Raw genomic sequence first — 72089 nt, forward strand, 5'->3', positions numbered from 1 at the left:
GTAGATTTTTTGGTACATAGCTTTCCCACAAGATAAGGAAACTCCCTTTTATTCATACTTTATTAAACAAAATTGTCATGAGTCATTGTTGAACTGTATCAGAGAATAAGTCTTTATCATCTGAGATTACTATATGGTTTTCTCCTGTAACTTCTTAACCCAGTGAAATATAATAATGGATTTATTTAATGTGTTTCTTGGGATGAACCTAAATTAACTATGAAATAGATAGATAAAAGATAGATATAGATATTCCATAGTTTAAATCAGTATAATTTACATAAAATAAAATTCATTCATTTTAACTATACAGTTTAATAAGTGTGAACACATGAGTGTGGTCATGTGACCACCAAAACAATAAAATATTTCATAACCCCCCAAACTTCCCTCAAGTTCCTTTGCAATCACTACTCATCTACAAACCAAACCCCAGGGGGCCATTGATCTTTTTGTTACTGTTGCTTTGCCTTTTCTGGAATTTCATACATATGGTATAATACAGAAAGTACTCTTTTCTCTTTGTGTGTTTGCCTTCTTTTACCTGGCACAACATTTTTTAGTTTCATCCATGTTGTTGATGGTACTAGTATTTTGTTCCTTTTCTATTGTTTAGTGTTAGTCCTTTGTATGAATATGCCTCACTTTGTATGTATATCCACCAGTTGATTTTCCCATTTTATTTATTTATTTTTGGCTCTGTGATTAAACTATTCACAGTCAAACATAGGTTTTCACCTCTCTTGGGTAGATATTTAGGAGTAGAACCACTGGGTCATATTTTAGGTATGTGTTTCATAGGAAACTACCAGATTCTTTTCCAAAGTGATCATGCCATAGTGCAGTCCTACTTGCAAAATATGAGAGTTGCAGTTATTCCATATCCTCGTCAGCACTTGGTAGTGTCTGGCTTTATGATTTTAGCCAATCTAGTATACATGTAGTGGTATTTAATTGTAGTTTTAATTTGCATTTTCCTCTGGAAACATGTGTGGTTATTGGTAATTTGTATATATTTTCATATACCTTTCTACAATCTTCTGCTCACTTTTTAATTGGGCTTTTTGTCTTCTTCTTGTGTTGTACGTATTCTTTACACATTCTAGTTGTCTGATTTATATTTTGCAAATGCCTTCTCCTTGTCCATGGCTGCTCTTCTCATTTTATTAGTGGTTGATATTTATTTATTATTTTTTTTTGCATGGGCAGGTGTTAGGAATTGAACCCGGGTCTCCGGCATGGCAGGCGAGAACTCTGCCTGCTGAGCCACCATGGCCAGCCCCAGTGATTGATTTTGAGAAGTAAAAGTCTTAAATTTTGATTAAGTTCAGTTTACCCATATTTCTATATCCTAACAAATTTTTGCCTGGCTCAAAGTCACAAAGATGTTTCTCTTCCTTTCCATCTACAAAGTTTTGTTTTTAACTCTTTCATGTAGATTCATTTTGAATTAATCTTAAGTGGTCTGAGATTCATAATTTTCCATATGATATCCAGTTTTTTCAACACTGATTGCTGAGAAGACAATACTGTCCTATTCATTCATCTTGGTATTTTTGTCCAAAATAAATTACACATGTAAGTGTGGGACACTTCTGGACTATTAATTTTATTCCATCTATTCATTTATCTATATTTGTTCTAATATCATACTGCCTTTGTTATTTTTAGTTATATACTATGTCGACATGTCAGGCAGTATAAATCTTTTAATTTTGTTCATTTTGAAAATCATTTTAGCTCTGCTAAGTAGCTTCCATATACATTTTTCAATTAACTTGTCGATTTTTGCCCCAAAAAATGCCTACTACATTTTTTAATTGCAATTTTATCAAATTTTCCGATCTATTTAGGAAGAACTGACATCTTAAAAATAGTGCTTTTCAATCCACGAATGTGGCAGATCTCTCAATTTACTTGGGTCTTTTTCAGTTTCTCTCAGCAATGCTTTGTAATTTAAAGTCTGTAGGTCTGCAAGATTTTTGTTAAATTTATTTCTAAGTGTTTTATGCTGTTTTAAATGGGATATTTTTCAACTGCATTTTCCAATTGTTTGCTGGTTAACATGGAGAGCTACAGTAGATATCTGTACATTTATCTTGTATCCTGTGTCTTTGATAAAATCATTGTATTGGTTTTCTATTGCTGTGTAACAAATTAACACAGACTCAGTGGCTTAAATCAACATACATCTATTATTTCAGAGTTTCTTTGGGTCAGTACTGCAGGGACTGCTTAACTGAACTCTTTGTTCAAAGTCTCACAAGATTGCAACAGAGGGTTGGCCAAGCTGTGTCTGCATCTGAAGGAGTCACTAGGGCCAAATCTGTTTTTAATCTTTTTCCGGTTGGGGGCAGAATTCACTTCCTTACAGTCATATGATTGGAGGCCCTGGCTTCTTACTGGTTGGCTGGAGGCTACTTTCAGATACTAGAGGCCACCCCTAGATCTCTGCTATGTGGCCCTCTCACAGAATACCTTACTTTTTCAAGAGTTTCAGGAGACTCTCACCCATATTTGATGATATGGATTCTTACATAATATAAAACATCACATCACGTAACCAAGAAAGTGACATTCCATCACCTTTGCTGCATTCTATTTGTTGCTTTTTTTTAAAACCACAAGTTCCTCCCACACTCAAGGGAAACAAACTATACAAGGACTTGTCTCATTGAGGGTCACTCTAGGGTTTGTTTGCCACATTCACCTATTAGTTGCAGTAAAAAATTTTTTTAGATTTCTTGGGCTTCTCTATGTATATGATCATGTCATCTGTAAAACTACAGTTTCCGACTTCCGGAGAAGATGGCGGCTTAGTAAGACACGCGGGTCTTAGTTCCTCCTCCAGGAAAGCAACTAAAGAAACAGAAACAATACGAAACAGCTCCCGGAGTCACGACAGAGACCAAAAAGACAGCGTACCCCATTCTGGAACGGCTGAACGGGCAGGGAGAATCCGCTGCAGTGAGACACCCGAGGGGTGCGCGTTTTCCCAGCCGGGGCGGCTGGCGACTGGGGTCCCCTCCCCGCACGTGGCTCCCTGGTCTGACTGGGAACGTTGGATAGCGGGGCCCTCCCGCCACGCTTGGCGTCTCAGGCCAGCTGGGCAATTTGGACCGGCACTCCCCCAAGCCACGGCGGCCGGCGACCCCCGCCTCCACGCACGGTTTCCCAGGCCGACTGCGAGATTCGGATTGGCGAGTTAAAGGAGCCACAGCACCTTTTACTGGTGGGCCCTGCAGACAGACAAGCGCCACGAGCGCCACCTACTGGGCAAGAAAAGAAAAACAGAGCCCAGAGATTTCACAGAAAAACCTTCCAACCAGCCGGGTCCCACATCCAGGGAAATCTGATCAAATGCCCAGACACCAGCAGAAAATAATGGATGACGCTCGGAAAATTGAAGATATGGCCCAGTCAAAGGAACAAACCAATAGTTCAAATGAGATACAGGAGCTGAGAAAACTAATGCTGAATATATGAACAGAAATGGAAAAACTCTTCAAAAACCAAATCAATAAATTGAGGGAGGGCATGAAGAAGACATGGGCTGAACAAAAAGAAGAAATAGAAAATCTGAAAAAACAAATCACAGAACTTATGGGAGTGAAGGACAAAGAAGAAAAAATGGAAAAAACAATGGATACCTACAATGGTAGATCTAAAGAGACAGAAGCTACAATTAGTGACCTGGAGGATGGAACATCTGAATTCCAAAAAGAAACAGAAACTATAGGGAAAAGAATGGAAAAACTTGAGCAGGGGATCAGGGAACTGAATGACAATATGAAGCTCACAAATATACGTGTTGTGGGTGTCCCAGAGGGAGAAAAGAAGGGAAAAGGAGGAGAAAAACTAATGGAAGAAATTATCACTGAAAATTTCCCAACTCTTATGAAAGACCTAAATTTACAGATCCAAGAAGTGCAGCGCACCCCAAAGAGAATAGACCCAAATAGGCGTTCTCCAAGACATTTACTAGTTAGAATGTCAGAGGTCAAAGAGAAAGAGAAGATCTTGAAAGCAGCAAGAGAAAAACAATCTGTCACATGCAAGGGAAACCCAATAAGACTATGTGTAGATTTCTCAGCAGAAACCATGGAAGCTAGAAGACAGTGGGATGATATATTTAAAATACTAAAAGAGAAAAACTGCCAACCAAGACTCCTATATCCAGCAAAATTGTCCTTCGAAAATGAAGGAGAAATTAAAACATTTATAGACAAAAAGTCACTGAGAGAATTTGTGACCAAGAGACCAGCTCTGCAAGAAATACTAAAGGGAGCACTAGAGTCAGATACGAAAAGACAGAAGAGAGAGGTATGGAGTAAAGTGTAGAAAGAAGGAAAATCAGATATGATATATATAATACAAAAGCCAAAATGGTAGAGGAAAATATTATCCAAACAGTAATAACACTAAAAGTTAATGGACTGAATTTCCCAATCAAAAGACATAGAATGGCAGAATGGATTACGACCCAGCAATACCACTGCTAGGTATCTACTCAAAGGACTTAAGGGCAAAGACACAGACGGACATTTGCACACCAGTGTTTATAGCAGCATTATCTACAATTGCAAAGAGATGGAAACAACCAAAATGTCCATCAACAGACGAGTGGCTAAACAAACTGTGGCGTATACCTACGATGGAATATTATGCAGCTTTAAGACAGACTAAACTTATGAAGCATGTAATAACATGGATGGACCTAGAGAACATTATGCTGAGTGAGTCTAGCCCAAAACTAAAGGACAAATACTGTATGGTCCCACTGATGTGAACCGACATTCAAGAATCAGCTTGGAATATATCATTGGTAACAGAGACCAGCAGGAGTTAGAAACAGGGTAAGATAATGGGTAATTGGAGCTGAAGGGATACAGACTGTGCAACAGGACTAGATACAAAAACTCAAAAATGGACAGCACAATAATACCTAAGTGTAATGTAACTATGTTGGAACACTGAATGAAGCTGCACCTGAAATATAGTTTTTTGTTTGTTTGTTTGTTTGTTTTTATTTTTTGTTTTTGTTTTTTTCTTTTTCCTTTTTATATATATATATATATATATTTTATTAGTATTATTATTTTAATTCTCTTCTCTATATTAACATTCTATATCTTTTTCTGCTGTTTTGCTAGTTCTTTTCCTAAATCGATGCAAATGTACTAAGAAATGATGATCATACATCTATGTGATGATGCTAAGAATTACTGAGTGCATGTGTAGAATGGAATGATTTCTAAATGTTGTGTTAATTTCTTTTCTTTTTCTGATTAATAAAAAAAATTTAAAAAAAAAGGAAAAAAAAAACAAAAAAAACTACAGTTTCCTTTCCAATCTTCATGGCCTTCATTTCTTTTTCTTGCCTTTTGCACTAGCTAGGAACTCCAGTACAATGCTGAATAGAAATAGTGAGAACGAACATATGTGTCGGCTTCCTGATCTTAGGTAGAAAGCATTAAGTCTTTGACCATTAAGTAAAATTTCAGCTTTAGGCTTTTCTTAGATGTCCCAATTTGGGTTGAGGAAATGTAATTTTAGGTTTTTTTAAGTGTTTATATTTAAATAGCTGTTTAATTTTGTGAAGTTTTGTGTGTGTGTGTTGAGATGATCATATGGTTTTTCACATGTATTCTCTCAACATGGTGTATTAGATAGATGGATTTTCAGATGTTATAACTATCCTTGAGTTCCTGGAATAAACTCTAGCTACTCATGATGCATCATTCTTTTTACAGAATGCTGGATTTGCTAAAATTTTATCAGAAGATTTTCATCTATTTCATAAAGGATATTTATTATTTATTTTCTTGTGCTATCTTCATCTAACTTTGGTTTCAAGCTTATTATAGGCTCATAAAATAAGAATGGTTGCTTTCCTCCTTTAATTTTTAGGAAAAATTGTAGGATGGGTTTTATTTATTTTTTAATGATTAATAGAATTTAATAGTGAGTACATATGATCCTTGGTTTCTTTATAAGATTTTTGTTTGTTTTTTTTTTTTTTCACAAATTCAGTGTATTTGCTTGATATGGAGTTATTCCAGATTTCTATTTATTCTTGTGTCAGTTTGGGTAATTTATGTCTTTCAAGGAATTTGTCAATTTTATATGCTGTCAAAGTTTTTGCATAAGTTTGTAATGTTTCCTATTTTCCTTTAATGTCTATGGGTTCTGTAGTGAGGCTGGTCTTTATTTACTGATATTGACAATTTGTGGTGTTTTTTTCTCTTTTTCTTGATCAAGATGGCTAAATAATAATTTTCTCTGTCTTTCAAAGACCAAGCTTTTTGTTTCATTAACTTTCTCTAATTTTTGTCTATTATTATACTTACTTTATTTCCACTCTTACCCTTATTATTTTTCTTCTATTTAAATGACATGTAATTTCTCTTTTTTTTAACTTCTTACAATTACTGACTTAGACCTTTTTTTTCCTTAAACAGTTTAAAGCATTTAAAAGTGTCAATTTACATGTAAGTATCAATTTGGCTGCAACCAACCATTTTGTTGTGGTGCTTTCATTTTCGTTCAATACAAGATATTTTCCATTTTTCTTAATGACTTCTCATTTAATCTCTGGGATATTTAAAAGTGTGCTGTTTAATTTATAAATATTTGTGCATTTCCCAGATTTCTTATGGTTATTAATTTTTCATTTAATACCACTGTGTTTGGAAAACATACTCTCTATGACTTTGATAATTTTATGTTTATTGGAACTTGTTTATAGCCCCAAATATGGTCTGTCATGGTGAAGGTTCCATATGTACTTGAAAAATATGTGCATCTTTTTCTTATTGAATGGAGTGTTCTGTAAATGTCAGTTAGGTTCAGGTGGTTGATAATGTTTTCAAGCGTGCTAAATACTTACCAATTTTCTGTCTATGCTTCTGTCAGTTACTAAAAAGGATTATTGGCTTACCCCATTATAAATGCTGATATGTCTCTCCATTCAAATCTGTCAGTTTTTGCTTTGTATATTTTAGAATTCAGTTTTTGCTGCATGCATATGAGTGAATGTGTGTGCCTATACGTTGACTGACTTGTTTATGATGGATTATTTTCTTATATGTTTTATAATTGGGCATTATGAGCATATCTACACTGAGGCTTTGCTAATGGAAATTCTATGTCATGTGGGTTGAGGAAATGTCTTTCTAGAGAATTTAATGTTTGTTGTATCCCTGTACAAAATTTCATACTGATTTCATGGCTTGAGTTCTATACAGTATTAACAGCATAATTGTAAACCTCAAACCCTAATGAAGTTCAAAGTTGGGGTTTTAAATTCTCATGCATATATTTTTCTCTTATTTTTATTATGATTGTTATTATTATTTCACTTAAAGCCCAAATGTGTTGAATTTACTTCTCTTTTTTTGTCTCTTTATAATAGTTTTTTTTTTCAAGTTTGCACTTTCAGTGATGATGCAGTCTGAGTTTTATGCAGACACCTTAGTTCCAGCTCTCATCTTGTGTTGTCTTAAGGGCTCATCTTCTTTCCTACATAGTTACTCAAATCCGAGCTTTTAGATGATTAGAATGTACAACCCATCCCGGGATAGACAAATCATCAGCTCAAATGCTTACTGCTTTATTTTCATTCTCATATGAATTTCCAGCACTTGGAAATTTGCATTTATTTATTGAAAGCTCAGTCATCCGTGTAAATAAATATTGTTGCAGTCTATGCAGCACATATAAATTTGTTAGGTAGAGTTTTCAAGTCACTTTAGTGTGTCGTCTTACTAGAACTAGAATTCCTATTTACTCTTCAACTCACTCCAAAGTTGTTTTCATCCATATCATGCCAATGAAACTATTCTTGCTGAGGTCACAAATAGCATGTATGTTACCAAATCCAGTGGACAGCTTTCTGTCCTCATACTCAGTTTTTCAAGATTACTTTAAAAACTTAACTACTTCTTTATTTTAAAACACTTCCTTGTCTTGGCTCCGGTGACAAAAAAACCTGGTTTTCTATTTTTATTTAGTTGTTATTCTCTGCCTCCTTTCCACCCTCTTCTACTCTGCCTGGTTCAGTCCAGGGTATTCTTTTCTCATAGTTCTACATTTTCTTCCTAGGTGATCCCACAGCTTTAAACAGCACACATATGCCAATGATGCATAAATGTAAAGCTCTAACCCAAATCTCTTTATGTCTAAAGCCTAGTTTAAGGAGTAAATTTAGATGTCTCACAAGCATTGCAAACACGCCCAAATTGAAATCTTGATCCTCACCCTGGCTCAATTAATTCCTCCTGCTCTCTTCCATTTTAGTAAATGGTCCTTCCCTCCACACCTTATCACCAAAGAGCCAAAGAGATCATCCTTAATTCCTACCATTTATCCACATCAAATTCATCATCAACTCTGGTCAACTCTCAATTTCATAGGTTTTTCTCTTTCTCCAGTATTACCACCCTAATTCAAATAACCATCTCTTCTTTAAAATACTGCAATAATCTTCTTTCTTTACTCTGTTTCCACTCTTTCCCTTTCCAATTTATTTCCTATAAAATAACTAGAGTACTCATTAAAAATTGTAAATAAATTGTGATGCTTCTTCAGTGATGTTCTAGTTTGCTAGCTGCTGGAATGCAATATACCAGAAACGGAATGGCTTTTAACAAGGGGAATTTAATAAGTTGCAAGTTTACAGTTCTAAGGCCTAGAAAATGTCCCGATTAAACAAGTCTAAAGAAATGTCCAATCAAAGGCATCTAGGGAAAGATACCTTGGTTCAAGAAGGCCGATGAAGTTCAGGGTCTCTCTCTCAAGTGAGACGGCACAGGGTGAACACAGTCAGGGCTTCTCTCTCGGCTGGAAGGGCGCATGGCAAATACAGCATCATCTGCTGGCTTTCTCTCCTGGCTTCCTATTTCGTGAAGCTCCCCGGGAGGCGTTTTCCTTCTTCATCTCCAAAGGTCACTGGCTGGTGGACTCTCTGCTTCATGGTGCTGCAGCATTCTCTGCTCTCTCTGAGTCTCTCATTCTCCAAAATGTTTCCTCTTTTATAGGATTTCAGAAACTAATTAAGACCCACTCAAATGGGTGGAGACATGTCATCCCCTAATCCAGTTTAACAACCGTTCTTAACTAAATCTCATCAACCAGGGAGATGATCCCATCACAGTCCCAAATACACAGCGTTGAATAGAGACTATTCTACCTTTAAGAAATGGGATTTATATTAAAACATGACTTTTCTTAGGGGGCATACTTCCTTTCAAACCAGCACAAGTGACTTCCCACTGCTTTTCAGATAACATGTAAATAACTTCCCTGGACCTTACCCTATGTAATCTGGCCCCTGATGACCTTCTCAGATTTTCTCATATGTCATTCTTTGCCTTGCTTACTCATTATGCTGCAGCATACCAGTTTAAATTCTTTGAATCACCAGACTCTTTTCCAAATTTCAACATGGGGTTCTTAGGCCTAAAACTTGTTTACTCCTATTCTCACAGCCATTTCCTTTTCAAACTTCAGGTCTCAGCTAAAATATCACCTCTTCCACAGTTTAAATGTGACCTCCAACAGTCGGGCTTCTCTGTCATCCTCTCTAAATGAGGTCTTTCTATGTTATTATCTATTATAGCATCATGTTCTTTTTTTTCTCTTTATAGTAATTTCCACATTTCACAATTATATATTTCTTTGTTTCCTCATTCATTTTACACTTTCCCACTGAACTCTTACTTCCATGAAATTAGGGACCATATTATTTTGTTTATCCAATATCTATCATAGTGATTGATACATGGTAGTCTTCAATAAATCCTAATTAAATGAAGACATTTAGTGAAAACAAAACTGAAAGAAAGAAAAACATTTGTAGTATATTTGTGTTCAAAGTCAGAGAACGTAGAAACTACCTCAAATCCTTAGCTCTGAACGTTTGTTTGCAAAGGTACTTGATGAATGAAGGAAAACAGCATTTTTTGAGTGCTCATAACATTCCAGGTCCTTTCACATATGTTATTTAATTTAATCAACACACATTTATTTGAGGTGGATATTATTATACCTAACTTAGTATCTTGTACAAAAACTAGGAAAGATATGAACATGAAACTAGTTCTCCTAATTCCAAATCCATAACTTTTTCCACCAAAATAAGTAAATAAATAAATAACTGCTGAATTGGAAAAGGTGTATGCTTCAGAATATCTAAAAATTGGAAATACATGACTGTCACTTCAGGGCCACCCACAGCTTCCAGTGAAGTTCATCAGCCCGATATATTAGCTGTGCTTAGACATGAAGTACAGCATTAACACACACTTTTGAGAGAAATGTTGCCTAACAGCTCAGTATTTCTTGGCTAGCTAAACCACCCATTCATTTTTAGCTTACATGGATTTTTCCAAGATTTTAATGTTATTCATTTTACAGATGCCTAGATTGTAGAAATAACTAAGTATTTATAAGACTTTTCGTGAAGGAGTACACAGTATTTTAATATCATGTGAAACAAAACTTTTTGGGGTAGGACCTAGAGTGGAAAAGGAAGAAGGCATATTGTGTTAGTCTGGGTTCAATAGAGAAACAGAATCGATAGGAGATTGATGATGATAATAAATTGGCTCGTGCAATTGTGGGGATTAGCTAATCTGAATTCCTTAATGCAGGTTGGAAGCTGGAAATCTGAGGAGGAATGATGCTGTGGTCTTCAGTCTGAGTCTGTAGGGAAGATTAGGAAGGACTGAAGGGTACAGTTTCTGATTCTTGAAACTCTGAGTACTTGCTTGTAAGACCGCCGACTCGTTGGCTAAGGCCCACCCACATTGCTGAAGGTATTGCTAATCCCATCTACAAAATGCTTCCACAGCAACACCTAGGCCAGTGTTTGACCAAACAACTGGACACTATAACTTAGCCAAGTTGACACACAAAATTAACCATCTCGCATATTGTATATCTAACTTTTTCAAGTGTAACTATATTGCATGTTAGAAAATTAACATATTAAAAAAATACAGGTTTAAAAACAGGGTCTTTTTTTTTTAGCAAATTGGGCAGTATATTCATTTGAACATATTTGAACTTTACCATTTTACTGTTTTTGTGTGCAGGGGGAAAAAAAGGAAAGAAAACTTCGTTCAAAATCCATGGTTAGAATGATCACAAATTTGCTCTAGCATCTTTATGTTCAAATCAGCATATCCTATCAATAGATTTACCCTGAGAAATATGAATTAACAAAATCAAATTAGCTCAGGGTACATGGGTAGGTTAGTGGTTAGAATGCCCACCTTTCATGCAGGAGACCTGGGTTTTATTCCTGGACGTTGCACCCCTCCCCCCCCCCCAAAAAAAATCAAATTAGCTCATCCTTTTTGCTTAATAGACATCTTGGGAGTGTCTGGACCCTTTTGCACAAAGGGAAGACTGTGAAGGAGCTAGTCCTGCATTGTCCTCAACATACATCTCTCTCCAACTCCAGAAGTTGTAGGTCTGTAAACAAAGTATCAACATGTCCCTGTCAGCCTCCAGCAGTCATGGTTTAGACTTTACATAGTCTGTGTCTTCCCAGCATAGGAATAAATAGGGTCCCCTTTCACACTCAAAAGTATTCCAGTTTGGATATACTGTTTGGAAACCAACACATACCATCTTAGAAATTAGAATCTAGCAACATAGTAGTGAGGAAAAACCTAACATTTTCTGGGAAAGAAGCTACCTATCAATTCTAGGCCAGCATGGAAGCAGAAAATCCCTGGAGTTGCTCATCTTTAATTATCCATACAGATGAGTGGCTTCTCTTGGTTACATGTGTGAAATTACCCATACCCCAGAGGAAAAGTATACAGGAATCTTTGTACCTTGTCAAAGAGAGCCTTTCATGCTTCTTAGTAGACAGAGTGGGCTACCAAGGTGGCCAGTAAATTTATATAAAGGCAAAGGGTCCTCTTAGGAGGAAAGGGATTAAAATCCTGATTCTTTTCTTATAAGGTTCAATAGTATTAGCACTTCCCTGGTGGGTTACAATGCTTCTAGCTGTTGTTTGCTGCCAGAAAAAGTAACTGAGAGCCCCAAAGAGGAACATTCCATAAAGGGGAAAGGACTCTGGATTGGTAACCTAGAATCAATCAAGTCCCAGAGTTTATGAGTGAAAAGATAGTTCTTCTCCCATAGTGGAATATTTATAATTTCAGAATTATAGCAGTCTTTAAGTGCAAAGATATTTAACCATGAGAATTTGAAAGGACAGTGGATAAGGACAGGCTTAAACAAGAGGCATAAAGAACTGGGAACTCGTGGTGGACTGATAAAAATTTCCATTTTTTCTCATTGTATGGTATTTGGAAGCAAAAGTCACCTCTTTATGCTAAGCAAATGCTTAGTACAAAGGCTTTTGGATAATTAGGGGTCAAGGAAGCCTCAGAGGTACAAAATGAACTTGCTGCTAATATGAGCAGATGAAGGGGATTACATGATTAATTGGGAAAATAAAATTACTAAGATTATATTTGTTCATCAGGAAAAAATATAACTCCACAATATGAATATCCACTGTGAGACAGTCAGGTTATTTAAAAATGTTTAAAGAACAATCAGTTAGCTGTGACCAGTTGAAGAAGGCTCTCTTCCATGGTATCTAGTGCAAAAGGCCATTGCTCTAACCAGACTCCTTGAGACCCCACTCTCCCCACTGCAGTCCCATGGACAATCTGACTTTGAGGTAGCCATATGGACAGAGAAAAGCAGTGATAGAGTCGTTTTCAATTCTGACAAGAAATATGTTCCATGTAAAAAAGATAAGCAGGGAAGGGCTAATTAGTAAATGTAACATTGACTCTTTAATTAAAATCTCCCTTTAGATTCAATCCAGTCCATGGAATGACATTTAACAATATTGAGTTATAGTTGTGGATGAATTTGCCCAAATGTTTTCATCTGTGATTAAGATAAACATTGCCCAGAGAGATACAAATCTTTCCAAGTCATCTATGAATGGAGCTATTGCAAATATTCTAGAGCTCAGGGGCCAACAAAGGTTTCCATCAGTATTGTCACGTACTTCAACAAGAGGAATATGCATACATACAAAAGAGATCTCTCCTTTCAGAGAGCTGCAAGAGAATGAGGAAGAATAAATTCTTATTGTCCCTTTAAGATTACACTGTGAAATCATGAAGGCCAATCTGCCCTTCTTTTCTAAAGATACTTTATTGAGAGTGATAAAGGAGCAAAGAGGGGAGGGAAGCAATTACAAAGCTTTGGATTAATAGGATTTCATTTTTCTAGAATCAGTTGCTTTTAACAAATAATATTAATGCCCAGAGGAAGGATAACAGGTCCAGATCTTTGTATTCACATCTCTATTACACTTCACTTCAAGAAAAAAGGAAGTACTATCAATCATGTTTGACCACTTCCCAGAGGAACCACGGATCTTCTGGGACAACAATTATTCGCTCTTTGGAGTACGGGATCCAATGGTAATGCACCTTGTGATTTTATGACATGTCCAAGACTGGTAAGACTTCATTCATTTAGACTAAAATGGGGTATGAAGGATGATTTTTCATGGGATTATAGTTAGTTATGAATGTGTCTAGCTAATGAAATCTTTAGGATCAGGATCCATGCTTTATTATTGCATCCCAAACTAAACACCTGTAGAACTGAAACTGGACTATTACTATGATCTTTTAACTAGACTTCAGTTGCACGTGATAGAAAACCTAACCAAAAATGGCTCATACAAAGGGACAATTTTTTTGTTCATAAAGCTGAAAAGTCAGGTAATAGGACTAGCTGCAAGCATAGTTAAATTAGGGAGCTCTAACAACGTCATTGAACTTGATCCCTTGGCTCAGTTCTGTTATCCTCTGAATGTTGGGCTCAGGCAAGTACTATAAAATGGTACCCACACCTTAATCTCCTGCATCTCAGGTTCAAGCACAGCAAACAGAGGAAGCATGCTTTCCACTGTCCCATGAAAAGCCTGAGACTTACTCTAATGGAATAAGCTTAGGACTAATGTTCATCTCTGAATTATTCACTCTAACCAGAGATGACTATGTCCACTGCTAGAATCTAGGTAATGACCTACACTGATGTGTCAGATTATCTGTTTCAGCAACTTGGCACCATTTCCCTCTTCTATGTTCTCCCATTTTCACAGGTTTGGAAGCATGCGAGATACGCTGCCTGCAGGGCTCAGGTTAGATTCTGCCAGTGAGAGAACTAGCATGAGATTTGGAAGTCAGAGGAAATACAGAAGCCATTATTGTGCCGGGGGCAGTAGCAGGCAGGTGTGTGGGTTTTGGCAGAGGGTGGATATGAGCATCCAGGAGTCCTCTTGCAAATCACAAAATGTTGGTGCTCCAAGCAGCTGAGCCCACTGCCAGAAGTTCTGTGATTGCAGCACTTGGTTTCCTGTCCACTCATGACAGTATTCCTGACATTCACTCTACTATGCTTCCAATGGTTTCATTAAGACTGTAATTCCTGTATCAGATCCTTCCCACTTGAAGTTCCTACAGTGGACTTTGGCTTTCTGAGAAAATCCTTATGGATACATTACATTGTACGAGCTAAGTGTGGAGGACAGGTACATTTGCAAACCAAAATCTTGGCTCCTACAAACAGGTAGGAAAATGATTGGTGAAGAGGACTAACACAAATGTTCACCCCACTCTAAGTTCAATGAAATCATCTCCATCTATTCTCTATGTCATAAGCATTTATCTTACAAAACACCTCAACTGCATGGAATAAAACACTACAGTATTTTCCAAACTCAGAAGAGATATCTCAGCCTGTCATTCCTGGCACTTCACGATCAGGTTACACTTATTTTTCCAGCCCTGTCTTTATCCATCCCGCTACATGCCCTCTGGTAGAAATTAAAGAGATTACATTTTATTATTGGAACATACCCTAAGATTTCCCCCCTTTCTTCCTACCTATCATTCCTGGTTTAAGAAAACCCATCCCATCCTTTCAAATCCTCCTTCTCCTTTTTTTTTCTTCTTCAATTCCTCAACATAATAGCTAACATTTAAAAAGCATTTACCAGGTGCTAAATAGAGTGCTAGCTCTTTACATGTAATATACCAGCTATTCTTCACAAAAACTGGGCAGTAGGAGCTATCATTAGCCCCAATCTGTATATGAGAAACCTAAAGCTTGGAGAGGTTGAATCCTTTGTCCAACTTCCCAAAAGTGGCAAAGGCACCACTCAAATCCAAGTCTCTAACTCCTACTCAAAAGAATTTCCATCTAAGTGTGTCACTTAGATTCCATCTTAAAGATGAAAATTTTAATTGAATCAGCAAGTCTTCCTAGGTCTTTTTCCTAGGAAAGCCCTGTAGACTGCAAGGCTGGGACGTTTGGCCACCATTACTCATGCCTCCTGATCGTCCCCTTTCATGATTTTTTCAGTCTGGTTGGCATCTCCAAGGCATCTCTTTTCTCCCACCTGTGTCCCTTCTCCCTCCACATCCATCGTCCTGACATCTGGTAATATTTTCTTCAGTTACCCTCACATGTGCCCAGCACACGAAATTGTTTTATGTAAATGTATGGAACAGCATGGAACAGTTTGTTATTATGTAACAGACAGCATATATGATCTAAACCGTGTCCAGTAAACTTGCTGTTTTGAAACTTGAACAAGGACTTACTTTCAGCATAATTATCCTGTCAGGCCTTTGGCAGGGGCTTCTTAGATTTTAAATCCTAAACAATTTCTAAGAATGGGTAGGCACCATGTTATTAAGGCAGCTGTCATTCTCACTGTTGCACTGTTAATGGCATTATTGCTACCTTGCAGCTTTAACTAAATGGCATCACTAAGTACAGTCACTGCAATGCATTGTCGCCCATACACAGTGTTGCAAGGCTGCTATGTGACCACAGTGGGAGCCTGGGTCATGCACCCCAACAAAAGACATGTTCTTAAACCTATCCACCCTCTGTGAGTGTAAACTTGTTCATCAATAGGACCTCAGTTAAAGTATGGATTCATTTGTGAATAGCATCTTCTAAAATCCTATTTAGGCATGGCCAACCTGAATCAGGTGGGCCTGAATCCATATTACTGGAGGCCTTGTAAAGAGAAGGCCACAGGAGGAAGCAGGAAGTTAGAGGAAACTAAGAGAGCAGACACAAAGAGGAAGAGAGATGGCCATGTGCTGGTAGGTAGACATGCAGGACAAGGAACTCCAAGGAGTGTAGCAAGCTGGTACCAAAATGTTACAGACTTCAGGAAGAAAGCAAGGCCTTGCTGACACTTTGATTTTGCACTTCTAGCCTTCAAAACTATAAGCTAATAAATGCTTGTTTAAGACAATCCACTGTGTGGTATTGCTCACAGAAGCTCCAGCAAACTAAGACAATCACCAAAATCCATTTGCCCCTTCTGCCTGAACACATATCTTTCCCACTAGAAATGCATTTCCTGGCCTTCTCTTTGGTAAATTATAGGTCGGTGGAAGTGAAGTGAGCAAAGTCCATATCTCTTTCTTAAAAAGGGATCCCTTGGCTCAGATTTATTTTCTTAGCCCTTCTTGTAACTTGGAACACAATGTGCCTGCAACGTGGAGAGGAACAAACTACCCGCCAATCAGGACAGCATACTTTGGGGCACTTATATGGTCTTATAAGAGAGAAAAGTAAACCTTTATTTTCTGTAAACCCCATAATTAGAATCCTCATGGTCAAAGCAGATCACACATCACCCTACTTAATAATATACACAGACTTCAAACAACGAAGAGAAGACTTGTGCTGCCTTAAATTAAAACTCAATATCATATTAGAAAATCTCTTTTCATTCTCTAAAGAGCTGTATTTCTGTGCTTTTAAATCAAGTTACATGCTCTGACTGAGAGAGCTGTGCTTGCTGCCCTGTTTTGCTGATTTGATTTTGGTATTATTAACCTCTTTCTCCAATATTTTCATTAGCTCCATAACAATCAAGTACTAAGTCACATCTAAACAGCAATATCTTACGCATAGAATACTTCAGAGTTTCTTTATTTTTGTTCTGAAGCCTCATTATTCAATACAAGGACGTTTCCAAAGAAACCCTCTATCAGGATGTTTAAGGATACTAATAATGTTAGCAAACTGGAAGGGCATTCCTAAAGATCAAACCTCAGCCTTCTAGCTGCAGTAACTTAAGGGATGGAAGGGGCAGGACTCCTTATCAGCATTGACCCTACACACTTGGCATAGTATGGGGATTAAAAAATAATTTAATTTACAATGTGACATCAGCATGCTGAAACAATATCTGCACAAAGCTACAAACATCCAGATAGAAAGTGGGAGCTCAGTTATCACCAACTGCTTCATCTGCACTGCTGTCTTTTAGAGACAGCCAGCATGGCTCTTTAAGGCCCGTAAGAGGTACCAAGCACTAAGCCAGAGGGGAGAAATAGCACCAGTACATGTTTAAATTAAATTAACAATTATATAACTCTCTACACCACATAAGGAATGTCTTTCAAATGTACTGTCTCATTTAATTTGATAGTAATACCAATAAAATAAGTATTATTATTTGCCCCTTTTTACAGACGAGATATTTAAGGCTCAAAAAATATTATGGCACACAGCTAGTAAAGAGTGGATCTGGTTCACCAGGATTGTGTAAGCTACTCCAGGGTCCTATTCCTCTACAGAATCTTTGAGCAACTAGCAATAACTGACAGCCATTTTCCTCAAAACTCTGGAAATAGTTAAAGGGTTGTAGAAACTGAGTGAAGGCTATTTCAAGAAAATGCAGCTTTAAACAAGGTAGTAGAAGCTTGTTTCATGTTAGCTAGTCTCTCCTCAGCACTGTGTAGAGCCAGACTATGCTTCCATTGTGGGTACCTGCTCTGTTCTGAAAGGACCAGAGTAACCTCTATGCATATATAGGAAGGTCTATTTGTCAGTTCCAATCTATTGGAACTTGCCCTGCAGACAGAAGCAGCTTGTGGACAGCTAAAGCAGTGTAAGAAACAATTCAGTGAAAGCAGCCTCAGGAAAAGGATTGCCTGTTTTAAGTCATATAGTAGAGCACCCCAGGAGAGGGAGAAAGTCTATTTCAAAGGTAATAAGGAGAGCATTTGAATATGTAAATGGGGTAATTCCTCAGGCCATCAACAAGCACAAGCCCAAGACAAGACACATGCTCAGAAAAGATGGAGAGGACCACGTAATTTACAGTCATCTTGGGCTAACCTTCTTGATAGAAGGGTTAAAGTCTGAAGGAGAGTGCCAGTCCATGCAGGACCAATATACAAAGACTATGAAAGGTGTATTTGTGGCACAGTAAGAAATACCTGTCATACCATTAACTGGATACAAACTTAAGGAACAGACAACAAAGGGACTAAGTCCCAATTTTAACACTTTAAAGTATGAAAATCTACAGTAGGCAACAAAAGATTACAATACAAACAAAGAAACAAGAAATGATGACACAACCAAAAGACCAAGATAAAAATCCAGAAATCATCACTGAGGACCATTGGTCATACTGGACAGAGATTTAAAAAACAAATAATCACCAATATGCTCAAGAAGATAACAGAAAACACAGAGGAAACCAAACAGAAATATTAAGTTTAAGACCAAAATAACACTCAGTGCAGAGTCTTAAAATATATGAAGCAAATATTCACAGATTTGAAGGGAGAAATAGACAGTTTTACATTAATAGTAGGAGACTTCAATACCACTTTCAATAATTGATAGGACATCTAGACAGAGGTAAATAAGGAGATAGAAGACAAGAGATACTATAAACCAAGTAGACCTAACAAACATATATGGAACATTTAACCCAATAAAAGCAGGATACACATGAATCATACTCCAAGAAAGATCATATGTTAGGTCACAAAACAAGCCTCAAGAAATGAACAACTAATGACCTTATACAATGAATCTTAACAGATCACAATGAAATGAAGCTAGAAATAGGTAATAGAGGAAGAGATGGAAAATTCACAAATATGTAGAAGTTAAATAACATATCTTAAACAACAAATGGGTCAAAGAAGAAATCACAAGAGATGATAAATGTCTTGAAATAAATAAAAGTGAAAGTACAACATACCAACACCTATAGATTACAGTGACTGCAGTGCTGAGAGGAAAATTTATACCTCTAAATGCTTACATTAAAGAGGAAGAACTATCTCCAAACAGTCACTTAACTTCACAACTGGAGGACCTTGAAAAAGAAGAGCAAATTAAACCCAAAGAAAGAGGAAAGGAAATATAAAAGATTAGAATGGAAACAAGTGAAATAGAGAAGAAATTACAGAAAATTAAAGATACCAAAAGTTGGTTCTTTTAAAAGGTCAATAAAATTGACAAAACTCCAGTTACAGTGGCAAAGAAAATATGAGAGAGCATGTGGATAACTAAAACCAGAAATGAAGGAGGGGACATTACTACTGACTCCACAGAAATAAAAGAGATTATAAGAGCTACTATGACAAACTGTACACCAACAAATTATATAACATAGATGAAATAGACAAATTCCTGGAACACACAAACTACCTACACTGACTCAAGAAGAAACAGAAGATTTCAATAAACCAATTAGTCATAAAAACAATGACTCAGGGCGGGCCGCGGTGGCTCAGCGGGCAAAGTGCTTGCCTGCTATGCCGGAGGACCTCGGTTCGATTCCCGGCCCCAGCCCATGTAACAAAAAACGGAAAAACAAAATACAATAAAACAAGAAAATGTTAAAAAAAAAAAAAAAAAAAAAAAAAAAAAAAAAAAAAACAATGACTCAGTAATGAAAAACCTTCCAACAAAGAAAAGCCCAAGACCAGATGGCTTCACTAGTGAATTTTAATCAGTCCCAGAAGAATTAACACCAATCCTGTTCAAATGCTTCCAAACAATTGAAAAGAAGGGAACACTCCCTAACTCATTCTATGAGGCCAATATCACCCTAACACCAGAGCTAGATGAAGATACCATCAGAAAAGAAAATAACAGACCAATTTTCCTTATGAATATAGATGTAAAAACCCTCAACAATATTAGCAAACCGAATCCAACAGCACCGTAAAATAATTATACACCATAATGAATTGGGATTTACCAGATATGCAAAGGCGGTTCAACATAAGAAAATAACTTAATGTAAGACACCAGATCAATAAAATGAAGGGGAAAACCATATGATCATCTCAGTTGACAAAGAAAAGGCATTTGACTAAATCTGGCACCCCTCCTTTTTTTTTTTTTTCCAACACGGGCAGGCACCAGGAATCGAACCCAGGTCCTTGGGCATGGCAGGCAAGCACTCTTACATGCTGAGCCACCGTGGCCCGCCCCTGGCACCCCTTCTTGATAAAAACACTTAGAAAACTAAGAATAGAAGGAAACTTCCTCAACATGCTAAAGGGCATATATGAAAAGCCCATAGTTATTATCATACTCAGTGATGAAAGACTAGAAGTTTTCCTGTAATATCAGGAAGAAAGCAAGGATGCCCACTATCATGACTGTTATTCAGTATTTTATTGGAAGTTCTAGTCAGAGCATTAGGCCAGAAAAAGGAGTAAAAGACATTCAAATTGGAGAGGAAGAAGTAAATTTTCCCTATTTACAGATGATATGATATTATATAGAGAAAATTCTGAAAAATCCACAACAAAGCCACTAGAACTAATAAACAAATTTAGCAAAGTTGCAGGGAAAAGAATAATTTCTTGAACAATGGTGCTAGGAAAAATGGATATCCATATGCAAAAAAGTGAAAGTGGATCCCTAATTCACACTATATAAAAAATTAACTGAAAAATGGGTCAAAGACCTAAATATAAGAACAAATATTCTAAAATTCCTAGAATCACACATAGGGAAGCATCTTCAGGACTTTGGCTAGTTAATGGTTTCTTAGACTTTACACCAAAAGCATGAGCAGCTATAGAGAATATAAATGAGACCATCAAAATTAGAAACTTTCATGCATCAAAGTACTTCATCATGAAAAATAGTGGTAGAAAGATAACTTCTAGAATGGGAGAAAATATTTGGACGTCACACATCCGAGAAGGGTTTAACATCAATTAAAATCATACAACTCAATACAAAAAGACAACTCAATACAAAAAGACAACTCAATTTTTTTAAATGGGCAAAAGACTTGAATAGACATTTCTCCAAAGAAGATATACAAATGGACAAAAAGCACATGAAAAGATGCTGAACACCATTAGTCATTAAGGGAAGGCAAATTAAAACCACAATGTGATACCATTTAAAACACCGCTAGGATGCCTACTATTGAAAAATAGAAAGTTAGAAGTGTTGGAGAGGATGTGGAGAAGAATACTAACACTCATTCAATGTTGGTGGGAATGTAAAATGATGTAGTCACTATGGAAAACAGTTGAAGTTTCTCAGAAAGTTAAGTATAGAATTACCATATGATCCCACAGTCCAGTTCTAGGTATATACACAAAATAATTTAAAACAGGGACTGATGTTTGTGCATTGATGTTCATAGCTGCATCAGTCACAATTGCCAAAAGATGGAAGCAATCTAAGTATGCATCAATAGATGAATAGATAAACAAAATGTGGTATATACATACAGTGGAATACTACTACTCAGCATTAAAAATTAATCAAGTTCTGATATATGCATTAATATAGATGAACTGTGAAGATATCATGTTGAGTGAAATAAGCCAGTCACAAAAGGACAAAAAGTACATGATCTCACTGACATGAAATAATTAGAATAAGCAAATTCATAGAGTCACAAATTAGACACAGGTTACCAGGGTCAGGGGGTGGGGTAGGAATGGGGATTTAATGCATAGCTGGCAAAGACTTTTTGTTTGGGGTAATGGAAAAGTTTTGGTAATGCCATGATGATGATGGCAGCATAACTTTGTGAATGTTGTTAACACCACTGAATTATATATTTGAATGTGGTTGAAAGTAGAAATTTCAGGTTATATACAGAAAAAAATGTTTTTAAATAACAACCATGAGACTGTGCAAAGCAAACAGTGAGCCTTACTGTAAAGTATGAGCTATATTTAATAGTTCAAATATAATAACATCCTTTCATCAATTCTACAAGCATACCACCATAATGCAAGTGTTAATGATAAGGAGGGTATATAGGAATTCTACATTTTCTGCATGATTTTTGTATAAACCTATGACTTCTATAATAAAAAAAAAATTTTTTAAGTTGTTCTGGAACTCAAACCTGGGTCTTCTCAGGCAGTTAACAAGAATAATTGAAGGCTTCTTATAGGCCAAGAACTTTTTTGTTTTGTTTTGTTTTTAACTTTTTTTTTTATTATATAATATAACATATATACAAAGCAAAAAATAAGAAAGCAATAGTTTTCAAAGCACTCTTCAACAAATAGTTATAGGACAGATCCCAGAATTTGTCATGGGCTACAATACAATCCTCTCATATTTTTCCTACTGGCTACTCCAGAATATAGGAGGCTAGAGGGCTTAAATACTTTTTTCTCATCACAACCAACTTTTTTTCCTTCTTTTTCTGTGAAAAATAACATATATACAAAAAAAGCTATAAATTTCAAAGCATAGCACCACAATTAGTTGTAGAACATATTTCAGAGTTTGACATGGGTTACAACTTCACAATTTTAGGTGTTTACTTCTAGCTGCTCTAAATACTGGAGACTAAAAGAGATATCAACTTAATGATTCAGCATTAATATTCATTTGTTAAATCCTATCTTCTCTGTATAACTCTACCATTTCCTTTGATCTTTCCAACCCTCTCTTTATGGGTGTTTGGGCTATGGCCATCCTAAATTTTTCATATTGGAAGGGTCTGTCACTAACATAGGGTAGGAAGATGGAACTATCTGATGTTCTGGAGAGGCTGGGCTAGGTTTCAGGACTTATCTGGACCAGGGATCCATCTGGAGTTTGTAGGTTTCTGGAAAGTTACTCTAGAGCATGAAACCCTTGTAGAATCTTATGTATTGCCCTAGGTGTTCCTTAGGATTGGCTGGAATGGTCCTGGTTGGGAGTTGGCAGGTTATGATAGATAGCAGGTCTAACTGAAGCATGTGTAAGGGCAACCTCCAGAGTAGCTTCTCAACTCTATTTGAACTCTCTCTGTCACTGATACTTTATTAGTTACACTTCTTTTCCACCTTTTGGTCAGGATGGATTTGTTGATCCCATGGTGCCAAGCCTGGATTCATCCCTGGGAGTCATCTCCCATGTTGCCAGGGAGACTTTCACCCCCGGATGTAATGTTCCATGTAGTGAGGAGGGCAATGATTTTATTTGCAGTGTTGGGCTTACAGAGAGTGAGTAGGCCAAGAACTTTTGGCTCCAATAAAAACACATCCTTGTACTGTAACTAATGTCCTCAACAGTGATATGCTACTGTGGAGAGGGAGATGTTATATTATATTATATATCTTTACTTTTTTATGTTCCTATAAAGTGCTAGAAGCAAAGAGAAAAACAATAGAAGTGGAGGAGTAAATTGAAACTATTTTGAATTCAGTGGATTTTGTTCAGGAGGGCCCTAATCCTGCAAACATGAGACCAGACAGGATTTACATACCTTCTTGGACTATTCACACCTAACAAGGCATATGCTTCAGCAAAGACAGACAATAATAACTCAGTATGTTTCTAAGCTTCACAAGTTGACAACGTAGGGCAAGTTGCCAATCACTCATTCCTGAAAATTATTTTAAGTAATAGGCCTAGTTCAGTGGTATTATGCCCTAGATTGGCAGATCTGGGTTTATTCTTGTTTTTAGAATGATCCAGATCAACTCAATTCGGTTTTCACTTTCTTTGCTCAGTATATATTTATAGACATCTCAGGCCCTCACCATGGTCATAAGTATCTGTTTTGGCTTTCTAAAGCTGCCAGAATGTAATTTGCCAGAAATGGGTTGGCTTTTTCAATGGGAACTTAGTTTACAAATTTACAGTTCTAAGGCCATGAAAATGTTCAAATTCAGGCCTCAAAAGGGAGATGCCTTCTCTGAGGAAAGATTGCTACCTTGTCATCCAGGGTTCCTCTGTCATGTGGAAAGGCACATGGCGATTGTCTGTTGGTCCTTCTCTCCTGGGTTCTGGTTTCAATGGCTTTCTCTCTCAGCTCTTGTGGGACCTTGCTTGTTTCTCCCAGGATGTTTTTCTTTAACTCTTTGGGCTTTTACTGCCTTTTATCCTCTTCACGAAGGATATCAGTAAAGCATTAAGACCCACCTTGAATGGGCTGGGTCACATCTCAATTGAAAGAGCCTAACCAAAAGGTCCTGCCCACAATCGGTCTTCTCCCACAAGAATGGGTTAAAAGAACATGGTCATTTCTAGGGTACATAACAGATTCAAATCAGCACACTATACTACAGAATGGCTTGATTTAAGGGGCAAAGAGATATACATGAAATAAAAAAAAAAGTGCTGACCTTGGAATCAGTAGTTGCTATGAATTGAAAGGAAGTGACCCAAAGTTCCCTTTAGGGAAGAAAGAAAAGTGCTGGCAGATGAGAGGCAGGCACTATGGCCACGTGCAGCTTGATTTTGAAGTTTCAGGGTCACCTCTGGCTGCTTCCTTATAGCAGATCACATATTTTCATCTGTCAATTCTTTTCCCTCACCTATGAGGAAAAAGAAACCAACCTCCAGAAAGTAAGGCTACTACTTGGGTCTCTGGTAAAAGGTAAGATTGGCTAATCCATTCCTTTTATCTCTAATGAAGACGTGAGCCAGAAGCACAACCTCCCATTCTTACTTCGGTTTCAAAAGCACAGCATGGTATATTTCTATGGCATTGCTTCAAAATGTATTACCTCATCAATTCATCTCTGAAAAAAGTCAAAATAGTGGAGGCAGTCTATTTTGCCAACATTTTGAATCAAAGCTGTTTTGAGTTCTTCAGGCACCAGAAAGCAGCATTACTTAATGAGCCTCATTCTCTCCCAGCATTGGTGCAGCTTCTGGGTTCAGAACTGAACACGTTTTCATTCACTTTTTCACTCATTCAACAAATACCAATCTCCTGTGTACTAGCTGTCAGAAACCCTGCTCAGCTCTGGAGATACAAGCACGCTCTAAACCCGGTCCCGGAGGGGAGTCTCCAGGTAAGATGGCGGGGAGGGAACCTCAAGACTCAGTACACCATCGGGGGAGCTAGTAAACAGCCAGGAACTATCTGAAACAACCGCTCAGGGGCTGTGGACACTGGAGGAACACAGTACAGCATCCAGGGAAGAGTGGCAGGAAGACACTGAGAAGCTCTGGTGAAGAGCAGTGAGAAAACTCTTCACGCTTTGGAGACTAGTGTGCATCTCTCCCTGCCTCCCCACCCTCCCACCCCCCCACAGGAGGCCACCTTGGGATAAAGCCCCTAATTGGAAATAAAAGTCCTCTTCCCCCAAAAGGGGGTGGGGGAGGGTATAGGCAAACACAGATCACAGCTTTTGATTAGCCAATTCAGATGCCACGGCTCCAAGGAGAGCTACAGTTGCAGCCCACCCAGGACAAAAAGTAGCAGGCAGCCTCCCTTTAAACACTAGGAGGTGGAGCCAGGGGAGACTTAAAGGCATAGTACCACCTTTGGACTGCAGGGAACAGTTAGCTGAAGAGCACCATCTAATGGGCAGGCCAGGAAAGTACAGACTCAGGGAGAAATCACAGAGAAGTTTGGCGTCCTTCCTGGTCTCCTGCCCAGGGCACTTTGGACCCAATCCATGCCCCCTTCAAAGATCCCTGTCCCTGTTTTGATTAGTAAATTCTGACTTGGGAAAGGCTTCTGTGGGGTGACCCTCCTCCAAGAATTTGCTCTCCAAGTAAAAGCAGCTAGAGACAATGAAAGGAGTGTTAAAAAAAAACTATAGAGGCAAATAAAATAGAGATAGAACATGTATCAATATTCCTGAAAAGGAATGGGGGAAAGGAAACTTTCTTCTGGGGGTGAAACATTTGCATAATTTGTGCAAATTCAAAAATTGTACCTTATATACAGGGCAAGAATCAGATGAATAAGAGCGGGAAAAAATCTGAACAGTTAAACATGAACTACTCAAAAGACCTAAAATGAATTGAATGAGGTGTCAAAGAAGTATCTTAGCACAAACACAATCTATAAGAAAATCCTAGGCAAGAGAGAGAAACTGATGTGCAGTTTAAACTGATCAAGATAATCTAATGATTAGAAATCACAAAAAATTACAAACCACACTATGAAACAGGAAGATATGGCCCAGTTGAAGGAACAAAATAAATCTTAAGAGGAGACAAAGAAATTAGAACAACTAATAAAAGATGTTCTAAAAAATCTAATTCAATTTTTTAGGAGATGAAAGAAAGTATAGCTAAAAGGTTAAAGGATATTATGAAGACACTGTGTGAGCACAAAGGAGAATCTGAAAACACGAAAAGAAACATAAGAGAAATGATGGAAATGAAAGACACAATAGAAGACATTAAAAAATCCTGGAGGCATACAACAGCAAATTTAAATAGACAAAAGGAAGAATCAACAAGCAAGAAGACAAGACAGTTGAAATCTTATACACAGTAAAACAATTACAGAAAAGAAGGGGAAAAATTGAGCAAGATCTCAGGGAACTGAAAGATAGCACAAAGGGCACAAACATACACAGCATGGATGTCCCAGAAGGAGAAGTAAACAGGGCAGAAAGAGTATTTGAGGAAATAATGGGCAGAAATTTCCCAAATCTTATGAAAGACATAAATATGCATGTCCAGGAATCACAAAGTACTCCAAACAGAATCAATCCTAATATACCTACTCCAAGACACATACTATTCAAAAATAAAGAGACAATCCAGAAAGCAGCAAGCGAATAGTAAGTCAACACACCTGGGAAATGTAATAAGACTAAATCCCAATTTCTCATCAGAAACCATATAGGCAAACAGCAGAAGTATGACACATTTCAGGTACTGAAAGAGAAAAACTGCCAGCCAAGAACTCTTTATCTGGTAAAACTGTCCTTCAAAAATGAGGGAAAGTTTAAAATAGTCACAGAAAAAGAGAAACTGAGAGAGTTCATTAAATACTCAAGATAATACTAAATACAAAAGGGAATGCTAAGAGCTAATAAGAAAATACAGGAGAGAAGGGTTGGGAGGAGAGTGTAGAAATGAAGAATATCAGTAAGGATAACTAAAAGGGTAAAAAGAGAGAAAAAAACAAGACACAAAAAGCAAAAGTCAAAAGATAAAATAATTGAAGGAAGTACTTCCTTTACAGTAATAACATTGAATATTAATGGATTAAACTCCTCAATCAAAAGACATAGACTGCCATAATGGATAGAAAAAAATATGATCCATCTATATGCTCGCTGCACGAGACTCACTTTAGATGGAAGGATACAAAAGTAGATTGAAAGTGAAAGGTTGGGAAAAGATATTCTATTCAAACAGTAACCAGAAAGAGCAGGGATAACTATACTAATATCAGACAAAATAAAGTTTAAATGCAACTGTTAAAACAGGATAAAGAAGGACACTGTATATTAATTAAAGGGGCAATCCACCAAGAAGAAATAAGAATCACACACAATATTTACTTACCTAACAAGGTGCGTAGTTACGTGAGTGAAACATTGGCAACAACGAAGGGGGATTTAGACACCTCTACAATAATATTTGGAGACTTCAATACCCCAATCATCAATTGGTAGAACATGTAGATGGAAGATCAATAAGGAAACAGAGAACTTGAATAATATGATAAATGAATCAGACATAACAGACATGTATAGAATTTTGCACCCCAAAACAGCAGGATATTCATTCTTCTCAAATGCTCATGGATCATTCTCCAGAACAGACCACATGTTGGGTCCCAAAACAAACCCAAATAAATTTTAAAAAACTGAAATTATTCTGAGGAGTTCCCACTTATCTATTTTTTCTTTCATAGCTTATGCTTTGGGTGCAAAGTCCAAGAAACTACCTCCTATCATTAGATTGTGAAGATCGTGTGTCTACTTCTAGGAGTTTTATTGTACTGGCTCTTATATTTAGGTTTTTGAACTGTTTTGAGTTCATTTTTGTATACAGTGTAAGACAGGAGTCCTCTTTCATTCTTTGGGCTATTGATATCCAGTTATCCCAAGCTCATTTATTGAAAAAATTTGTCTGTCCCAATTCAGTGGATTTGGAGACCTTGCTGTGTTAGTTAGATTCAGTTGTCAACTTGGCCAGGTGAGCATACCTAGTTTTGTTGCTGCGAACATAAGCCAACGGTATGTGAACCTCCTCTGTTGCCAATTACGCCTGCAGTCAGCTAGGAGGCGTGTCTGCTGCAATGAGTGACGTTTGACTTAATTGGCTGGTGCTTAAATGGGAGATTGCAACGTAGCACTGCTAAGCAGCTCGGCATTCCTCATCTCAGCACTTGCAGCTCAGCCCAGGCCTTTGGAGATGCAGAAAGAAGTCACCCGGGGAAAGTTGTTGGAACCCAGGGGCTGGAGAGAAGACCAGCAGAGACCATTCTGTGCCTTCCACATAGGAAAGAACCTCAGTGGAAAGTTAGCTGCCTTTCCTCTGAAGAACCAACAAAATAAATCCCCTTTTATTAAAAGCCAATCCATCTCTGGTGTGTTGCATTCCAGCAGCTAGCAAACCAGAACACTTGCCAAATGTTAACTGACCATAGATTTGATGGACAATAGCCACTCTCTCGATTTAGTTCCAATGGTAAACACTTCTATGTTGTGCTACTACCATGCTGTTTTTACCACTGTGGCTTTATAGTAAGCTCTAAAGTCAGGAAATGTTAATCCTCCCACCTTACTCTTCTTTCTCAGGATATCTATATAGCTATTCGACATTTCATTCCCTTCCAAATAAATGTGAAGCTGGTTATCAAATTTAGAAGTATATTATGAATGAGACCATATAATATTTGTCCTTTTGCTTCCAGCTTATTTTGCTCAACATAATGCCCTCAGGGCTTATGCACCCCATTATACGCCTCACTACTTCATTCCTTTCTGTGGCTGCGCAATATTTCATCATATGTAAACACCATAGTCTCCCTTCCACTCCTCAGTCAATGTAACATTCGGCCACCTCCATCCATTGGCTATCATGAATAATGTTGCCATAAACAGCAGTGTGTAAATGTCTATTCGAGCCCCTGCTTTCAGTTCTTCCAAGTATATTCCTAGTAATAAGATGGCCTAATCATATGGAAAGTCTATATCTAATCTCCTGTGGATCTGCTGCCTTACTGTACAGAAGGGCTGCATCATTCTGCTCCCTTAGCAATGTCGAATAGATATACCTCTGAGTCCACATTTTCCCTAGAACTTGAATTTTTCTCTTTATTTATTTTGAATCTGCAGATTTTGTTGAGGTATACTCACATAGCACATATTCTTTCCAAAATAAACAATCAATATCTCATAACATTTCACTTACTTGTACAATCATCATCATTCTCAATTTTAGATGATTTTCATTTCTTCAAAGAGAAAAATAACAGATAGACAAACCTACAACAGAGAAAACCCCAAACTTCCTTTACCTCTTGTTCCCCTATTCTAGTTTGCAAGCTGCCAGAATGTGCTATACCAGAAATGGAATGGATTTTTAAAAGGGGAATTTAATATGTTGCTAGTTTACAATTCTAAAGCTGTGAAAATGTCCAAATTAAAGCAAGGCTATAGAAATATACAATCTAAGGCATCCAGGAAAAGATAACTTGGTTCAAGAAAGTCAATGATATTCAGGGTTTCTCTCTCAACTGGAAAGGTATGTGATGAACATGGTGATGTCTGTAGCTTTCTCTCTAGGCTTCTCGTTTCATGAAGCTCCCCTGAAGGTGTTTTCTTCTCCTCCCCAAAGGTCTCTGGTTGGATGGGCCCTCATGGTTCTCATGGCTCCCTAGAGCTTTCTCTTTCCAAGGATGCCATAAACTAATCAAGACCCAGCTGGAATGGGTGGAGTCATATCTCCCTCTAATCAAAGGTTAATACCCACAATTGGGTATGTCACATCTCTGTGGAGATACTCTAATCAATTTTCCAACCTATAATGCTGAGTAGGGATTAAAAGAAATGGCTACCTCCACAAGATGAATAGGACTAAAATGGCTTTACTAGCCATAATCCTTTGTACTAGGGTACACAATCCTTTCAAACCAGCACACACGGTTTCCAACTATTTTCTCCCATTGGTTTGCTGCCTCTTCATCTTTTTGACAAAGTTCTTTAAGGCACAGAAGCATTTGATTTTGAGGAGTTCTCATCTATCTATTTTTTCTTTTGTGGTTGTGCTTTGGGTATAAGGTCTCAGAATCTACCTCCTATGACTAGATCTTGAAGATGTTTCCCTCTATTTTCTTCTAGGATTTTTATGGTACTGGCTCTCATACTTAAGTCTTTTTATCCATTTTGAGTTCATTTTTGTAGAGGGTGTAAGGGAGGGGTCCTCTTTGATTCCTTTGAATATGATATCTAGTTCTCCCAGCCTCATTATTGAAAAGACTATTCTGTTCCAGTTCAGTGGATTTGGGGACCTTGTCAAAGATCAATTTGCCATAGATTTGGGGGTCTATTTCTGAACTGTCAATTTTATTCCATTGGCCAATATGTCTATCTTTGTGCTAATTCTATACTGTTTTGACCACTATGGCTTTAATAATCAGCTTTAAAGTCAGGAAGTGTAAGTCCTCCCACCTCATTCTTCTTTTGTTAGGATGTTCTTGGCTATTTGAGGGCCCATTCCCTTCCAAATAAATTTAATAACTAGTTTTTTCAAGTCTTCAAAGTAGGTGGAATTTTGATTGGTATTTTCCAATTAAAAACTTTTCCAAACAAAAGTTTTTCCAAATCTTTAAAGTAGCTTGGAGTTTTGATTAGTATTGCATTGAATCTGTTGATCAGTTTGGGTAGAATTGACATCTTAATGATATTTAACCTTCCTATCCATGAACATGGAGTGTCTTTCCACCTATTTAGAATCTTCTTTGATTTTTTTAAGCAATATTTTGTAGTTTGTTGTATACAGGTCCCTTACATTATTGGTTAAGTTTATTCTTAGATACTTGATTCTTTTAGTTGCTATTATAAATGGATTTTTTTCCTTAATTGCCTCCTAAGTAGGTCATTATTTGTGTATGGAAACATTACAGGCTTTTGCACATTAATCTTGTATCCTGATATTTTGCTGAATTTGTTAAAGCCCAAGTAGCTTTGTCATAGATTTCTCATGATTTTCCAAATGTAGGATCATGCCATCTGCAAATAATGAAAGTTTTACTACTTCTTTTCTAATTTGGATGGCTTTTATTTCTTTTTCTTGCCTAATTGCTCTGGCTAGAACTTCTAGCCCAATGCTGAATAATAGTAGTGACAGTGGACATCCATGACTCATTCCCAATCTTAGGGGGGAGGCTGTTAGTCTCTTACTGTTATGATGCTGGCTATGGATTTTCATATATGTCCTTTATAGTTTTGAGGAAGTTTCCTTCAATTCCCATCTTTTGAAGTATTTTTATCCAAAAAGGATGCTGTATCAGTTTGCTAAAGCTGCTGGAATGCACCAGAAATGGAATGACTTTTATAAAAGGAATTTATTATTTTACAAATTTACAGTTCTAAGTTCAGAAGAATGTGCGAACTAAGGCATACAGGAAAAGATACCTTCACTGAAAAAAGTTCATTGTCTGTCACATGGGAAAGCATGTGGCTAGCGTCTGCTTGTCCTTGTTCCTGGATCCATTGCTTTCAGCCTCTGATGCCAGTGGTTTCCTTTCTAAGAGTTTGTAGGACTTCACTTAGCTCTTCCAGGACACATCTCTGGGTTCTGGTTTGCTAAGCATCTCATAGGAGGCACATGATGATATCTACTGAGCCCCAAACATTCCTCTAGGATCCATTCTCTCTGTTGGCACTCCAAGCATCTACAAGTGTCTCTGTCAGCTCTGAAGCAACTGTTTTCCAATGTTCTGCATTTGAGGTTTCTCCAAAATGTTTCCCCTTTTGAAGTACTCTAGTAAACCTATCAAGACCCACCATAAATGGGTGGAGGCACACATCCATCTAATCAAAAGCCCACACCCACAATTGGTGTGTCACATCTCCATGGGAACAATCCAATCAAAGTTTCCCACCCTAAACAATAAGTCTGGCCTCACAAGATTGGATCAGCATTAAGACATGGCTTTTGTGGGGTACATAATAATTTCAAATGACACAGATGCTGAATTTCATTGAATGCTTTTTCAGCATCAAACAAGATGGCCATGCACTCTTTTCCTTTCATTTTGTTAATGTATTTTTACTTATATTGAGCTACCCTTACATGGAATAAACCCCACTTGATTGTGGTGTATTTTTTTAATGTGCCCTAAGATTTGATTTGCAAGTATATTTTTTGAGAATTTTTGCTCTTGTATTCATTAGGAAGATTGGCCTATAGTTTTCCTTTCTTGTAGTACCTTTATCTGGTTTGGGTATTAGAGTGATGTTAGCTTCATAAAACGAGTTAGGTAGTGTTCCTTTTTCCTCAATTTTTTGGAGTAGTTTAAGCAGCAATGGTTAGTTCTTTTTTGGAATGTTTGGTAAAATTCCTCTGTGAAGTCATTTGGACCTGAGTTTTTCTTTGTAGGAATGTTTTTGTTGACTGAATCTCTTTACTTATGATTGGTTTGTTAAAGTCTTCTATTTCTTCTCAAATCAGTACAGGTAGCTCATGGATTTCTAGGAAATTGTCATTTTATCTGTAGTCCATTTCATATGTAGTTTGTTGGCATATAGTTGTTCATAATGTACTCTTCTGATTTTTTTATTTCTTCAGGATCCATGGTAATGAACCCCTCTCATTTCTGATTTTATTTATTTGCATCCTCTCTCTTTTTATTCATAGTCAGCCTAGCTAAGGTCCATCAACTTATTGATTTTCTCAAAGAACCAAATTTTGTTTTTATTGATTCTCTCTATTGTTTTTTGCTCTCCAATTATTTATTTATTTCTGCTTTAATTTTTGTTATTTCTCTTCTTCTATTTGCTTTGGGGTTAATTTGCTGTTCTTTCTATAGTTCCTCCAGGTAAGCAGTTAAGTTCTCAATTTTTGCTCTTTCTTCTCTTTTTGCATGGGCAGGCACCAGGAATCGAAACCAAGTCTCCAGCATGGCAGGTGAAAACTCTGCCTACTGAGCCACCATGGTCTGTCCTCTTTCTTCTCTTTTAATATAGGCATTTAGGGAAGTAAATTTCCCTCTAGCACTGCCTTTGCTACATCACATAAGCTTTGGTATGTTGTAATGTCATTTTCATTCATCTCCAGATATTTACTGATTTCCTTGCAATTTCTTCTTTGATCCACTGATTGCTTAAGAATGTACTATTTAACCTCCATATATTTGTGAAAGTTCTGGTTCTTTGGTGGCTATTGATTTCCAGCTTCATTCTGCTGTGATCTGAGAAAGTGCTTTGTATAATTTCCATCTTTTAAAATTCATTAAGACCTGCTTTGTGCCCAGCATTTGATCTATCCTGGAGAACATTCCATGAGCACTGGAGAAGAATGTATATCCTGGTGTTTTGGGGGTATAATGATCTATATATGTCTGTTAGGTCTAATGCTCAGGTTCTCTATTTCTTTATTGATCCTCTGCCTGATTGTCATAGAGGAGAGTAGTGTATTGAAGTCCCCCACAATTATTGTCAAAACATGTATTGCTCCCTTCAGTTTTGCCAATGTTTGCCTTGTGTACTTTGGAGCTCCTTGACTGGGTGCATAAACATTTATGACTTTTATTTCTTCTTCATGAATTGTTGATTTTACTAATGTGTAGTGCCCTTCCATGTCTTTTATGAGTTCTTTGCATTTAAAGTTTATTTGTCTGAAATAGTGTAACTACTCTTGCTTTTGATATATTTTCCCATCCTTTCACTTTTAATCTATTTATATCCTTGGGTCTAAGATGAGTCTCTGGTAAACAGCATGTAGATGAACCATAAAAATACATTTTGCCAATCTGTATCTTTAATTGGGAAGTTTAGCCCATTTATATTCAAGGCAGTTCTTGAATCTACCATCTTATCATTTTCTTTTTTGTCAGATTTATTTTTTCCTCTCTCTCTTTTTTTCTTTAAGCTACCCTTACTAATATTCTTTGATTATGTGCCCTCTTGCAGTCCTCTCTCTCTCCTGTCTTTTTCTTTTATTTTTAAAGCTGGCTAAACTCTCTTTGGTATTTCTTGCAGGGCAGGTCTCTTGTTAGAAAACTCTCTCCATATTTGTTTGTCTATGAAAATTTTAATCTCTCCCTGACTTCATTTGTTTGTTTGTTTGTTTGTTTTGTTTCTATTTTATTTTATTTTTCTCTCCCTGACTTTTAAAGGACAATTTTGCTGGATACAGAATTCTTGGCTGGCAGTTTTTCTCTTTCAGAATCTTAAATATATTATACCATTTATTTCTTCTCCCTGTGTTGCCAGCTGAATAGTCCAAATTTAGTCTGATGTGGCTTCCCTTTGATGTGTTCAATTACTTTTCTCTTGCTGCTTTCAGGACTTTCTGTTTTTCATCACATCTGACAATCTGATCAGTATGTGTCTCGGAGTGGATCTATTTGGGTTTATTCTAATTGGAATTCACTGGGCTTTGTTGATTTACATACTTATGTCTTTTATATGGTTTGGGAAGTTTTCCCCAGTTATTTCCTCAGACAATCTCCCTAGCCCTTTATTCTTCTCTCGTCCTTCTAGGAAACCAGTGACTCAATATTTGTGCTCTTTGTGTTGTCCTATCTTTTCCCTGAGATCCAATTCAAACTTTACGATATTTTTTGCCATTGATTCTTCTGTGCTTTCAAATTCAGTTGCCCTGTCCTCTAATTCACTTAGTCTTTCTTCTGCCTCTTCAAATCTGCTGTTGTGTATCTCTAGTATATTTGTAATTTGATCTATGGTACTTTCATTTCCATAAGATCTGTTATTTTTCTATTTATTCTTTCGAATTCTTCTTGATGATCTTCTAATGTTTTCTTAATATAATTTATGTCTTTAGTCAACCTATTGAAGTTATTTAGGAGATTTATGTGTACATCTTTGGTTAGTTGTTCCAAATTCTATGTCTCCTCCAGTTTTTTAATTTGATCATCTAGTTTGGCCAGATCTTCTTTCATCATCATATGGTTTACAATTTTTTGTTGTTGGTTTCTTGGCATTTGATTATCTTCATAAGTTTACTTTGAACATTGTTTTCCATCACTTGTTTAATATTTTGTTTTTCCTTGGATTTTTCATTAAAGGTCTCCTTTGGCACTTGATTTGTCAGTAATTCCTTGCCAAACCAAGGTCGGGCTCCCACGTAGGAGAACAAACCTAACTGGAGATCTTTTTAAAGCTAGGGAGAAAGGCAGTTTGCCAGAATGTACTTTCCTTGTCTTCCCAGCAGATGGTATCCTGGGGCCCCTTCTTCTCTTCAAGCCACCTGTCCCTGACTGCATCAGCTGGCTGGGCAGGATCAAGACCAGGTACAAATCCAGTCAAGGCCACAGGTCCTGGTGCACACTGGAAGCGGCCAACTCCGGTGGTGCGGATTGTGTTGTGTACATCTGCTTGTGGAACCAATGGGTATGGGTTCCCAGGCTTCCACATGGAATGCTCTTGGGCTGTGGGACTGAATATTTCAACCTCCCCTTCCTTCCCACTCACAGCTTGGGAGTGTCTGGCATGGTTCACTCATTCATTCCCACCTTTCTGCCTATGCACATTGTGAGTGCTCTTGGCCTCCATGGAGAAAGGATAGAGAAGGCATGGCTTAGAGTGTCTCTTTTGCTGATCAATTGTCAGATCAGCTCTGTTTTGCTTAGTTCCTCCTCCTGAGGGAGGGCCCCCAATCTCCACCAAAACAAGATCCCACAGCAGCCTGCCTCAGCAGTGGGGTTAGGCACTGTGCCCTGGCAGTAAGGTCTCTCTGTGACTGTAACAAAGACTGCTGGCTTCTGAGTTCCCACAAGGGAGCTCCTGGCTGCAGAGATGGAAGGGAAGATCTCTCAAACTGGTATGGAGATAGGAATCTGGGAGCACACCGCTCCTTTGGCACCTGTTTCAGCCTACATGACAAAGCCTGCCCCAGCTGCAGTCATCACTGAGTAAACACCCCATCCTCTCAGTCATAACTTTTCTGCTTTTCATCCAGGTCTTCCTTATATCATGTAGAAGTCCCTCTTTGGTCCCTGGAACCATTGTCCTGGTTGTTTTCTGTCCTTTATCTGTTTGTTCCACAGTGTAGGGAGGATCTCAACCTATCCCATTTCATATCTTCCTGGGAGTCCTAGTCAATTGTTTTTGACAAGGCTGCCAAGTCCACTCAACTGGGACAGTACAGTCTCTTCAACAAATGGTATTGGGAGAACTGATATCCATCTCCAAAAGAATGGAAAATACCCCTATCTCATACCTTTTAAAGAATGAACTCAAAATTACCATAAATAGAGGAGGGGCCAAGATGGTGGCTTAGCAATGTGCGCATTTTAGTTCATCCTCCAGAACAACTACTAAATAACCAGAAACAGTACAGAACAGCTCCTGGGGCCACGTCAGTGACCACACACACAGCGTATCCCAGTCTGGACCAGCTGGACCGGCTGCGAGTCTCTGGAACCGTGAGTTCCCCAAGCCGCGGCAGCCGGCACCCAGCACCCCTCCCCCACAGGCGGCTTCCCGGAGGGAAAGAAAAGAGACTCTAACAGTAACAGGGACTGAGTCCAACCAAACACCAATTGTGGCATTAATAAACAAATTCTGACTACTAAAAATAGGCCCCCAGCTCAGACAAAACTGGTCAAGGCGGAGGTCACTGATTGGGCTAACTGAAAAAGAGGAAAGGGGATGAAACAGGTTTTTGTGGCTGTTTCTACGGAGGCTTGGCTGTCTCTGGATTCAGTGGTGGGACTACTTGGGCTGCAACTGCCCCAGGAATAGGCAGAAACAGACTGCTTTCAGGGCTATCTCCCACGTGTGCCTTCCCCAGGGGAGGGATGAAGCCCAACTTAGGTGGAATCCCTCTCTCAAGGAATGCAGACCCCAGGGCTTGGCAATTTGAAGCCATTAAAACCAACCTACAACCTCTCCTCTGTCTCCGCCATGCCTCCAGCAGGGAGAACCTTCCAAAGTTAAAGGAGCCACAACATCTTTTACTGGTGGGACCCGCAGACAGACAAGCACCACATACTGGACAGGATAAGAAAAACAGAACCCAGAGACTTCACAGGAAAGTCTTTCAACCTGCTGGGTCTCACCCTCAGGGAAAACTGATGCAGGTGACTCCGTCCCCCTGATAAGAGGCCAGTTTAGTCCGGGAAAACCTGGCTGGAGCCTGTAATACCTATGTAGACCCTCCTAAGGGTGGGGAGGGCACCTTACAAGCAGGACAAGAAACAAGAAAACAAGAACTGAAAAATTACCCTCTGTTAAACAAAACTTAAGCTAGAGGCCCAGAAAAAGCTGAACTGAAAGTCAAAGAACAGATAGACAACAAACTCATCTAGCAAGAAAACCCTAGGTAAGATAAGTGAAAGCAATCTCCAGAATAAACTAATTAAGGTAATTAAATGTCTAGACACCAGCAAAAAATAACAAATCACACCAGGAAAATTGAAGATATGGCCCAGTCAAAGGAACAAACCAATAGTTCAAATGAGATACAGGAACTGAAACAATTAATTCAGAATATATGAACAGAAATGGAAAACCTCTTCAAAAACCAAATCAATGAATTGAGGGAGGACATGAAGAAGGCAAGGAATGAACAAAAAGAAATGGAAAGTCTGAAAAAACAAATCACAGAACTTATGGGAATGAAAGATACAGTAGAAGAGATGAAAAAAACAATGGAAACCTACAATGGTAGATTTCAAGAGAAAGAGGTTAGGATTAGTGAACTGGAGGATGGAACATCTGAAATCCAAAAAGAAACAGAAACTATAGGGAAAAGAATGGAAAAATATGAGCAGGGACTCAGGGAATTGAATGATAATATGAAGCGCACAAATATACGTGTTGTGGGTGTCCCAGAAGGAGAAGAGGAGGGAAAAGGAGGAGAAAAACTAATGGAAGAAATTATCACTGAAAATTTCCCAACTCTTATGAAAGACCTAAAATTACAGATCCAAGAAGTGCAGTGCACCCCAAAGAGAATAGATCCAAATAGACGTTCTCCAAGGACACTTACTAGTCAGAATGTCAGAGGTCAAAGAGAAAGAGAGGATCTTGAAAGCAGCAAGAGAAAAACAATCCATCACATACAAGGGAAACCCAATAAGACTATATGTAGATTTCTCAGCAGAAACCATGGAGGCGAGAAGACAGTGGGATGATATATTTAAATTACTAAAAGAGAAAAACTGCCAACCAAGAATTCTATATCCAGCAAAATTGTCCTTCAAAAATGAGGGAGAAATTAAAACATTTTCAGACAAAAAGTCACTGAGGGAATTTGTGACCAAGAGACCAGCTCTGCAAGAAATACTAAAGGGAGCACTAGAGTCAGATATGAAAAGACAGAAGAGAGAGGTGTGGAGAAGAGTGTAGAAAGAAGGAAAATTAGATATGACATATAAAATACAAAAGGCAAAATGGTAGAGGAAAGTACTACCCAAACAGTAATAACACTAAATGTCAATGGACTGAACTCCAGAGTCAAAAAACATAGACTGGCAGAATGGATTAAAAAACAGGATCCTTCTATATGCTGTCTACAGGAAACACATCTTAGACCCAAAGATAAACATAGGTTGAAAGTGAAAGGTGGGGAAAAGATATTTCATGCAAATAACAACCAGAAAAGAGCAGGAGTAGCTATACTAATATCCAACAAAGTAGACTTCAAATGTAAAACAGTTAAAAGAGACAAAGAAGGATACTATCTACTAATAAAAGGAACAATTCAACAAGAAGACATAACAATCATAAATATTTATGCACTGAACCAGAATGCCCCAAAATATGTGAGGCAAACACTGCAAAAACTGAAAAGGGAAATAGACACATCTACCATAATAGTTGGAGACTTCAATTCCCCACTCTCATCAATGGACAGAACATCTAGACAGAGGATCAATAAAGAAACAGAGAATTTGAATATTACAATAAATGAGCTAGACTTAACAGACATTTATAGGACATTACACCCCACAACAGCAGGATACACCTTTTTCTCAAGTGCTCATGGATCATTCTCAAAGATAGACCATATGCTGGGTCACAAAGCAAGTCTCAACAAATTTAAAAAGATTGAAATCATACACAACACTCTCTCGGATCATAAAGGAATGAAGTTGGAAATCAATAATAGGCAGAGTGCCATAAAATTCACAAATACGTGGAGGCTCAACAACACTCTCTTAAACAACCAGTGGGTCAAGGAAGAAATTACAAGAGACATCAGTAAATATCTCGAGGTGAATGAAAATGAAAACACAACATATCAAAACTTTTGGGATGCAGCAAAGGCAGTGCTAAGAGGGAAATTTATTGCCCTAAATGCCTATATCAAAAAAGAAGAAAGGGCAAAAATTCAGGAATTAACTGTCCACTTGGAAGAACTGGAGAAAGAACAGCAAACTAACCCCAAAGCAAGCAAAAGGAAAGAAATAACAAAGATTAGAGCAGAAATAAATGAAATTGAGAACATGAAAACAATAGAGAAAATCAATAAGGCCAAAAGTTGGTTCTATGAGAAAATCTATAAGATTGATGGGCCCTTAGCAATATTGACAAAAAGAAGAAGAGAGAGGACGCAAATAAATAAGATCAGAAATGGAAGGGGAGACATAACCACTGACCACACAGAAATAAAGGAGGTAATAACAGGATACTATGAACAACTTTATGCTAATAAATACAACAATGTAGATGAAATGGACAAGTTCCCAGAAAGGCATGAACAACCAACTTTGACTCAAGAAGAAATAGATGACCTCAACAAACCAATCACAAGTAAAGAAATTGAATCAGTCATTCAAAAGCTTCCTAAAAAGAAAAGCCCAGGACCAGATGGCTTTACATGTGAATTCTACCAAACATTCCAGAAAGAATTAGTACCAACCCTGCTCAAACTCTTCAAAAAAATCGAAGTGGAGGGAAAGCTACCTAATTCATTCTATGAAGCCAACATCACCCTCATACCAAAACCAAGCAAAGATATTACAAAGAAAGAAAACTACAGACCAATCTCTCTAATGAATATAGATGTAAAAATCCTCAACAAAATTCTAGCAAATCGAATCCAGCAACACATTAAAAGAATTATACATCATGACCAAGTAGGATTCATCCCAGGTATGCAAGGATGGTTCAACATAAGAAAATCAATTAATGTAATACACCATATCAACAAATCAAAGCAGAAAAATCACATGATCATCTCAATTGATGCAGAGAAGGCATTTGACAAGATTCAACATCCTTTCTTATTGAAAATACTTCAAATGATAGGAATACAAGGGAACTTCCTTAAACCGATAAAGGGAATATATGAAAAACCCACAGCTAATATCATCTTCAATGGGGAAAAATTGAAAACTTTCCCCCTAAGAGCAGGAACAAGACAAGGATGTCCACTATCACCACTGTTATTCAACATCATGTTGGAAGTTCTAGCCAGAGCAATTAGGCAAGAAAAAGAAATACAAGGCATCAAAATTGGAAACGAAGAAGTAAAACTATCACTGTTTACAGATGATATGATACTATACGTCGAAAACCCTGAAAAATCCACAGCAAAACTACTAGAGCTAATAAACGAGTACAGCAAAGTGGCAGGTTACAAGATCAACATTCAAAAATCTGTAGTGTTTCTATACACTAGTAATGAACAAGCTGAGGGGGAAATCAAGAAACGAATCCCATTTACAATTGCAACTAAAAGAATAAAATACTTAGGAATAAATTTAACTAAAGAGACAAAAGACCTATACAAATAAAACTACAAGAAACTGTTAAAAAGAAATCACAGAACACCTAAATAGATCAAAGGGCATACCGTGTTCATGGATTGGAAGACTAAATATAGTTAAGATGTCAATTCTACCTAAATTGATTTACAGATTCAATGCAATACCAATCAAAATCCCAACAACTTACTTTTCAGAAATAGAAAAACCAATAAGCAAATTTATCTGGAAGGGCAGGGTGCCCCAAATTGCTAAAAGTATCTTAAGGAACAAAAAAGAAGTTGGAGGTCTCGCGCTGCCTGACTTTAAGGCATATTATGAAGTCACAGTGGTCAAAACAGCATGGTACTGGCATAAAGATAGATATATTGACTAATGGAATCAAATAGAGTGCTCAGATATAGACCCTCTCATCTATGGACATTTGATCTTTGATAAGGCAGTCAAGCCAACTCATTTGGGACAGAACACTCTCTTCAATAAATGGTGCCTAGAGAACTGGATATCTATATGCAAAAGAATGAAAGAGGACCCGTATCTCACACCCTATACAAAAGTTAACTCAAAATGGATCAAAGAGCTAAATTTTAGGTCTAAGACCATAAAACAGTTAGAGGAAAATGTAGAGGGATATCTTATGAATCTTATAATTGGAGGCGGTTTTATGGACCTTACACCTAAAGCAAGAGCACTGAAGAAAGAAAGAAAGAAATGGGAGTTCCTCAAAATTAAACACTTTTGTACATCAAAGAACTTCATCAAGAAAGTAGAAAGACAGCCTACACAATGTGAGACAATATTTGGAAATGACATATCAGATAAAGGTCTAGTATCCAGAATTTATAAAGAGATTGTTCAACTCAACAACAAAAAGACACCCAATCCAATTACAAAATGGGAAAAAGACTTGAACAGACACTTCTCAGAAGAGGAAATACAAATGGCCAAAAGGCACATGAAGAGATGCTCAATGTCCCTGGCCATTAGAGAAATGCAAATCAAAACCACAATGATATATCATCTCACACCCACCAGAATGGCCATTATCAACAAAACAGAAAATGACAAGTGCTGGAGAGGATGCGGAGAAAGAGGCACACTTATTCACTGTTGGTGGGAATGTCAAATGGTGCAACCACTGTGGAAGGCAGTTTGGCGGTTCCTCAAAAAGCTGAATATAGAATTGCCATATGACCCAGCAATACCATTGCTAGGTATCTACTCAGAGGACTTAAAGGCAAAGACACAAACAAACATTTGCACACCAATGTTTATAGCAGCATTATTTACAATTGCAAGGAGATGGAAACAGCCAAAATGTCCATCAACAGACAAGTGGCTAAACAAACTGTGGTTTATACATACGATGGAATATTATGCAGCTTTAAGACAGAATAAACTTATGAAGTATGTAACAATATGGATGGACCTAGAGAACATTATGCTGAGTTAGACTAGCCAAAAACTAAAGGACAAATACTGTATGGTCTCACTGATATGAACTGACATTAATGAATAAACTTGGAATATGTCGTTGGTAACAGACCATCAGGAGATAGAAATAGGGTAAGATAGTGGGTAATTGGAGCTGAAGGGATACAGACTGTGCAACAGGACTGGATACAAAAACTCAGAAATGGACAGCACAATACTACCTAACTGTAATGTAATTATGTTAAAACACTGAATGAAGCTGCATGTGAGAATGATAGAGGGAGGAGGGCTGGGGATATAAATGAAATCAGAAAGAAAGATAGATGTTAAAGATCGAGATGGAATAATCTAGGAATGCCTAGAGTGTATAATAATAGTGAAATGTACAATGTACAAATTTTAAAAATGTTTTGGCATGAGGAAGAACAAAGTAATGTCATTACTGCAGGGTGCTGAAAATAGATGATAATTAATACTTTAAAATGTCACCTTATGTGTGAGACTAAAGCAAAAAATATTTATTTGTTACAAAATTTAGATTTTGACTAGAGCATTTCCTAATATAACTCATGTAGACAGTTTGATTGAATGTCATAAGTACTTGGAATCTCAGGTAGCACATGAGATTTGTTGGTTTGTCCAGAGTGATCCCCCGATGAATCCCAGAATGATTTGATCAGTGACTGGAAAAGTATTTGCAAGCCCACTTCGGAGAATGGTGAGAGTGGGGAGAAATTCAACTCCCCCAAATTGAATTCTTGATATTCTCACAAGCAGTGTGGACAACCAAAGCTATAGGCTGAGCCCCCAGTCTTGGGGTTTGTTCACATGAAACTTAACCCTACAAAGGATATTCAAGTCTCCTTAAAATTTAGGCCTAAGAGTCACCCCCAAGAGAGCCTCTTTTGTTGCTCAGATGTGGCCCCTCTCTCCAGCCAACATGACGAGCAGTCTCACCACCCTCCCCCTCTCTGCGTGGGACATGACTCCCAGGGGTGTGGACCTTCCTGGAAACGTGGGACAGAGATCCTGTAATGAGCTGAGACTCAGCATCAAGGTACTGAGAAAAACCCTAGAATGAGCTGAGAATTAACATCAAGGGATTGAGAGAAACTTCTCAACCAAAAGTGGGAAGAGTAAAATGAGACAAAGTGTCAATGGCTGAGAGATTCCAAACAGAGTCGAGAGGTTATCCTGGAGGTTATTCTTATGCATTAAGTAGATATCACCTTGTTGTTCAAGATGTAGTGGAGAGGCTGGAGGGAATTGCCTGAAAATGTAGAGCTGTGTTCTAGTAGCCATGTTTCTTGATGATGATTGAACAATGATATAGCTTTCACAATGAGACTCTGTGAATGTGAAAACCTTATGTCTGATGCTCCCTTTAGCTACTATATCAACAGAAGAGTAGAACATATGGAATAAAAATAAATAATAGGGGGAACAAATGTTAAAATAAATTCAGTTTGAAATAATGGTAAATGAAAGTGAGGGGCAAGGGGTATGGTATGTATAGTCTTTTTTTCTCTATTATCATTTTATTTCTTTTTCTGTTGTCTTTTTATTTCTTTTTCTAAATTGATGCAAATGTACTAAGAAATGATGAATATGCAACTATGTGATGATGTTAAGAATTACTGATTGTATATGTAGAATGGAACGATATCTAAATGTTTTGTTTGTTTTTTTTAATTAATAAAAAAATGTTTTAAAAAAATTACCACAAATACAAGAGTCAGGACTATAAAACTCCTAGAAGAAAATGTAGGGAAGTATCTTCAAGATCTCTTAGGCAATGACTTCGTAGACTTTACATCCAAAGCAGAGCAATGAAAGAAAAAAACATAAATGGTATCTCCTTAAAATTAAAAATTTGAGGGCTTCAAAGGACTTTGTCAAGAAAGTGTCACCTACTAGAATGACCACTATTTAAAAAAAAAACAAACAAGAAACTACAAGCTGTGGAAAGGATGTGGAGAAATAGAAACACTCATCCATTGCTGGTGGGAATGTAAAGTGTTGCAGCAGCTGTGAAAGACAGTTTGGTGATTCCTCAAGAAGCTAAGTATAGAGTTGCCCTGTGATCATACAGTCCCTAGTCCCAGTTCTAGGTATGTACCCAGAAGAACTGAAAGCAGGGACTTGAACAGACATTTGTACACAGATGTTCATAACAGCATTATTCACAATTGACAAAATAGGGAAGCAACTCAAGTGTCCATCAACCCACAAATGGATAAACATAATTTAGCATATACATACAATGGAATATTATTCAGCTGTAAGAAGGATTATAGTCCTGATGCATGTGACATGGATGAACTTAAAGACATTATGCTGAGTATAATAAGCCAGACACAAAAAAACAAATATTGTATGAACTCACTAATATGAATTAATTATAATATGCAAAGCCATTGAGTTAGAATCTAGAATATAGGTTAGCAGGAGATAGAATGAGGATAGAGAACAGAGAGCTGATGCTTGCTTTCTGCAGAATTTTTAATTAGGTTGATTGCGAGTGTTTAGAAATGGAAAGAGGTGATAGTAGCACATTATTGTGAATGTAATTAACAGCACTGGATTATGAGTGTGATGGTGCTTGAAAGGGGATGTAGTGTCATGTATGTCACTAGAAGGAAAGCTACAGGATAAAAATATAACATATGAGCCCTGTGGTGGATGATGACTGGGGTTACTAGGCCAAATATAAGCATGTTCTTTCATGAATTAGAATAAATGTAAATCAATCACTATTTATTATATATTATAGTACAAAAGTACTATACCGATGCTAAGTGTTAATCATAAGGGGGAATAATGGGTATGGGACTTTTCTTCTTGGAATAATAAAAATGTTCTAAAATTTATTTAGTGATGAATACACAACTCTGTGAATATGCTGTGAGCCAAGTATTGTACACTTTGGATGGCTTGTATGGTATGTGACTATATCTGAGTAAAACTGCTTTAAAAAAAAAAAAAGGATTCAGAGAGAGCAGAGAATGCTGCAGCACCACGAAGCAGAGAGTCCACCAGTCAGTGACCTTTGGAGATGAAGAAGGAAAACACCTCCCGGGGAGCTTCATGAAACAGGAAGCCAGGAGACAAAGCTAGCAGATGATGCCGTATTTGCCATGTGCCTGTCCAGCCGAGAGAGAAGCCCTGACTGTGTTCGCCATGTGCTGTCTCACTTGAGAGAGAAACCCTGAACTTCATCGGCCTTCTTGAACCAAGGTATCTTTCCCTGGATGACTTTGATTGGACATTTCTATAGACTTGTTATAATTGGGACGTTTTCTCAGCCTTAGAACTGTAAACACGCAACTCATTAAATTCTCCCTTTTAAAAGTCAAAAAAAAAAAAAAAACAGTTCCTGGATTCAAACTCTAGAAACAGAGAGAAACGAATAAGCAAGCAACGTAGGGGCAACATTTTACATGTTATGATAGGAAAAGTTTAAGGTGCTGTGAGAGCACAGAGAAGAAGGGGCACTTAATCCAGGCAAACAGGGGCAGGAAGTCAGAATAGGCTTCTTGGAGGAGTCACAGCCTAAGCTGGACCCCAAAGTATGAGAAACTGGACACTATGAATTGAGTTGCCCCAGCACGAACATGCTAAGGGGAAAAAATGGACAGAACACACTTTATCTCCAGAGTGGAGCGTGGAATTCCAAGAGGGCATGTGAAATGTGAGAAGGCTCAAGGTAGGACTGCAGACAGCCCTGGAACTTTGTGGAGCAGCCCCCACTTATTTAGTGCTAACCAATCTAATGAATCACCTGTATATTCTTCCTCAAGAGAGCTATGTTTCAGACTAACGTGAACCTGATTCTGGGGTGCATATTCCTTCCTCTGTGTCTTCCTAGCAGAGAAGTGAGTGAACTTTCTTCCTGCTTCTCTCAACAAGACACACTGAGCAACAGTGATCACCACCCCAGGGTGGCTGCACATGGGGGACCTTCAGGGGCAGGACAGAGGACGAAGGGAAGAAGCTGAGTATCCTTGCAAGAATCTCCTCATTTCAGTTTCAGGTCCCTAAGTAATCATTTTGTCCGTCTTGACATTTTACCTGTCCTAGTTACTAGGCCACAACACAGAAGAAGGAAGGAGCCCCTGGGGGCATGTAGACTCTTATTAGACTTTATATCCTGCAATGTAGGTTGAGCAGGTCAGTTTACCCATACAAAGTGTGCTCTTTACTGCTGTTAGATCAGGACCCTGGAAACAAAATCTCCCAGCTACAGTGAGAGATGGAAAGGAGAGCAGGGAGGGGCGAGGTGGGGGGTACCTCCTGTTTGAGAGGCTGAAGTTCACTCTGAATGTTATTTTAGAATTTGGTGTGTCATGCCAGTGTGTCATCGCCAGCCTCCAGGCACCCTCCTACTAGGTAGAAATTAGGCTAATTATATCTCAGGGCAGGTATTCCCCTAGTTAGGTTCTATAGCAGGAAAGTTGCCATGGAAAGTAAGTTATGGACCACTGACAAGATGGCGTGGGCTCAGTGAATGCCCCAAAAGTCTGGCCTCCCCACAAGGCCTTGCATTCACATTTCAAACTGAACCACTAGAGGCAGGACAGAGGGGTCCTTAAACAGAGTCAGTTAGGAGACCCCCACATCACAAGCACTAGAGCACTAAGGAATCTCAGAACTCTTCTAGTCTAATTCTCTTTAGTTTACAGTTGAGGAAACTGAGGATTCGTGGCCTGAAGATACTTGCCTAAGGTCATCCAGTGGGAGAACAAAGATAAACACCCCATCACTGAACTTTCCCTCCAAAGCTCTTTTAGCAACATCATTCTGCCTCCAGGTGTTTGCCACACCCACAGCCTGTTCTAAGGAGTCCTTCTCCATCAATTGTTTCACTGGATTCACAGGAGTGGGCCACTGTGCCGGAAGCTGATTGGACAAAGTGAACTGAACCAGGTGAATGAGCTCCCATAATTCAGTCTCCTGGCAGCGCAGCCTTCATGAGGATGTTCATTGTGAAAGCTCTGCCTAGTACAGGCATAGACTGGATTGATTCAGGATATTTCTGGAGCAGTTTGAACTCCAGACATGAAAGACAACACTGAGTTTGAAGCAGGTCTTGGTGAAGCAGAAGCAAAAGGAACAGAAGCAAAGAGCTGAGTCTATGTAATAATGAGCTCTTGGGTAGAACCCGCAGGCACTTCCTGCAGAGCAGGAGAGGATGAAACCAGGTCGTGGAGCTGCACTGTGCTCTAGATGAACTTCCAATAGCCAAAATACACAGCCTCTGGGACTATAGAGCTGGGCCTGGATTCCAAAGCAGCCAAGTGTATGCATTCTCTTATTTCCAGGAGTATCTTTATTTTTAAAACCAATCACCATGGATCCCTACCTTATACCATATGCCAAAATTAATGCTAAATAGATCAAGGATCTAAACATAGAGCTAAAACTCTAAAATTCTTGGAATAAACATAGGCAGAAGCTTTGGATTAGGTGGTGATTTCTTAGACATGACATCAAAATGGACTTCACCAAAGTAAATTACAAATGTCAAAGGACACCATCAAGAAAGTGAAAAGACAACCTACAGAATGGGAGAAAATAATGGCTAACCATATATCTGACAAGGGTTTAGCATTCATAATACATAAAAAACTACAAGTCAACAGCAAAAGACAACTCAGTTTTAAAATGGGCAAAGGACTTGATAGACATATCTCCAAAGAAGATATATAAATGGCTAAAAATCACAGGAAAAGATACTCAACATTATAGGTCATCAGGGAATGCAAAATAAAACCACAATGAAATACCACTTCATACCCACTGGGATGACTATTATTTAAAAAATAGGAAATAACTGTCCGCAGGGATGTGGGGAAATGGAAGTCCTTATATACTGTTGGTGGCATTGTAAAATGGTGCAGTCACTGTGGAAAACAGTTTGGTAGTTCCTCAGGAAATCAAACACAGAATTATATATAGACTATGACCTGACAATTCCATTTTTGGTATATACCCCAAAGATTTGAAAGCAGTGACTCAAACAGATATTTGCACACTGAGGTTCATATCAGCATTACTGACAATTTAGCCAAAAGGTGGAAGCAATCCAGGTATCCATCAACAGATGAATGAATAAACAAAATGCGGTCCATACACACAATGGAATACCCTTCAGCAATAAAAGAGAATTAATACACGTTACAACATGGATGAACCTTGAAGACAGCATGTTAAGTGAAATAAGCCAAACACAAAGAAACAAATGTTATATGGTCTCACCGGTATGAAATACCTGCACTTAACAAATTCACAGAGACAGATGGTAGATCACAGACTACCAAGAATGGCTGGAGGGGGAATTATTGCTTAATGGGTACAGAGTTTCTGTTCGAGGTGATTTAAAAAGTAGGCATATGTTTTAGTTTCCTAGGCCTCTTAAAGCAGATACCATCAATTGAGTTGGCTTAAACAATGGGAATTTTTTGGCTTAAAGACTGAAGCCAAGAAAATGACCAAATCAAGGTATCATCAGAGTGATGCTTTTTTCCCAAAGACCAGCTGTCAGAGATCCTTGGCTCCTCTGCCACCTGGCAAGGACATGGCATTTTCTGCTGGTCTCCCCCTTGTCTTTTGCGTTTCACTGATTTCAGCATCTTGCTTCTATGACTTTCTCACTCTCTCTCTCTCTCTCTCTCTCTCTCTCTCTCTCTCTCTCTCTATTTATTCCATTTATAAAGGACTCAGTAATAAGATTAAGTCCCATCCTGAATAAGGTAGGTCATATCTTAACTGAAGTAACCTTGTCAAAAGGTCCTACAAACAACAGGCTCACACCCACAGGAATGGATCTGATTTAAGGACATGTTTTTCTACGGTACCTGTAGCTTCAAACCACCACAGAATAGTGGATATTGGTGATGGCAGCACATAGTATTATTGTAATTAATACCACTGAATTGTACACTTGAAAGTGGTTAAAATGGGAAATTTTGAGTTTTATATACATTATTACAATTAAAAGTTGGTTTTTTTTAAACCAGTGAAACCAAATTCTGAAGTACCATGGTAAACCAGAAGTACTCCACTCTAAATTATTCTTTTTTCCTCACTGCCTAGGAAATGCATGAGATTATGAAATTCATGAGGGGCTGAAACAGAGCTGGCATTGCCCTACTGCACCCTAAAATGGGGATAAATAGGAAGGAAGAGATTGAAGAAACAAAGTCTACAAAGACCACACAGTAGCCAACCATGTTCTTTGTATTTGCATTGTTAGTTTTGTATGAAATAAATCTGATTTCAAATGCAATATAAACAATGAATTGGTGATTCATTCAACAAACCTTCCATGTATGCCCTTTTTCCCATTGAATTCCTCTCTCCCCTTTTGAGAACATTTCAAAACAGAGAAGTTCAAGAGTCTCATTCCACTTATCTCATCACTTCTATTCACCCCTTTACACAAGAGTTAATCGCCAATCTGCCCTTTTCATGGTTGTACCTTTGGGTTTCTAAAGTGGTTAGATTCCATCCTTTACCATTTCATTCAAAGGAATGGCTTCAACATGTTTTCAATTTAAGTCTTCACCTTTTTTCCCTTTAGGTCAAACCCTCTTTTCCTTTACCTATTTCAGTTATTCCACCCTAGACTTATTTCAATTGGTCTTTATCAAGTAGCCACTGTCTTAGTCTGCCAGGGATGCTCTGACCAAAACCACATAGTAGGCTGGCTAAAACAACAAGCATTGATTGTCTCTTGGTTTTGAAGGTTAGAAGTCAAAACTCAAGATGTCTGCAGGGCTAAGCTTTCTCCCAGGTTTGGGGACGTTCTACTGATGACAGTCCTCCCTCCCTTGGTGATCTTGGTCCTTGATCTCCTTCTGTGGCTTTCTCTGAGTTCTATCTTCTGCATGTCCTGGCTTCCCTGTCTGAAATGTTCTTTCTTTATAAGGCCTCAGGTACTATGGATGAAGACCCACCCAGATTCAATTGGCCATACCTTAACTAATAATCATCACCTCTTCAAGAGGTCCCATTTATAAATGGGTTCACAGCTACAAGAACACAGATGGAGAACATGTCTGTTGTGGGATATATGACTCAATCCTCAATAGCCACAGTCCCCAAGTAACTGCAGGATTTCAGTGCTATCAGTTCAAGCTCGTCTGGGGTAGGAATCAGACCCTGATTCTGGCTGTATTTCCCCACCATGCTCAGGGAAGTGCCCTATCACGGGGCAGGTGGGGGAGGGGCAGAAATAAATGTTTCCCCACACCTTGCAGGGATCCCATCCTAATTCCTTTATCCACTGGTAAGTGGAAGGACACCACAGGGCAGTGGGGTTATTGACATATCTCACTTGGAACATTCAGATTCCGGACTCCTCCTCTTACCTCCTAAATGACGGTTAGTTACATCACTGTCATTTGCAATATCTTCCCTTGTTGACCTGAAGCCACATTGAGACTACCAATTTACTTCTCAGACCTGAATCTTTCCAAATGAGTCTTTTTCAACTATAGAAAAATCCAAAAATGCAGCAATAACTCCTATCTGACTCTAAACTTGCTAAATTGCCAATGAAAGTGTATAAAGTTGATCAGTAAAACATCTTAGCCTTAGCATTAATTCCCCTCAGTGACTTAGAGATCCCTGGACCAAGCCTTACCTTTTAGAATTAATCATTTCTTACTAAGTCATACCCCAAACTCCTTGACAATCATTGATATCACTGCAGGGTTAGCTGAGCAAATACATATTGTCTCTCTTAAAGGGGAGAGAGGGGGAAGGAGAAAGGAAAAGCCTGTGCAGATGGAAAAAAAGGTGACTTTTTCTAATCATGTCTAAGTATCCCTTTTTCATCAAACAGTTGAACTGTTAAGTTCTATGCTAAGGCACGTATGCACTTTGGAAAGGTAATTTGAAAGCGAGTTGAGCCATGACAAATAGGGACAGCTGGCCTAATTGAATCATTTGATCTAAGACAGCTCAACTTGGTTATCCTCTCTGCAGCCCACACCGATATTAGCAAGTGAATCATTAGCCATGAAATCACGTTGGCTTTCCCGACTGCAGCGTTCTTGACATGACAGCCATTGCAGTTTGCCTTTCATTACAGCATCAGTGACTTCTTCAGTGTTGTCTCCTAAACAATGGGAAAACTACAGGGCATCTCAGAAAACTTTTAGGCTCAGTCTCTGTAAATCATTTACTCTAACACGCCACATAGAGCATTTCAAAGAAAAGGCAGGGCACGTGTTTGCTCTGGGAGAAAACAAGTTTGCCCAAGCTAGGTACATTCAAGCTTCTCCAGCACGCATGATGGCTGTTAAAATATGGGAGTAGCTTTATTTTGTAATAGCAGTTTACAGTCACTTGGGAAAGTCAGATAAAATGGGGTAATAATGAAGCCTTTAACATTTGACCCGTACACATCTCTAATGGAAGTTTCCATATATGCAGGACATTCCTGTCATCCTTAATTTAATGTTTGCAAAAAGAGTGGAAGGAGAAGTTCCTAGTCTCAGTTGGCTTGCCAAAGACAGTCAGGTATTTATGAGAGCTCAAGTGGGGAGGTCCAGACAACACTAAAGTTTTAGAAAAATTTGCTATATCCTTAACGTATTCCTTTACAAATAGAATCCTTTAAGTCTACCTCTCAAAACTGCACCTGAGATGGTATCAGCTTTGATTCCCCTGAAAGCAGACAAAACCTTGTAAGGAGCCAGGGGAGTGATGCAGGGCCCCTGCTTCAAGCCACTGGTTCTTGATCCCCCAGGGAACCTCTTGAGAGGACTTATGCAAAGCAGCTTAGAACTGTCCACTGGGGGAAGAAAGGAGGAAGCTGTTGTTTGGTTGCATCTGCTCCCCACCGAGCAGGGATGGCCTCACAGTTGTTAATCCTTTCCATTTCTGGGTTACACAAGTGTGCGTAATGAGCCAGCTCGTCCACTATGCCATATCCACAAAGCCCAGGGCAAGCAGGCCCAAGGCAAGGCAACTTCAGGTGCTGCTGTACAAAGCTGGCCAAAGCCTGCCTACAAATGGGACCTCACTGTGAGAGGTGGGACGGTACGAGTTTGAAGAAATCTCTCTGATAAGAGTTATCAGGAATCGATGGCACAGCAGCATGGATGTCATTCATGGCAGTAAATACAGACAAATGAATACATTCAAAGACTTAAAAAAGTTAGAGTAAACTACATTTGCAGATTATTTTTTATACTAAAAATACCATCACATTAAGATGGAATTAAACCGAGACAGAAACAAGAACTGAGATGGCTCACATTCACAGCCATTTAAACAGTAGGTTAGTCTCAAAAGCAATCGCAAAATTTTCTTTTTAAATGAATGTTGAGTTGGAAAGCCCCTCAATGCTCAATGTGGGTATGCCTGATGTGGGTCCAACAGTTTGAATCACAAAATTCCAGAGCTGGAAATCAATTTGGAAACTATCTCTTCCAAACTTTCTATTATTACAGATGAGAAAATTAAGCCATGTCAGATTTCACTGCTTGGTGAGGCTAAGGAAATTCCTGAACCCAGACCCCCTGCTGTCATGCTTTGCTTGCAGGTAAACTTCAACCAGGCGAAGAGTTTCACTGTCTCATGGGAGCAATAGAATACTGAGCATTTGACATCCAGAGCGAGTCATTCTGTAATACTCCACTCCTTTGTACAGTAAAAATACTTTCATAATAACCTCACGTGAGGCAAACATAATGACCAGTAAAGAACTTCAAACAATGAAAAATTTTAATGAACTGCATGTATGAAATTATGCCACTAAAAGCATTTTAAAAAATTAAAATAATATTACAATACGAAGAAAGAAAAGAGCACAAATATTTATTCAAATGTTTTAAAATATACTTGACAGTTTGAACTTTGATCGTTTGGTTACAGTCAGACATAATAATATTTTATGTAAACCATTGTCCGGCAGCTAACTTGTAAATTTTAATAAAATCAAAATGTCTGCAAATAGTACAAATAGGCAATTATTAAAGAGTGCCACTAATATAATATTTTGCTTTCTTTTTTAAAGCAATAGTTAAGCGATTAACAATTTTAAGAATAAATCTAATTTTAAATGTTAGTCAAATTCAATAAAATATTCCACACATGAAATAAATTTATTTTACCAATAAAAATATTGCACTTGCCATTTGCACTCTATTTTATTGTTTTAAATGGTAAATACAAATAAAAGCACCAAGTAGTACAACAAGAGAATTGGAAAAAACCTCGTTATGTTTTTTCATCTTGACAATCCCTATGCTACCATTTATATTGGATCTATTATGTACAGTCAGGAGTAAGGCAGGGGATTGATGCATAAACTACATCCAAAGTAAGTTGGGACAATTCAGAATCATTAGGAACTTTCTTCTGAAATGAACATATAGCAGAGTCCAAGTATGTCAGGGGTCAACTGCATAATTGGGAATTCTTTAAGTTAACTTCCATATAGAAAACCATGTCTATTAAAGAGTAAGTAATAAAAATATTCAGTTAATTAAACTCAACAGTAGCTCTTGTGAAAGGGTCTATCCTATACCGGTGACCTCTGGTCTCTGAGCCCATTTTCTCCTCTCCTAAATGAGAAACGGTTTAAATGGCATGGAGAAATTTTTACATACCAGAACTCCCCACTCGGAGAGCCTTGTATTAGAAAGAAATGCCTTGATAAGCATGGGTGCACCCGAGTAACAAAAGATGCTCCTTTCACTGCTATGTGTAAAATAAGAAGAGGAAATCATATTCTTTCTGAGAGGAAGGGGATCAGGGAGGAGAAGAAGAAAGCAGGAGGAAATGGAGGGTCAAAATAAAAGATAGAATATGGTGTAGGGTACAATGGGACTCCTAAGACCTCCCCAAAATGTTCATTAATGTAAACCAAAAAAAACACAAAATGCTTTGTGGGATGAGATTCCTTATGGAAACTGCTAAGGAGCTCAAAGTAACTATTTACAAACTGGGTAATTAATTGATATGATCACTGAAGTAAAGGCAGTCCATTTTAATCTGATGTTTGCACATGAAAACCTTTAGCCTCTCTTCCCTGGCCCAGAATGATGGGCCTACCAAGAGTCAAAGGACAGACTCAATGGACCCCCTAGTGCTTTCTCCCATTCGAAGGAATATCAAACAAAGCATTAGCTACAGGGTGATGGTTTTCAGAGAAGATTTGTCTGTTAAAAGGCACACAATGAGCAGGCCAGTAGTGCCTGGCCTGGCCTTACAACTTCCCCAGACACCTCTCTGGGTATGTAATATACCTGATTGCGTCTTTGCTCCAATTCTCTCCTGCCCCTTCTCTCTCCCACACCCACATAGTGTAGATGTGTGGACTCTAAGCACAGTCACTACTTTCTCCCTATACTACAAAATCATGGCCCTCTTATCCCGTGTTATTTGATTCTGAGTGAATGGCAAGATTGATCAACCTCAATTGTCCACTTCTAATTGTATATTAGATGGGGTGGATGTTTTTTCTTAGTTTTAATTGTTAGCCTAAGGCCTTTTATAGAACTCCAAATGCAATGTATTATCTGGTGGCTTTTGGTCATAGGCCTTTCTTGACCTTAAAACTCTTCCAATTTCCCTCTTTTGACACTTGGGTAAGTGATTAGTAGTAGTTTTAAACCGCTTGTCTCTTCTCCCACCAATCCCTCCCATCTCTGATACTCTTCCATTTATGCCAGTCTGGAGCATTCTCAATAATCCCCTTATTTACTGCTTATTTCAGGTGTGCTCTCTATTGCCTTTGTCACGTATGAACATTCTATCTCAAATTATCAACACCTTGAGGGCAGAACCCACAGCTTCTTCTCTTCTGTATGCTTTATAACATCTAGTACACTGTCTCATAAGTGGTAGGTATTCAAAAATATGAATATAATTTAATTGAATTAGAGGGACTTTCCTTCTGCCTCTTCAGAGCCTGAATGCCCCTGAATTACAAATGCTAAAAGTGGCAAAGCTCACAAACAGGCATGCATTTTATTTTTTGACCTATTCAGTTGCACAAGTATAGCATGTTATTCATCTCTAAAGAACAGAGTGTGTTTATGGGGATAGCACAAGTCTTTGAGGATGGGGAAATGGCCCCAAATTGTGCTCAAGATCTGGGTATGAGCGAGAAATAACTCAGCATCATTTCTGCTATCAGAAAGTGAGGCTTAACAAAGGAAACCCACTTCACTGCCAAATGGGTAGAGACTCAGCTCCACCCAAAGCACGACCCACAACTGCTGTTCTTACAATGAAATTGGACAAATTCTTCCAGCAGGCTGATCTCTTTCTTATTTAAAAGAGGACTCTGCCTTTTCTGGGTTCTCTGGTTGTCTTCCTCCTGCATTGTAACAGATCTGTTTGAAAAAGCAAAGATTTTTAATCAAGATGAGCAATGACATCTCCACAGGCACCCCTTTAAATGCCATGACACTAACTGAAAGTTAGGAATGATACAGACTTTGGCAAGGGGATCTGTTGTTTTCAAATTTGGGGTTGTGTTCCCATTTTTCACCATGTGAATACCCCTCTGATTTTTCAGGGCTGATTCAACAGTCTAGAAGAGAAGATGCACACCTTTTTAAAGATCTCCACTGTTTGCACAAACTATTTCCATTCTTTATTATTCCCTAATATGCCCTAATATGCACATAATTTCTCCTCAACAGACGATATCATGCATGCCAGCTGGACCCAGACCACAGAAGTTTTCTTTCCAAAGAGGGTTCACATCCAGAGTATTGATGAAAGACCAAGAAAAGCTGAACAGAAGAAGGTTTTCTGGGAATATTTGATGGAAAAAATCCAAATCAGGATTGTCATTGTTATATGGAGGAAAATGGAAAAACTTTAAAAGCAAAATGTCATGGACACTGAGGAGTTTAAGAATAAGTGGGGGAGGGGCAAATACAAATATTCAAATAGCTTACCTTTTAAATAAATGACAGAACAGACATACGGAAAGAAGTTTCAGGCAAGAATTTCTATCCCCCCACTTATTCACCAAACCCTTGATAGTTTTCTATTGTATAATAGGCACCATCCAGGATTCTGGGAATAAAATAATAAGCAAGACATAGCTTCTTGTCTCCGTAACAATTTACTGTAAGTGGCAGATTTGTGAAAGACACATACTAGTCTAGATATGATAGAGAAAGTTTCCCAGAAAAGATGATTCCTGGGTTGCTTCTGGAAAAATGAGTAGACTAGCCAAATAAAGAGAAGAGGCAAATTTCTGAGATTATGTTCCATCCTTCTTGGTCTGTTCTTTGTGCTCTCACTTCCTGCTCTCAGATGACCAACCCTATCCCCAGCTCTCAGTTCCTGCCTGTAAGGGACCTGTTTGAGCTTAGAGTAGATTCTGATGGACATTGTTTTGGCTACCTGGCCCATTTTTTCTTCTATATCTTTTCTTCTACTAATTTCATCTTTCCTCAGAGGACTCTTCACCCTCCATGGAGTCCTACTAAGGCTGCCAGCCTTGGCTACTTTCCCTTCCAAGCTCCATGTCCAGGCCCGGCCAATTAAAGTATTTCGTACCAATAAATACAGTGGTTGGCATAGGGCTGGGCACATGACCCAATGTGGACCAATCAGAATTTTTCCTGAGAATTTTTTATGCTAGAACAGTCTGGGAAGTTGTTCTCTCGCCTTTTGGGTCTCAATATATTAACATAGGAAAACATAAATGGATGCATGGAAACTCAGAAATAACCCCAAGAACATATGGTCATTTGCTATATAACAACATTCATTTTAAATAATGCATGCAGATTAAATGATTTAGTCTTCACCATAAACCCATAAAACAAATACAATTACTATTTCCATTCTGGGGCTGGAAAAGCTGAGATGCACAAAGTTAAGTTAGTGGCTCAATTCTGGTAAGAGACAAAACCAGAATTCGAACTCCAGCACTCTGGCCCAAGATTCTGATTCTAGGATCTTTTTCTTTCTTTCTTTCTTGTTGTTTTACACAGGCAGGCGTTGGGAACCGGTCCTGGGTCTCCGGCATGGCAGGCAAGAACTCTGCCACTGAGCCACCATTGCCCGCCTGATTCCAGGATCTTAACCACAAGGCCACATGGCCTCAATCAAGATGGTATTATAAACCAATGAAGATTGGTTAGTATAAATAAATGATATAAAGAAAATTAGCTTTCCATAGAAAAAAATATCAAATTATTAGAATACACCTCACACCATCCAATTTTTAAAATCCAAAGAGTTTAAGATACAAATAGGAAAAAAATTAGGTGAAAATGTAGGATAATATCTTCATGATTTGAAGGCAACAAAAGAAACAAGTCTGAAGGTACTTAACATCACCTTCTCCAGAAACAAGTAGAAAACGTGTATAGTGGGAGACAAAGAAGGCAGGGAGAGAGAGGGAAGAGGGGAAGAAGGAAAACAAGAGTATAGAAAGGTGGGGGGAACACCTGAAACCATCATTTGAGCCCCTGGATCTAGCCATGTGTTAAAACAGTCTTATTTCTGGACTTCCCAGTTACCAAAACACCGAGTTGGAGACAGAATAAAAGATAGCTATACCTCTCTCTCAATTAAGATATTCCTCTACATCTGGTTCATCTGATGCTTGAATGCCTTTAGCAATGAAGACAGAACAGTTGGAAATCCTTAAATTCCAGAAAATTCTTCTGCTGAAGAACTGTTTGCTGCCTTGTACCTTCTATCGCTCCAATTTCTGTCGTTTGGAGTAATGCAAGAGAAGGACACTCCTTCCTACAAGGAAGCCCTTCAAGTAAAACAATATGAGGTCTCTCCTTACCTTTCTTTTCCCAAGGAAAATACCAACAATATTCTCAACTATATAAATTGGTTCCAAAGGCTCTTACTAACTTGTCCACCCTCCTCCAGAAGTGCTCAATTTGTCAGTAACTCTCTTTTAAAAAGTTTCTCGGGACTGGATACAATGATTCCGAGGCTTGAGGCAACAGAGATGTTACTGCTTTCAATCTGAACAATTTATTATTAATCTCCCCTAAACTGACAACCACAGTTTAAGCAGCAGCATAACAGTGTTGACTAACATTAAACTGAAAATTGTCACTCACATTTCTTGTTCCTAGGTAACAGGTATTTTTAACCTAAGTGCATTTTTTTTTTTCTGTTTAATTTCATCTATTGATTTGGCTTAAGCTTCCCTATGGACCAGATCATCATCTTGAATCATAACTTCAACATATATTAATTTCACAATTTCAAATGATTGGAGTGCTACCCCTTCTGAATGTATATAAATTGTCTGTGTAAATATGTTACTGACCAGGACAGAGCCAAGAACGATGTCTATTTGAGAAGTCCCTTCAGGCTCACATTGTTCCACAATACAATTGACTTATTGATCAACATTCTTGGATTATGGTTCTTCAGTCACCTGAAAATCCCAATTATACTGTGATTACCAATATATCTCAATCATGTCATATATCCTGAGACTTTGCAAATCCTTAGTCAAAGCCAGATACCCTAACTCTATAGCATTTTCTTTTCCAGCCTAGTTAACAGTTCCATGCTATCACGTCCTCACTGACTATAACCCTCCAAAAAAAAAAAAAAGAAGGAAAGAGAAAGAATGAAATGAATTATCCTGCAATGAGCAATGATTTACTTTTTCTAAGACCAAGTGCCCCAAGTATGGACCCCCAATCTTCATAGCATGTTATAAACATCACTAATGGCTTTGTGGTTAATAACGTAAGAATTTACCTCAATCGACAACACAAACTACTCCAAGCACTCTCAGCCAGACACTTTTAAATCATATGCTATCAACTCTTATCAAAAGTTCTGCTGTTAAAAATCATATAAACAGCAAATGAAAAAAATCATCTGAAGTTTATGTGGCACATCTCATCTTATTTTATCCTTCAGTCTTCCTGAACTACATTATTTAAGTTCCTCAAAGTCTTGTACTTCCTGAGCTGTGGTTCTGTAATGAGGGAAATCTGTCAAAGCAGCTTGTTGTTAAAACAGTGAGGAAGTGGAAGGCTTTGCCCTCTGTCATACACAGTCTCATAGAAGTGATTTGCTTTAGAATTCAAAGCAAAGAAGAGATTTTATTCAGTCTGGAAAAGTGTATTGGTTACTTTCTTTATGAAGTAGAATTGAATAATGTCTATCCCCCTTTTGATCTTGACCAGTTTGAGTAGTGAGTAATCATGGAAGGCCCATGTGGACAGTGTATTTATGTGCTTTGGCTGTCCTAGGTTTTGCATCTTTCTATATATTTATTATTATTATTTTCTATATGTATCTGTAAACTCTTCAAATGTTTTGTAGAATGATGCTGTTGGGAATAAAGATAGGCAATCAAAAAAAGGGAGAGGGAACAAAGAAAAAATGGGAAGAAAGGAAAGAGGGAGGAGACCCCCTAAATGGCTTCCTTTTCAAAATACTCACAAACTATATGTTTATTAATCTGTTTGAGAAGTTTACTGAGAAGCCACCACATTTTCAAAGCAGAGGTTCCTGATTTCTAGGAAGCAGTTGTACTCTATAATCCTTCACCGGATATAGAAAAGACCTCAAAGCAGCACCTGATATGGGCTCCATTCCTCCTGGTCCCTAAACACTTCCATTACAGCTCCCACTACAGCTAGCGCTGCACTCACTCATCAAAGGAGCCTCCTTTCCTGTGAGCAGCTCATGATAAGAAGTTCCTCACCCACCACTCTCAACACCTCCAAGCCAGGCAGATGGGCACGTCATGACTATAAAATTAATTCCCAGACCCTCTTGGAGGCCCCTCCTTGTGCACTCCTAGCACCCAGAACCCCCTTATCACAAGACATTTACCAGTATGACTCTCCCTAGTCATAGACCGTAAACTCTGTGCAGGCAGGAATCATGTCCATTTTGTTCACCCTAACATCCCAGCACCGAGCACAGAGAGCACTTAACAAAGACTTCATCAGGGAACCACTGAAAGAATGAAGTATATGCTAGAGACATGATTTGAATAAAACCAGGGCAAAGATTAATGAGTGGCAGAAAAAAAAAGAGGTTTCTTTTCTAGCTCAGAAAATAAGAAATACCAGATAGAAATCCTTAACCTATAGCATTTTAATACAGTTAAGCTGCCAATGTGTCCTATAATTTCCCAGACCCTACACTGCTGCAGCCACCTGCATTGAAATACTGGATCAAATCACAATTTACTTCCCGAAAGTTAAACTTCATTAAATATTAGTTTAATTTAATGTTTTCTAGATTAATTTAAGATTAATTTATATTCAGGTGTTTGCACAGCCCAAGCAGTATCTCTCCTTTCTGTCATTTCTATCATCTCACAGACAGCAGAAAAGGGAAAATGTATGGTTGATAATCACTATGATAGAATAAGTAGGGGAAGATTTAATTAAACTATTACATAGCTTTTCCTTGGATATGATAAAAGACACATAAATTTGCCAGAGTGTAGAGTTGTGTAGTTTTCATAAAGTCTGATAAGTAAAACTGCAGGTCTAAAAAGTGGTTTTTATAAAAAGGCTTGAGCTTAAAATCAAATTCTATACTTAACTCCAAATTTTCTTCTGAAGCCTAACCCAATAATGTGTATCTATGCCAAAGAAATATTTCACTCTTTATTACTAGAATTTGTTTTCAAAGAGAATGAAAATAAATATGATTGTGTAGTCACATTCAGTGAGCCTCTTTTTGTGCATAACTGTCATTTAAGAATAATCGGACTTTGAAGTCCAGAAGAACCCAGGAAAGTCATCAAGTCCCTTGGAATTCACATTCTTCAATACTGCACCCTTCATTCAAAAGAATGAAGGTCAGGTGGTGGCGGCGGTGGTTCAGCAGGCAGAGTTCTCGCCTGCCATGTTGGAGACCCCGGTTCGATTCCCCGTGCCTGCCCATGTAAAAAAAAAAAAAAAAAAAAAAAAAAATGAAGGTGATGGTGGAATTATACAGAGATAATAGGATTTAATAAACAAATATGATTGTTGAATCATTAAATTGATATCTCTTTTAGTCTCCAGTATCTTATAGCAGCCAGAAGTAAAAACTTAAAATTGTGGAACTGTAACCCATACCAAACTCTGAAATATGTTCTACAACTAATTGTGGTGCTGTGCTTTGAAGTTTATTGATTTTTTTGGAATATATGTTATTTTTCACAAGAAAGAAAGAAAGTCTATTGTGGTGATAAAAAAAAATTTTAAGCCTTCTAGCCTCGTATATTCTGGAGCAGCTTTAGAAGGAGAAATCTGAGCAGATCGTCCTGTAACTACATATTGAAGAGTGCTTTGAAAACTATTGTTTTTTTTATTTCTTTGCTTTGTATATATGTTATACTATATAATAAAAAAAGTTAAAAAAGAAAAAAATGAATCAAGGCTTAAAACAGGTTAAAACACAGGTGCTCCGGTGGAACTGGGGGTGCGGAGCCTGAGTCTCCCCACAAAGCCCTTCATTCCCAGAAGCAGCCACCCAAATACTTCCTCACTGACCTCAGAACTTGGCGGACCACAGTTTGAATTCGCTAGTTTAATCTAACCTCCTCATTTTACAGATGAAAAAGCCGAGGCAGGCAGGGCCAAGCAATTAGTCAAATTGCACCAAAAAATGGTAGTCAAACTAGACGGAGACTCCCCTCCGCTCCCCTCCTGTATCGCTGTGGAGCTTCTGTCTAGGACGACACGGCAGCTTAAAACGACAATTCTGGCCTGAGGATGGGAGCTAACAAGGAAAATTCAGCCATGAAACAAAACCCTGTAAACAGAAAGGCTGAACCTCTAAGTAATGTGACTACCTGATTTCGATTCTTTTGTTTTACTGTGGTAACATTTGTATAACTTAAAATTTGTCATCACTGAAGTAATATCTGCAAACGGTTAAATAAAAATCAGATCTTCCAGCAAACTTAAAAAATAGATAAATAAATAAAACTTTTTCTCTCCATTCCCCAAGTTTCTACATCTCAGGGAATATTACTTTTATCTTCACAGAACATTCTAGAATTCTATTTCTAAATGTATGTATTTTAGTTTTAAAGGTGAGGAATTTAATGCTTCCACTGCATTCCATGTTTCTTACCCTTATAGAGTTTACATTGTCAAGGTTTTCGACATTCTTTTCTGTGCTTTGTTGATTTGCATTTATTTTCAGAGAATTGCTTTATTTTGTTTCTTTTTTTTTCTCTCCTTTCTGGAAGCATTCAAGGTGCTCTCTGTACCCTTAGTGTTCTCAAATTTCACCAGCCATATTTAATGGTAGGGCTTTTATTTTATATATTTGTCATTCATCCTACTCAGAATTTAATGTTACTTTTAATCAGTAGAGGTATATTTTCCTTTGGTTCAAAGAAATTGCCCTCATTTGAGACCCTATTATTATTATCATTATTTCCCTTCCATACACTGATTTTGCTTCTGGAACTCCACTTAGTGAGATGCTGGCTCTCCTAGGTCAATATTTTATGCCTCTTGCCTTTTCCTTATACTTTTCATAATGTTGTCTTTTTGTTCTACTTCCTGGGAAATTTTCTTGATTTTGTCCTCTAGATTATGACATCAATTTTCACCCTGACCTTTCTAATATTCAATCATTCACTGAAGTTATTATTTCCTTAATAGTTTCTCTCTCAAAATATTTCTATTGCATAATAGATTGTTCTTTTCTATGTATGTGCATCTTCTCAAATCCCTAAGAATCCTCATTTTTTCAAAAACTGTTTTCCTCTACCTTGAATGATCACTGTTCCCTAGGATATGGTTTTCAGTTATTCAGCATGATCTGCTTTGATGGTAGTGGTTTTAATGAAAAGCATGATGACCCTCAATCGCCAGTTTACATTATGGTATCAAGGTAGAGACATATTAGCTAAGGGAGCTGGTGCTGAGCTCCTCTGCAAATGTGCAAGTCAGTTTTCCCTACAGGCCCCATCTCTGACTGAAGGGTGAGAGGTGGGCACTGTAAGTGGGTGGGCTATGTCATCAGGAAGACTTCCCTGAGGGGTGTGAGTGGGTTGACTGCCTGGAGAACCCCGCAGACATAAAAATAAGGAGAGATTTACTCAGTGGATGGAGAAGCTTAGTGTATTTTACTTTTAGGTGGAGCTGGTTTTTCTTTTTTATTTTTCTAATGTCAGGTATGCCTGTCCAGACTTGCCTCAAATTGCTTGACTTCATTCTCAAAACCCATTACTCACGCATAGATCCTTCTTAGGCAGATCATCCAGTGTAATTCATGGCATTTTAGTCTGGTGCTGAAGTCCCCACCCCATATGTTCAGTTAATGCCAAACTTCAAAAAGTGGCCCCACAGGCTGGGCTGCTTAGGATGTGAGTCGCATTGAGCCCTGATTCATTCCTGCTCTTACTTCTGATTATTGCTCTTTCCTAGAATTTGCTTATCAAGTACAGCTTTCAGCTCCAGCAAGCAGTTTTTCCCTATTATCCTCTCTCAATATGAGTCTTTCCATTTTTCATCTTTCAGTATTTCCTCAAACATTCTGGTCTGCTGATGGTTTTGTTCCCTTAGCTTCCAATTTTGTTATGGATTTATTTTTTTTATTTATTGTTTCTAAATGTCTTATCTGTCATTTCACTGGGAGTTAGGAAAGGAGGGGAAATGATGTCTGTGTTCAGTTGTTCATCTTGAACCCTGTCCCAGTATTGTGAAATCCTTAATTAGATCACAATTCAATGTAAAAAAAAAAAAATTCGGTAGGTCCAGGCGACTAGTTCATGCCAATGGACTGTAAGTAGAAATTGTCTGTGTCACTTCCAGGCTGAGGAGAAGTAAAGCTCATGGAGAGTTCTGTTTCACACAGTTGATGGGGGCCCCAAGGCTTAGAGAGAGTCCCCTACTGCACTGCCTAGAGGATCAGTGGCAGTATGGAGCAGGGCTGCCTGTCCACCAATATGAGACATGTAGCATGAGCCAGAAGTAAACATCCATTCAATTAAGCCACTGAAATTTGTTGTCAGATCATAACCTGACCTCAAGAGGAGCCAATTAAAGAAACTGAGAAGGTAAATTCAGAAAGATGAGAAGATAGCAAAAAAAAAAAAAGGAGACCATGTGATCATGGAAGTCAAAGAAACAGGAGGTAATTTGTTGCTAATATAACAGGAAATGTTCACTAGGATCATGGTCTCCATTGATAACCATTTCATCAGCCCTTGGTTCTTAAATGCAGCTTCTCTCTGCTTTGGTAATTTTATTGGATCGCAAAAGCGCATACAAAAACACCTTATCACAAAAGCATAAACCGGAAATGCAAAAATCAGATGCATATTACAACCAGACTAAAATATTTACATGATATAAAACATTAAATAAATAAACCATCAGAATAGTCCTATTGAATTGAGCAAGTGCGATCCAACAGAACAGCTGATAATATTATCTTCCACCATAAAGAGAAACCTCAATGACTCATATAGGGCTTTATAAATTGTCTGCCTTTTCCCCTGCTTGGCATAAATAGGGTTTTTCTATGCAGCCTGTCATCTAGTATATATTGCTAGACTTCACATACATGGTTAGCAGTGTAAGATCCTATTTTCCTATTCTATTTCCTGAGCCTTGAAACTCTCCTGGATCACCCAAGCACTATGCACCATATCCAAGCAAATTCACTAGAATGAAATGAAAAAAATGCAGTTGTATTAATGGCAATCAACCTAATCCTTCCTATTTATTTTCTTCATGAGCCAATTCTAGGGTAACATGCTGTAACTGTATGTTTGTGTGTGTGCGTAAGAAGGTTATTATTAAGAAAATAACACATTACTAATACAGTTGGATGCTTTTGTATATTCCTCTGCAATTTCATCCTTCTCCTCTAATTCTTTTAGTTGGCTTTTTCTGCTAACCCTTCTTTCTTGGTAACATTCAAAGCACCTTCTGGCCTGAATGGGTCACTGATTGAGCAAACCCCTGGTTTGACCTTCCCAAGAAATCTTAGGTGAGAAAGGCTTTGTTCTGTACCCAGAACTGTGATACTTCCACCAACTAAGCAAGAGGAAGGGGAGGCTCTTAACACTGTCCTTCCCTTTACAATATAGGGCATCCTGTAAAGGATGGAGATTTTTGTTTTCTTTTTCAATAACATTTCTCAATGTTTTAGACTGAAATGGGGAAGGAAAGAAAAAAAAAGAGGAAAACAAGTCTACCAACCCTTGTCAATAAAAGTACTAGTAGTTCTCAGTAAACAAGGTGTGCACTATTCAGTTTAGAGCATGTAGGTGGAACCCATATGAGTTTACAGTGTTTTCAGGAATTTACAGTGAGCTGAGAAACCCAAACCCACTGCCATAAAACTACTTCTTAGTTTTCTATAGAAATGAATTTTCACCAAAGGACAGAGAAGTTGAAGACCAGGACAATAAAAGGAGAGTCAGCTGTTAAAATCCTGAAGCTGATCAATAACTAGATTTTTTAAAACTCAGCTCAATTCCTTTGCATTTACTACTAAGACAGGAACCAGATTCTTCAAGAACCACTGACAAGATGATTGCATCTAAAGTTTTGCCTTCCCAATCTCCCACATTTTCTAGGAAATGTATTTAGTAATCTAGTTAAAGTCAGTGAAAACACTCTTTCCTCTTTATCAAAGAATTTGCTTAATTAACACAATGATTTCCAGCCAAATTTTCCTAGAATTGGGGCTATGCTTGTTATTCAATTCTCAGTGTAAGAAAGTCTATATACAAAGAATAAAACTTTTGTCCACCCTTTCATTTGCAAGAGAAATACATGTTGCCCTGGAACACACACAGATCCAGTCCCCCAACCCGCTGTCCCCTTCCCTCAACCGTGTTATACTGCAGACTTCAGCTTTGAAGACTGCAGGGGCCTATAGTGTTTCTCCCTCTCCTCCATCCCCTTTTTCTCCTCCTCTTTTCTATTCTTCATTCTCTTCCTTCATAATTCCTGCAACCCATCAGCTTGCTCGGGTTGACTTTTACAAGAAGAGGTCAAGCCGCAGAACATTAACAATATGAGACGTTGTCCCTTTACAGCCAGTAAAATAAGTGATTATGGCTTGGAGGATGAAACGCAAAGACAAGGTCACAAAGATTACCCCAAATCTGTTGAAAGGGACTCCAAAGAATACCCCACAAAAGCAACACAGTGAACAAAATACAAAGGCCTAGAATCAAAGGCTAGTCAGGTACTTGAAACCTAAACAAAAATAATGCTTTCTGAACGAAGCAATGCCTTCTTTCTCTAATACTGTGAATAAAGTTAAATAATAGAAATAACCTATTATGATGGGAGTTAGCCCAGTTTCTCCAGGCCTGCCAAAGATGTGATTCTTCCTGATTAGGGGTTGAAGCTGTTGGGAGTCTCTGTGGAGTAATTTCTACCTTTAGACCAATTAACAGCGCATTTGCTACCCAAAAAAATTAAAACTGCAGAGACTTAATTAGCTCTAAGTTATAATAATAGCACAATAATAACAATAACATTAATTATTAACATCATCATCATCATTAACCTGTAATCTATTTGTATATTATTTTTAAACCACTTAAGTATTGTGGATTCAGAAAATCCTTTCAACATTTTTACTCCTTCCATAATGATATTTTTTTTGTTGTATTTTTCAAAACAGTGTCTTTAGAAGTCCTAGTCTCACAATTGCTTCTGTTTGCAATATGAGGACGGGAAACACTGAGCTATAGATGCAGACTTACCTTCCATGTAATCTAGGATAAGTCCCTCATTTTCTCTAAGCCATAGTCCTCAGCTCTAAATTCAAAATTATAAGCTGCCTACTTTAATTAGATATTGGCATTAGAGTATGAAGGAGATACTAAGAGCCAGAAGGCTGACGCCTGGCTGGCTGTCTACACCACCGCTCAGAGGGCTCACGGGTCTTGTGAGATATAAAGTCCACTGTTCATACTCAAGAGGTGTTTGGACTCTGAGGAACTCATCATTTCAACCAAATTCATAACAACCTACAGGATGAGAATTAGATTTATTAATTTATTATGAGAAATATGACACTAAAGAGGACTAGATATTGGTATTGATGTTTGGTTATGTGCTGAGTGTGGAATCAGAGTCAGAGGATTGCAATGGACGGCTCCTGTCTGGTATCAGGCAGTAGTGATGACCCAATGCATCCTTCACTTCCATAAAAATGCCTCATGGGCAAGGACTAGCTGCCGTCTTTTATGAGACTAGAAAGGGTTTACCCTCATCCAAACAAGAGACTTACTGCCAAACAGCACCTTCTCTTATTAATTCATTTGAGAATTATTGTACCAGGCACTGCGCTAGGCGTTGGATTATGGCTGTGAATAAGGTGGATACATAATCCTACCCTTTTCCTACTTAGGGGACAAACTGAGAAGAGAGGCCTTTAACCAATCATAATAGAGTCTGACTCTCTTTTATTCTCGATTCCCCACTAAGCCCCCTTTTTATCGGTACATTCATCTTTTAAATGAGCTAGCTCTTTTCATCAGGTTACAAGATTTATTCTTTTCTATAAAATGACCTCACAGATAGTGACAATTCAATTCTGTTCACTATGCATTTGTTTCAGAGTTTAACTCAAGAGAAAGCAATGTCATTACCCTATTTTCAAAGCTCTTTTATTTGGTGAGATAGGAACAAAGAATTCAGAGGCCCTCCTAGTTGATCCTATGGATAAGCTACAGCTGAGCAGATGAAATGAGGTAATTCATGTGTTATAGTTTGCTAGCTGCCAGAATGCAATATATCTAAAATTGAATGGCTTTTAAAAAAGGGAATTTACTAAGTTACAAGTTTATAATTCTCAGGCCCTGCAAATGTTCCAATTAAAGCAAGTCTATAGAAATGTCCAATCTAAGGCATCCAGGGAAATATTACCTTGGTTCAAGAAGGCCAGTGAAGTTCAGGGTTTCTCTCTCAAGTGGAAGGGGACATGGCAAACACAGTCAGGGTTTCTCTCTCATCTGGGGTATATGGCGAACACGGCATCATCTGCTAGCTTCCTCTCTAGGCCTCTTGCTTCATGATGCTCCCCCAGGAGCATTCTCTTTCATCTCCAAAGGTCACTGGCTGGCAGACTCTGTGGTTCTCTCAGCCTCACGACTCTGCTTGGCTCTGCTATGCTTTCTTGTTCATACTCAAAAGGCATTCTCTTCAAAAAATGTCTTCTCTTTATAGGATCCCAGTAAACTAATCAAGACCCACATAGAAGGGTGGAGAAACATCTCCATCTAATCAAGTTTAATATCCACAACTGATTGAGTCACACCTCTGTGGAGCTAACCTAATTAAGTTTCCAACCTATAGTACTGAATAGGGATTAGAAGAAACTGTTGCTCTCACAAGATTGATTAGGATTAAAACATGGCTTTTCTAGGGTACATAAATCCTTTCAAACTGGCACAATGTGTAAATATGCATTGAAAAGTACAAAAGGTAGGTAAATTAAGATATTTACAGTATCCTTCATGATCTATTTGAAACAAACACGTAAGTATCCAGTATTCAGGTCTATCTGAGATAAGTAAGTATTCAGAATTCAGGTGGTCAAATCAGTGGCTATCATACACCAACTCCCTAAAGGAGGTAACCAGGCATCAGAAATTCCTGTGATATGGAAAAACCAACCATATATATTGAATAACATCAACTATTTAATTAAGAGACTATATTCACATCCTTCAGCATATTCCTATATATTTCTCCAAAATGAGAGTTTTCAATACATATGCTAGTAATCCTTAAAAATTAGTAAGCAGGATGATGCTAGTTTTCCCTAAGTTGCTCTATACATTCAAAGTAATTCTAATCAAAATCCCAGCAGGATTTTTCATGAAATTTTTCATGAAACAAGTTCATGCTAAAATCCCTGTGGAGGGCGGGCCACGGTGGCTCAGCAGGCAGGAATGCTTGCCTGCCATACCAGAGGACCCGGGTTCAATTCCCGGTGCCTGCCCACGTTAAAAAAAAAAAATATATATATATATATATATAAAATCCCTGTGGAAGAGCAAAGGAAACTTGAATACTTCAAGACCTTATAAAAAAGACAAAGTATCAAGATTTATTACAAAGCTATACATTGAAGACAGTGTTGCATTTATTCACAGGTATACAAATAGGTAAGTAGAGCAGAACAGAGAACTTAGAAGGAAAACCGAACATATGAAACAAGAGATATTGCAGACCAGGGAGGAAAATATTCAACATGCACAGCTGGGTCAAGAAAGGAAAATGAAATGGGAACCTTATCATGTATTCTACTCAAAAATAACTTCCAGGTGGATTAATGACTTAATCACTTAAAAGTGAAAGGTAAAACATTAAGATTTTAGAAGAATATCTCTATGACCTTCGAGTAGGAAAGATTTTCCAAATGAAGTACATACCAGAAAAGAAAGTACTAAAATTGTGACCACAAGCTCTCATGTTAACAGTTAACTCCAGAAACCTTCCCTGTGGATTTCTGCAGCACTTGTACTTTAGTTTTATCATAGCATTCATTATTGTCCCATAATTGTAGGAATTGTTCCCATCTCCCACTAGATCGTGCCTTGTTCAGCTTTGTATCTCCAGCATGCATTCCACTGCCAAGCAGAGCAAGTAATACTCAGTGAATAGATGAATAGATAAATGTATATGAGACTATAAAAAAAGTATGCCCTCAACAAAATTAAGAATTTCTATTCTTCAAAAGACACCAAAAAAAAAAAAAAAAAAAAGAGTGAAAAAATAAGACACAAGTAGGGAAAAGATATTTGTGAAACACTAGTTACACAATATTAAAGTCCAGGTTATATAAAAAAACTTCTAGGAATTATTAAGAAATAGGCAACAAAAATACACCATAAATAAACAAGATTTATTTTTCACAGAAGAAACTCAATAATCATTAAACATATGAAAAATTTCATGTCACTAAAACCAAGAAAATGCAAATTAAGGCTAAAATCACTTAATATTTTACACTCACCAAATGGGCAAACATAAAAATGTCAGATACTACCAAGTATTGGGGAAGAAATGTATCAAAGAATCTCATATTTTGCTGATAGGAGTGTAAATTGATACAACCACATTGGAGTAAAACTGGTATCATCTAGTAAATTTGAACTTGTACACATTCTACAGCTCTACTCCTAGGTATATGCCTGCTATATGCCCTAAGTAGCTACCCATAATTTTGCACTTGCCCTAAAAGATACGTACAAGAACTTTCATGGCACCATTGTTTGTAAGAGCAAAATCTGAAACGACCAAAGCCCTCCAAGAGGAAACTGGATACATTTTTGGAATATTCATACCTAGATTACAATACACATCAAAATAAATGAACAAGAGACATACATGTCAAATGAATGGCTCTCATAAATCTACAAAAAAGAAAGGCAAGTGACAAAATAAAACATGTAATACAATGTAATTGTATTTATATAAAGGTCAATCTCAGGCAAATCCAAGCATACACTGTTTAATGTTACAGACAATCATAAAGAGTAAAACTATAAAGAAAGGCGAGAGTATGATTCACATAAAATTCATTTTACTGGTTACTAAGGGAATGCGGAAAGAGAAGGATACAATTTTGGAGGGGTCTATCGTTGCCTTAAAGGAAGTGATAATTTTCTCTTTCTTAAATTAAGATCGTGGACATGCAGATTACTAGTCTTTAAGTGTACCTAAGCTACATATCCTCCTTTGGACATAGAATGAATTTCATATAAAATTATTAAATTTAGTGTACATAAGAATTCCCAGGTCTAATAGTCAGAGAATCTGTCTTTGGGTGGGGGTGGGAGGGCTTATGGTTCAGGATTTTAAATGAACATCCCTGAAGTACCTGCAGGTGGTATAAGGACCACCTTATACAAATACTAGCTTCTTCTTCCCAAGTTTTCAAGAAAAGAAGGCTTTCTTTTACAAATGATATCTTATACAAAACCCAAATATTTAAAAGAGAATTCTTTAAAAAAAAAAAAAAAAGAGGAGGGCCCTCAAGATATGTAAAGGAAGAGAGGGTCTTCCTCTCCCTTCCTCTAGCAGTGGACTTAGAAGCATCTCTGGAATCCCTAAATTTCATGATGAAGGGCAAAGAAACTTCCAGTGTCAACCCCATCCATATATTTTAAAATAAAAAGAAGTAACTCTATAAGCTTGTCTGTATGACAAAGGCAGGTTAGGAAATAAACCTTGGATACATTTTAACTGGATTTCTTAAATGTTTGTGCTAGTGTGACATGGCACATAGTAGGTATGCAATACAATTTCGTATCTGATTCATTCAGACTATGCATATAGTTTGGATAAATAGGACTTAAGGCAAACAACTGTGATTCTAAGTTTTGGGTGCAATTCACAACATAGACAATAGCCACAATTTCTTCCACGGGAGTGCTTCCAGAAACAAAAGTAATGGATTTGTTAAGTTACCCATGGCAAACCACAGCACCCTGAACACCTGCTGAAAGAAAGAATTTTCTAGTTACAAACGTAGTTTGAACATGCTGTCTAGAACAGAACTACTCTGCATGAAGCATGTAGCCAAAGTGAGAAAGAAATGGAATGGAATATTCAAATAGGAAAAAAAAAATAGGTGGGTGGCTACATATTGGTGTAAATGGAACATCATGTAGAGAAATGTGTTCTTTCTTTCTGAATTTACATTTCATATGCAAATCCTATAATTAATACTAGGCCATAAGCAAAACATCATGAAGTAGCTTTGGGGACAGTTTGCTCAAGTGTGGACATGTACAGAG

General features: G+C 37.9%; 1 long non-coding RNA gene across 1 annotated transcript; it reads left to right on the plus strand.

Annotated features, from left to right (window-relative positions):
• The first annotated feature begins 32613 nt into the window (after positions 1 to 32613).
• LOC143686268 (uncharacterized) lies at positions 32614 to 49606 on the plus strand. Its single transcript, XR_013176996.1, has 3 exons — positions 32614 to 32708; positions 35425 to 35506; positions 49460 to 49606. It is a non-coding gene; the product is annotated as an uncharacterized LOC143686268 (long non-coding RNA).
• The last annotated feature ends 22483 nt before the right edge of the window (positions 49607 to 72089 follow it).

Source organism: Tamandua tetradactyla, chromosome 6, assembly GCF_023851605.1.
Source record: "Tamandua tetradactyla isolate mTamTet1 chromosome 6, mTamTet1.pri, whole genome shotgun sequence".
Classification (NCBI taxonomy): domain Eukaryota; kingdom Metazoa; phylum Chordata; class Mammalia; order Pilosa; family Myrmecophagidae; genus Tamandua; species Tamandua tetradactyla.